Source organism: Pseudophryne corroboree, chromosome 9, assembly GCF_028390025.1.
Source record: "Pseudophryne corroboree isolate aPseCor3 chromosome 9, aPseCor3.hap2, whole genome shotgun sequence".
In the NCBI taxonomy this organism is placed as follows: domain Eukaryota; kingdom Metazoa; phylum Chordata; class Amphibia; order Anura; family Myobatrachidae; genus Pseudophryne; species Pseudophryne corroboree.
In genome coordinates this window covers 396,436,243-396,495,347 of record NC_086452.1, presented here as the reverse complement: position 1 = coordinate 396,495,347, position 59,105 = coordinate 396,436,243, and the positions used below count along the sequence as shown (strand labels likewise).

At 48.3% G+C, this 59,105-nt stretch overlaps 1 protein-coding gene across 1 annotated transcript; it reads left to right on the top strand.

Annotated features, from left to right (window-relative positions):
• The first annotated feature begins 7,078 nt into the window (after positions 1–7,078).
• ARF4 (ADP ribosylation factor 4) lies at positions 7,079–58,801 on the top strand. The gene is made up of 6 exons (XM_063940860.1): positions 7,079–7,349; positions 27,533–27,613; positions 44,151–44,260; positions 47,806–47,877; positions 56,608–56,733; positions 57,716–58,801. Exons 1-6 carry the CDS (start codon positions 7,283–7,285, stop codon positions 57,800–57,802), a joined length of 543 nt encoding a protein of 180 aa, XP_063796930.1. The 5' UTR covers positions 7,079–7,282; the 3' UTR covers positions 57,803–58,801.
• Positions 58,802–59,105: the final 304 nt, after the last annotated feature.

Here is a 59,105-nt window from a genome sequence, read left to right as displayed (position 1 = left end):
AAACTAGTATGAAGAAAGAAAACAAAAACACCACAGGTATACAATGTAGATGGATGGATAGTATAGTATTACTTATACTTATGGACGACGAGTGCACTGACGACACAGAGGTAGGTACAGCCGTGGCCTACCGTACTGCTGCTTATATATATATATATATATATATATATATATATATATAATATACTGTATAACGGACCTGGTGGACACTGTCAGCAGACTGCTAAACTAGTATGAAGAAAGAAAAAAAAAACACCACAGGTATACAATGTAGATGGATGGATAGTATAGTATTACTTATACTTATGGACAACGAGTGCACTGACGACACAGAGGTAGGTACAGCCGTGGCCTACCGTACTGCTGCTTATATATATATATATATATATAATATACTGTATAACGGACCTGGTGGACACTGTCAGCAGACTGCTAAACTAGTATGAAGAAAGAAAAAAAAAAACACCACAGGTATACAATGTAGATGGATGGATAGTATAGTATTACTTATACTTATGGACAACGAGTGACGACACAGAGGTAGGTACAGCCGTGGCCTACCGTACTGCTGCTTATATATATATAATATACTGTATAACGGACCTGGTGGACACTGTCAGCAGACTGCTAAACTAGTATGAAGAAAGAAAAAAAAAAAACACCACAGGTATACAATGTAGATGGATGGATAGTATAGTATTACTTATACTTATGGACGACGAGTGACGACACAGAGGTAGGTACAGCCGTGGCCTACCGTACTGCTGCTTATATATATATATATATATATATATATATATATAATATACTGTATAACGGATCTGGTGGACACTGTCAGCAGACTGCTAAACTAGTATGAAGAAAGAAAAAAATAAACACCACAGGTATACAATGTAGATGGATGGATAGTATAGTATTACTTATACTTATGGACGACGAGTGCACTGACGACACAGAGGTAGGTACAGCCGTGGCCTACCGTACTGCTGCTTATATATATATATAATATACTGTATAACGGACCTGGTGGACACTGTCAGCAGACTGCTAAACTAGTATGAAGAAAGAAAAAAAAAACACCACAGGTATACAATGTAGATGGATGGATAGTATAGTATTACTTATACTTATGGACGACGAGTGACGACACAGAGGTAGGTACAGCCGTGGCCTACCGTACTGCTGCTTATATATATATAATATACTGTATAACGGACCTGGTGGACACTGTCAGCAGACTGCTAAACTAGTATGAAGAAAGAAAAAAAAACACCACAGGTATACAATGTAGATGGATGGATAGTATAGTATTACTATACTTATGGACGACAAGTGACGACACAGAGGTAGGTACAGCCGTGGCCTACCGTACTGCTGCTTATATATATATAATATACTGTATAACGGACCTGGTGGACACTGGCAGCAGACTGCTAAACTAGTATGAAGAAAGAAAACAAAAACACCACAGGTATACAATGTAGATGGATGGATAGTATAGTATTACTTATACTTATGGACGACGAGTGCACTGACGACACAGAGGTAGGTACAGCCGTGGCCTACCGTACTGCTGCTTATATATATATATATATAATATACTGTATAACGGACCTGGTGGACACTGTCAGCAGACTGCTAAACTAGTATGAAGAAAGAAAAAAAAAAACACCACAGGTATACAATGTAGATGGATGGATAGTATAGTATTACTTATACTTATGGACGACGAGTGCACTGACGACACAGAGGTAGGTACAGCTGTGGCCTACCGTACTGCTGCTTATATATATATATAATATACTGTATAACGGACCTGGTGGACACTGTCAGCAGACTGCTAAACAAACTAGCATGAAGAAAGAAAACAAAAAACACCACAGTGTTTTTCAGGCAGACAAACGTATACTGGACTGGTGGTCACTGTCAGCAAAACTGTGCACTGTACTCCTGCTATAACTGCTCCCCAGTCCCCACAATTAGGCAGTGTGAGCAGAGCAGTGCACTCAGCACAGATATATCAAGCAGCAGTGCAGCACACTGAGTGAGCACAGCCACAGATATGGTGGAGCGTTTTTTTCAGGCAGAGAAACAAAGGATTAAAATCACTGGTGGTATAATCAAAACCCTGCACTGTACTCCCTAACAGCTGCTTCCCGTCCCCAATCCTCCCCACAATTTTATAACAATGTCACTCTTAGACTTAGTCTTTTCTATTACGGAGAGGACGCCAGCCACGTCCTCTCCCTATCAATCTCAATGCACGTGTGAAAATGGCGGCGACGCGCGGCTCCTTATATAGAATCCCAGTCGCGCGAGAATCCGACAGCGGGATGATGACGTTCGGGCGCGCTCGGGTTAACCGAGCAAGGCGGGAGGATCCGAGTCGCTCGGACCCGTGTAAAAAAAAGGTGAAGTTCGGGCGGGTTCGGATTCCGAGGAACCGAACCCGCTCATCACTAATATATATATATATATATATACTAGGTGCTTCATCGCGCCCTACGGGCGCTCTTCACACCGTCGCAAGGGGCTACGCCCCTTTAACCCTTGCATGCCTATATGGGGTTCAATATTTGTATTATATGGAGTATTAACCTGCATTCCTTTGTTAGTGGTTAAATATTGCACAATGAAAGGGTGTGCGATGGTGAAGGAGGCACAGCCCCTTGCGACGGCGTGAACAGCACCTGCAGGGCACGATGTACAGAATGAGCGGGTGCGGGGGGGGACTGCGGATGGGGGAGGGTGTCTGTAGATGCTGCAGGTGGAGGGGGGGCAGATGCGGGGGGGCCTGGATGGGGAAGGGTTGGGACGTGCTGCGGGTGGGGGAGAGACAGAAGAGTGGGGGCTGTAGATGGGGGAGGGGTCCGGAGGCACTGCAGGTGGGGGAGGGGCAGGGGTGCCACGGGGGAGGGGCAGGTGCAGGGATGTTGCGGATGGGTGAAGGGTTCCGGAGGTGCTGTGGGCTGGGAAGGGGCGGGGGTGCCGGGGGTGGGGTAGGGGGTCCGGAGGCACCGCGGTGGGGGAGAGGCAGGTGCGGTGGACGGGGAAGGGGGTCCGGTGGTGCTGCAGGTGGTGGAGGGGCATGTGCGGAGGTGCCGTGGGTGGGTGAGGACCGCGAATGGAGGAAGGTGTCTGCAGATGCTGTGGGTGGAGGGGGGCAGGTGTGGGGGGAGACATATATGGGGGGTGGATGTTGGAGGGGGTCTGGAGGTGCTGTGGGTGGTGGGGGAGTGGGAGCCGCTGGTGGTATAGGGGGTCTGGATGCACAGCGTGTGGGGGAGGGGTGGAGTGTCGCATGTGGTGGAGGGGAAGGTGCAGAGGTGTGGTGCATTGGGGAGGGGTCTGGAGGCGCTGCGGGTACTGTACCTGCCAAAAAGGTAGTTGGAGGGTATGCAGTGACGGGGTCAGAACAGGGGTGACGGGGTCAGGACAGGGGTGACGGGGCCAGGACAGGGGTGACGGGGCCAGGGTAGGGGCGGCAGGACCAGAGTAGGGGCGGCAGGACCAGGATTTGGTTGACAGGGTCAGGATTTGGTTGACAGGGCCAGGATAGGGGTGACAGGGCCAGGATAAGGGTGACAGGGCCAGGACAGAACACAGGGCACGGGAGAGATTGGTATTAGGGACAAAACAGTGGTGACAGACAGATGTGTCTTACCGGAGTCACTGCTGCTGGCTGCTGCTGTTCCACTCCAACCTGTTTGGATCTGCTGCTGGTGGAGACTTGGCATGGTTGACTCTCTCAGGCTGGAGTCCTGCTTCCTCTGCCCGTCCGCATCCCTCCCCCCCACTCCTCAGTCACACATCGCGGACCTCGCGCGGCTGCCGGGCACTGTGGTAAGGGGAGACTGGGAGTGACTGGTTAGCCCCCAGGAGACGCTGCTGCTGAAGGGAGGAGGGGGTCATAGCATGCATGCGGCGCGGACCTCGCGGCTGCCGGGCACTGTGGTAAGGGGAGACTGGGAGTGACTGGTTAGCCCCCTGGAGACGCTGCGGCTGGAGGGAGGAGGGGGTCGGAGCCTGCAAGCAGCGCGGATTTCTGCAGCGCTGCCCGCCGGCTAAAGTGTGTGAAGGAGCTGGGCGCACCTCACTGCGGGCGGCAGCGCTGCAGCTAGCGGTGGGGTTGCCGGGACTGGAGATAACAGAGGCAGTACGGAACCTGCACAGCGGCAGGTGCCCCACAAAACTGCAGCTAAGAAGCGTGGACTGTGCCAGAAAGTGACGCTCCTCCGCGTCAGAGAGATCCTGCTGAGTATGCTGATGTGGGGGGTCAAGTACACAGTGAGCCGGTGCCCGTCTGTCTGTATGGCATACCCCCTCACACACCCCCATACCTCCCAACTGTCTCGATTTTCGCGGGACAGTCCCATTTTTTTGGGACTGTCCCACCTGCGGGCCGCAGTGTCCCGCGGTGGAGGGGGGGTGGGCAGTTGGGAAGCTCCTGTACTCGCTGTTCTGCTTAGCATGCACACAGCGTCTATTTAGTGGAGATAGAGGGAGAGTGGGCATCAGGGGTACGGATTAAGGGTGGGCCCAGGGGGTACGTACCCCGGGCCTCACAGTTTTAGGGGGCCCCCAAGCTGGAGTAGCTCTGTCCCAGCTCTGAAGCTCCCCCGTCCTGCCAGCAACAGCATTGTGCTATAGTCAGCACACGCTGCTGCGTGTAGGCAGGTCTGTGGTGTTGCAGGGAGGCAGCAGCCTCCCTGCTGTCTTCTGCCTGTGCGGGTGTGTAAGGGGGAGCAACCACCCCCTCTGGATTTACCCCTAGCTGAGGGGCCAAAATCCCATAAAAAAATAATAATCCCGGAATTTGCATAAGGGGGCGTGGTCACGAGGGCCACAATTAGGCCACGCCCCCAAACCCACAGCAGGCACAGTAATGAGATAGGGTTCCTGTCTCAAGTGCCCTGGGCCCCCCGGACTCATAATCCGCCGCTGGGGGCATGCCAGCAGCTCACAGAGCGCTGGGCATGCTCCCTCACTGACGAAAACAGGGGCGTGGCTTGCGATTGCGGGTCCACTCGCGAAGCCACGCCCCTTTCCCGTTAATCATGCCCCCTTTTTGCTGTGCGTGTGTCCCTCCTGCCTGAAGAAAGTTGGGAGGTATGCACCCCTGCCTGTGCCATGCCCATACCATCTGCTCCTGCTCCAAGTCTCCTATAGATTTGCCCAGATCTGTGACTCATTTGACTAACTCCGCCCAGTGTTTTGACTCCGTCCAGCGTTAGCAAATGAAGCACAAAGTCACAGATCTGGGCTGTTATATAGGAGATATATATATATATATATATATATACACACACACACACACCTCCCAACATGGGGGGTCATTCCGAGTTGTTCGCTCTGTATTTTTCTTCGCATCGCAGCGATTTTCCGCTAACTGCGTATGCGCAATGTTCGCACTGCGACTGCGCCAAGTAAATTTGCTATGCAGTTAGGTATTTTACTCACGGCATTACGAGGTTTTTTCTTCGTTCTGGTGATCGTAGTGTGATTGACAGGAAGTGGGTGTTTCTGGGCGAAAACAGGCCGTTTTATGGGAGTGTGTGAAAAAACGCTACCGTTTCTGGGAAAAACGCGGGAGTGGCTGGAGAAACGGAGGAGTGTCTGGGCGAACGCTGGGTGTGTTTATGACGTCAAACCAGGAACGACAAGCACTGAACTGATCGCAGATGCCGAGTAAGTTTGAAGCTACTCAGAAACTGCTAAGAAGTGTCTTTTCGCAATTTTGCTAATCTTTCGTTCGCAATTTTGATAAGCTAAGATTCACTCCCAGTAGGCGGCGGCTTAGCGTGTGCAAAGCTGCTAAAAGCAGCTTGCGAGCGAACAACTCGGAATGACCCCCATGACCCCATACCCTCCAACATTTTACACAGCAAATCGGCACAAATCCGAAAAAGCGGCGTGGCCGCGGGTAAAGGGGGCGTGGCCACGCCCCTTTTCCTATACTTTCAATGGAAGTTTAGAGAGCCAAAAATCGGTACAGACCATGAAAAAAAGGTACTGTACCTATTAAAAAGGTACAGTTGGAGGGTATGTGACCCTCTCCAGGAGGGCCAAGATGCTCTGCTTCTGGACTTTTCTCTTCATGTTTAATTGCCAGCACCTGTTTTGAATAGGTGAATGGATAAGAAAGGTGTTTCAGCACAGGTGATGGCAGTCATACATTAAGAGGGAAGTCCAGTAGCAGAGCATTCTGTCCCTCCTGGAGAGGGTCATGTTGGGAGGTATGTATAATATATATCAGTGGTTCTCAAACTCGGTCCTCAGGACCCCACACAGTGCATGCTTTGCAGGTAACCCAGTAGGTGCACAGGTGTATTAATTACTCACTGACACATTTTAAAAGGTCCACAGGTGGAGCTAATTATGTCACTTGTGATTCTGTGAGGAGACCTGCAAAACATGCACTGTGTGGGGGTAATGAGGACCAAATTTGAGAACCTGTGGTATATATGATTGTAATATATTCTATATTGGATTGCACTAGACTAGAGCAGGCATTCCCAACCACGGTCCTCAAGGCACACCAACAGTACAGGTTTTATTCATATCCAGGCTGCAGCACAGATTGTTAAATCAAAATATCTTCTCAGCTACTAATTAAGTCACCTGTGCTGCAGCCTGGATATCACTAAAACCTGCACTGTTGGTGTGCATTGAGGACCGTGGTTGGGAATGCCTGGACTAGAGGGAGGCTAATGTCAGGGGAGCTCTGCTAGATAGCTCTATGTTCTCATAGCCTGTTTATATCAAATCCACCACAGTAAAATATTGTTGATGATAATAATAATAATAATAATAATAATATGAGTAATGAATGAAAGCGGAGTTCTTTCCCGAGTATGCATCAACGCATACGCAGTGGCAGAAATGCGCTGCAGTACGCATGCGCTTTGGTCCGGTCAGTGTAACCTGCTGCACCTGTGTCGGGTTGGTTTTGGTCTCGTTGGAAGGGGCGGGGTTGCACAGTACGGTCCCGCCCCTCTTCATAATACATAACGGAGGTGGGCGTGGTTAGGCGGCTCTGAATAACCACGCTCGTCAGTATCAGCCGTACGAAGCCGCACCCCTCTCGTGACCTGTAGAATCACGTGGTTAGGCCGCGCCCCTCCCTTCCCCCACTTCCGGTGCAGCTCGGGATGTGGCGCTCATGACGTCATTTGGACCGCGTTGGAAGCGCTGCCGGGGCTGAGCGTGACGTGGCAGAGAGACGAGTATCCGCCGCCGGGCACACAGCAGAGCAGCACTTCGGCCACTACCGACCCCGAACATGGGCCTCACCATCTCCTCGCTCTTCTCCCGGCTCTTCGGCAAGAAGCAGATGCGGATCCTGATGGGTGAGTCGGGTTGGCATGTCGTGACATATAGCCGGGTAGTGGGCTCCATGGAACGCAGACTTGGGTATATTGGCAACCAGGGTTACACAGCTCCGGGAAGGTGGGACTCTAGGCCATTGGCAGGGGTGTAGGGGCGTCCAGTGCTACATATCCCGGAAGAGGGACTTAGGGGCACAGATATGGGCGCAGTGGCATGCAGGATCGCAGATCCGGGCAGAGGTGTCCTGGAGGCACAGACATGGGTGTAGTGGCATGCAAGATCATAGATCTGGGCAGAGGTGTCTTAAGGGCACATTCATAGGTACATAGACATACAGACATGGGTATAGTGGCATGCAGGCTCACAGATCTGGGCAGAGGTGTCCTGGGGTTACAGACATGGGTGTAGGGACATGCAGAGTCACAGAGATCCAGACAGAGGAGTTGTATATGTACAGACATGGGTATAGTGGCATGCAGGTTCACAGATCTGTGCAGAGGGTACATGGTGGCACATATATGGCTGTAGTGACATTCAGGATCACAGAGATCCAGAAAGATGGGGCATAGATATAAGCAGTAAAGTAATGTGTATTCTCATACAGATTTGGGCAGAGGGGGCATAGATGGACAGACATGGTTATAGTGACATGCAGGATCACAAAGGTCTGGGAAGAGGGCACAGATATGGGTATAGCAATGTGCAGGATCAGAGATCTAAGTAGAGGGGTCCTACGGGCAAAGAAATGGGTATAGTGGCATGCAGGCAAGGGACACAGACATGATTATGGGGTCACTTTATCACAGATCTAGGAAAAGGGGTCCCTGAGTTACAACTGTTGTATTGGCACATTCAAGAGTCCGTTCAGAAGTGACACTGAATTAAAGTCCTCAGCATAGGGACATCCGGGAACACACAGGTCTAGGCAGAGGTGACTGGTGCACTGGCGATTTTAAGGTGAACTTGAGATCTAAGCGTTGTAAAACCAGGGTTACAGGTATAGAGATAGGGGCATTCAGAATCAGTGATCTTGTAAAAGGGGGAACCAAGTACATATATTGCATAAGGGATCCAAGAACAGAGATCTAGGAGGAGGTGTTCCCAGAAACACTTGCATGTCAGAGTGGGGACAGACATGGCAGGAGTGGGATCCAAGCTCGCATATCAGTGGAGGAGTAAAGCAAAGTTGGCAAGTGTTTTTTTCTGTAAATAGGTGAGCTTGGGATAGAGCTGACCAAAAGCATTGAAATAAAAGCCTAAAGTTGAGCGTTTTTAAGTCCGCATTCAAGCAGATTTGTCAACCTCCTGTATAGTATTTGAGACTGACTGTGTACTTTGGTATAATGGTGTAGTTGTGTTCCATGTATTTCCAAGTTTTTTGGCTAGTTGCACATGTTAATGCCGGTTGGCTGTGGCTTTTTGTAGTCTAGTTCTGCTACAAACTAATCCAACCTGATGACAACCTAGGACTGTAGATGAATAGAGTTGTATATTTAGAGTTGTTACATTTATATCTAGGAAATGTTCTCTCCTATAGTACAGGCTGTCCTCGTTGGATGAGGAGGCTTTATATTTATACATTTATAGCATCACAATATTGCTAGATTTAGGGAGCAGTGTTACTGTCCCTATATATTGTAGTATGCCAACACCCCTCTATCTATATTCATGTAGCCCTGTTTACTATGGACTGAACTGCAGTTTTCAGCATCTCCTATTTGAGCGCTGTCACTTGTTTCTGGACACTGGGACGTCTACATCCCTTCCACTCCAAGTAGCAAGTTCCCAGCCCACATCAGCCCCTTTGTTAATCAGGAATGTGACACATCAGACATGGAGCATGCTAGTGTGTGACTAGTATTCTGCAGACATGCCTCCACGTTCTTCTGTGCTTCCTGATTGTGTGTCCATTCAGGGAGCCTTGTGCAACATGCTTATCTTCCTGTTCCGGAACTCCATTGTGATGTGGAAGGGGAGGATAGATTTGTGCAGAGATTTTCTTTCCCTTTATTGCTCCTTTGAGTTGTCATGTCAGAATATTGTTTCCCTCCCCTCTTCACCCGCAAATGCACACCCTTGTTGTATACAGTCTCAAAGGTAGTGTCCTGGTGGGCCTCAGATATTTTTATTTAGTTGTACTTGGTGTAATTCAGTCCTTTATTTTAGCAATTGTTATGATTTTCCTAGGTTGGGTTAAGGGGTTTATTTAGAAGCTTAAGGCCTGCTCTCTTGTACAAAGTATCTTATATATTTCCTCAATACACCACGTAGCGGGAGATGCATGGCATGAATGTGCTGACAGGTCCCAAGCAACTCTGTTAGTGTTGGGCGTGTTCTCCTCCCCCCCCCCCCCCCCCCCCAAAAAAAATGTCTTATTCGCATCGCTGTGCGATAGGACGCAGACCCTGCTGATTAAAATGATATGCAGTCTGCCTCTGTTCTGTGTGCATCTGCGGCTGTATCTGAATACAAAACGGTAAGTTAGTGTTTTCTAGGAAATCACTGTAGCATAGCGTTTCGTATGCAGATACAGCAGCAGTCGCACACAATACAGACATGCCGCATATAATTTTAATCGGCATAAGCTGCTTGTGCGTCCTATGTGCATCGTTTTGCGACAATCACACACGTATAGATGCTCGGCGTGACTAGAAGGGCTGTTCAACGTGCAGAGAAGCTAGATGTACATGGAATCAGTTTTACAGGTTTGACTCCTTTCTCCATTAGTATTTGGTCATTGCAAAGTAAAAAGAGAAACTGTACAGGTGCATGTACACGCACATTAATGCACGCAGATCTAACATGTATAGAGGACTCTGGTCAGTGTGAGCTGTAATGCAGGTGGTGTGTACATCTATACATAGTAGGGATGGCTGTCGATGGTGTGAAACCATCTGTACTACCCCTTTCACACCGCCAATGCCGGATCCCACCCGGGAATTGGAAACGGGTCCTTCCCGGGTGGGATCTGGCATTGAACACTACTGGTGGCTTCCCTGACCCAGCAGGTTGCCATAGCGGGGGGAGAGCGGATCAACATCATTGTAGTGAACAGTTTGCATCGACCCGGGAGCCCGTTTACACTGCCACTGACCCAGTATTCAACCCAGGAACAACACTGCTTTATTCCTGGGTTGAATTACCGGGTCAGGCGACCCGGGATTTCGACTATGGCGCCTTCACACCGCACGCTGACCCAGCAATATGCTGGGTCGATACCGGGTTATTTGTGCGATGTGAAAGGGGGTATAAGGGAGCTGTCGATTTCACCACTGTGTTCAATGAGCTGTAGGCCAATAAAATCCTGCGGGTGGGGCTTTGTGTGTGTTAAAGGGGTGAGGCTAGGCTCCGTGTCCTGACACCTAGAGCTGGCCATACACCTGGACGACTCGCAATCCGTGTCGCCACTTCCCCCTGCCAGCTGCCCGGCGTGCGATAGATTGTAAGGTGCTTTAGCACCGTATGATCTATTGTACATCCACAACTGTCCATTGCCGAGATCGACTGATCATGTGTAGTGTTCACTCTAGGATTTTTTTAGGGCAGGGTGCTGAGCATTGAAGAGGGCACATTTTTATTTTGAGGGGCACATTTTTGATGTGACGCTTTGCGCACAAAGCATAGCGCATATGTTTATAGTTTTTGTACATACATTTTGCCCTTAGTAAATCATATACCTATGCATACGGGTTCACTACGGCTGGCCGGCGGTCGGGCTTCCGGCGACCAGCATCCCGGCGCCGGGAGCCCGACCGCCGGCTTACCGACAGCTTGGCGAGCGCAAATGAGCCCCTTGCGGGCTCGCTGTGCTCGCCACGCTACGGGCACGGTGGCGCGCTACGCGCGCCACACTATTTTATTCTCCCTCTATGGGGGTCGTGGACCCCCACGAGGGAAAATAAGTGTCGGTATGCCGGCTGTCGGGCTCCCGGCGCCGGTATACTGAGCGCCGGGAGCCCGACCGCCGGCAAACAGAAGACCACCCTATGCATACATATAAGACACCTAACATCACATCTGTACTGAGAACACACTGTATATGTCCAGTCTTCTTGAAAGATCGGCTATAGCATATACATAAATAGATAATATAAATGTCTTTTCCAGTGCTGAAGTAGTTATAATCCGTATGTGTTATAAAACAGAAAAGTTAAACAATTGGTTAAAATATATAGGAAAAAAAAAAGTCTGTTCCACTAGGGAAATACTGTAAGCAGTACATGCTCACTGCTTACCCTGTTCTTTCCCTCTTTATCAGAGTGCTGTGTTATTTACAGTGCCTCCTCTGCCATCCAGTTGGCTAAAGGATAGAAATTGTGTTCCAATTTCAGAGGTGGGCAAGGAGTAGACGACAACATTGTAACATACACTCTGACTGTTGCATTCTGTATACAAGGGGGCGATTTATGGTCCTGCAGGGTGCACTGAAAAAGGGCAGGGTGAAAATGGGCAGGGTGCAGCACCCTGCTGAAACAGCCTAGAAGGAACACTATATGTGCAGCACATATGATCAGGTGATGTGACGTGCGACCTGCGGTCGAATGACGCGTCCATATCGTGTATTCGTACATGATTTTTTGGGATAGAATTGCTGAAATGATGGTATATCTTAGCTCCACATACATTTTAAATCCAACTATGACCCCTGGGACCTCCATTGATACCTGGTGCGTTTTTCATATTTGTAACACTGTGTGTGGCATCTGAATCACTCTGGTGCCACACACACCACACTCCCTTCCAAGTTGATTTAATTGGTGTGACAGGTGAAGTCCATTAGCACCTGTGGCCTTGATCTATCCCTGCTGACTAGGTCCCAGTATAGTTAAAGCTAGAGGGTCTGGGGTACTGCCATATGTCAGTGCTAGGGATTTCCTGAAAGAAGGGAACCTGTTTAAGGTATTGAAATAGGGTGTCTGCACCGCCAACTATGCCTCGCCTAAAATATTGAGCCATGAATGAATTCAGTGCTTTATGAATACAAATTGAATTTTGACTTTACAGAATGATCAGTGACTGAGGGGTCTATGTACTAAGTCTTGGAGAGAGAGAGAAAGCACCAACCAATCCATTACTAACTGCCATGTTACAGGTTGTGTTTGACATGACAGCATCTGATTGGTGCTTTATCTCTCTTCAAGGCTTAGTACATAGAGCCTAATTCAGCAATCACAGTCTGAATCCCTATGTGGAGTGCGCATGCGCGCACCCTGTGAGCTCAGTGAAATGCTAACATCTCTGGGATGCGATCGCCTCTGCCTGATTGACAGGCAGAGACAGGAGGGGGCATGCTAACAGCGTTAGAACGCCGTTGGCGGGGCGCTGTCCGGGCAACGCAGGCGTGGGAGCCAGTTAACCTACCAGTTTATTTTTGGATTGTGGGAGGAAACGGGAGTACCTGGAGGAAACCCACGCAAGTATGGGGAGAATATACAAACTCCACCCAGTTAGGACCATGGTGGGAATCCAACCCATGACCTCAGTGCTGTGAGGCAGTGCGCCACGCTATTTATTCTCCCTCCAGGGGGGGTGTCGTGGACACCCAAAGGGGGAGAATAGTTGTCGGTATAGCGGCTACCCATTACACCATCCGTGGATATGCCATGTTTTCATTAGTGTCCGTTCTACAGACCGAATAGCTTTAATCTGTGTTCAGGTGACAAGTACACTTCAATTCCTTAATAACCTCTCTAAACATCCTGCTCATGGGCATGGTGGTGCGTTACCCTACTTTCTCTAACATCCTAGTGGATGCTGGGGACTCCGTAAGGACCATGGGGAATAGACTGGTTCCGCAGGAGACAGGGCACTTTAAGAAAGAATTTGGATACTGGTGTGCTCTGGCTCCTCCTTCTATGTCCCTCCTCCAGACCTCAGTTTGAATCTGTGCCCGGACGAGCTGGGTGCTGTTTAGTGAGCTCTCCTGAGCTTGCTATAAGAAAGTATTTTGTTAGGATTTTTTTATTTTCAGAGAGATCTGCTGGCAACAGACTCTCTGCTACGTGGGACTGAGGGGAGAGAAGCAGCCCTACTCACTGAAGATAGGTCCTGCTTCTTAGGCTACTGGACACCATTAGCTCCAGAGGGATCGTACACAGGATCTCACCCTTTGTCGTCCGATCCCGGAGCCGCGCCGCCGTCCCCCTCGCAGAGCCGGAAGACAGAAGCCGGATGAAAGAAGCAAGTAGACTTCAAAATCGGCGGCAGAAGACTCCAGTCTTCAAACTGAGGTAGCGCACAGCACTGCAGCTGTGCGCCATTGCTCCCACACTAAACCCACATACTCCGGTCACTGTAGGGTGCAGGGGGGGGCGCCATGTGCAGCAATTAGGACCTCTTGGCAAAAAGTGGGCATATATACAGTTGGGCACTGTATATATGCATGAGCCCCCGCCATAATTTTACACAAACGCGGGACAGAAGCCCGCCGCTGAGGGGTCGGGGCTTCTTCCTCAGCACTCACCAGCGCCATTTTCTCTCCACAGCTCAGCTGAGAGGAAGCTCCCCAGGCTCTCCCCTGCAGATTCACGGTAGAAGAGGGTAAAAAGAGAGGGGGGGCACATAAATTAGGCGCAAAAACATTATATACAGCAGCTACTGTGTTAACACTAAGTTACTGTGTGATTCCTGGGACATATAGCGCTGGGGTGTGTGCTGGCATACTCTCTCTCTGTCTCTCCAAAAGGCCTTGTGGGGGAACTGTCTTCAAAAAGAGCATCCCCTGTGTGTGTGTGGTGTCGGTACTCTTGTGTCGACATGTTTGACGAGGAAGGCTATGTGGAAGCAGAGCGGGAGCAAATGAATGTGGGGTCGCCGCCGACGGCGCCGACACCTGATTGGATGGATATGTGGAAGGTTTTAAATGATAATGTTAATTCCTTACATAAAAGGTTGGATAAAGCTGAAACCTTAGGACAGTCGTGGACGCAGCCCATGCCTGATCCTATGTCGCAGAGGCCGTCAGGGTCTCAGAAGCGCCCACTATCCCAAATTGTTGACACGGATATCGACACAGATTCTGACTCCAGTGTCGATTGCGATGATGCAAAGTTACAGCCTAAATTGGCTAAAGCCATCCGTTACATGATTATAGCAATAAAGGATGTGTTGCACATCACAGAGGAAACCCCAGTCCCTGACAAGAGGGTTCATATGTATGGGGAAAAAAGGCAGGTGGTGACCTTTCCCCCTTCACATGAGCTAAATGGGTTGGGTGAAAAGGCTTGGGAATCTCCAGATAAAAAACTGCAGATTTCCAAACGGATGCTTATGGCGTATCCTTTCCCGCCAACGGACAGGTTACGCTGGGAATCCTCCCCTAGGGTGGACAAAGCTCTAACACGCTTATCCAAGAGGGTAGCCCTGCCGTCACAGGATACGGCCACCCTAAAAGATGTTGCGGATAGAAAGCAAGAGGGTACCCTGAAGTCCATTTATACACATTCAGGTACCTCACTAAGGCCGGCAATTGCGTCGGCCTGGGTGTGTAGTGCTGTAGCAGCATGGACGGATACCTTCTCTGAGGAACTTGATACCTTGGACAAGGGTACTATATTAATGACCCTGGGGCATATAAAAGATGCTGTCCTATATATGAGAGATGCTAAAAGAGACATTAGCCTTCTGGGCTCTAGAATAAATGCAATGTCGATTTCTGCCAGAAGGGTACTGTGGACTCGGCAATGGACAGGCGATGCCGACTCAAAAAGGCACATGGAGGTTTTACCTTACAAGGGTGAGGAGTTGTTTGGGGAGGGTCTCTCGGACCTGGTCTCCACAGCTACTGCTGGAAAGTCAAATTTTTTGCCATATGTTCCCTCACAACCTAAGAAAGCACCGTATTACCAAATGCAGTCCTTTCGATCACAAAAAAGCAAGAAAGTTCGAGGTGCGTCCTTTCTTGCCAGAGGCAGGGGCAGAGTAAAGAAGCTGCACAACACAGCTAGTTCCCAGGAACAGAAGTCCTCCCCGGCTTCTACTGAATCCACTGCACAACGCTGGGGCTCCACAGGCGGAGCTAGGCCCGGTGGGGGCGCTTCTCCGAAATTTCAGCCACAAGTGGGTTCACTCCCAGGTGGATCCCTGAGCAATAGAGATTGTGTCTCAGGGATACAAGCTGGAATTCGAAGAGATGCCCCCTCACCGATACCTCAAATCGGCCCTGCCAGCTTCCCCCTTAGAGACGGAAATAGTGTTAGCTGCAATTCACAAATTGTATCTTCAGCAGTTGGTGGTCAAGGTTCCCCTCCTTCAACAAGGAAAGGGTTATTATTCGACCATGTTTGTGGTACCGACACCGGACGGTTCGGTCAGACCCATATTGAATTTAAAATCCCTGAACATATACCTGAAAAGGTTCAAGTTCAAGATGGAATCGCTCAGAGCGGTCATCGCAAGCCTGGAAGGGGGGGGATTTTATGGTGTCTCTGGACATAAAGGATGCATACCTTCATGTCCCCATTTATCCACCTCATCAGGCGTACCTCAGATTTGTGGTACAGGATTGTCATTACCAATTCCAGACGTTGCCGTTTGGTCTCTCCACGGCACCGAGAATATTTACCAAGGTAATGGCGGAAATGATGGTGCTCCTGCGTAAGCAAGGGGTCACAATTATCCCATACTTGGACGATCTCCTCATAAAGGCGAGGTCCAGAGAGCAGTTGCTGATCAGCGTAGCACGCTCTCGGGAAGTGTTACAACAGCACGGCTGGATTCTAACTATTCCAAAGTCGCAGTTGATTCCTACGACTCGTCTGCCCTTCCTGGTCATGATTCTGGACACAGACCAGAAGAGGGTTTATCTCCTGATAGAGAAGGCTCAGGAGCTCATGACACTGGTCAGAGACCTATTAAAACCAAAACAGGTGTCGGTGTATCACTGCACGCGAGTCCTGGGAAAGATGGTGGCATCATACGAGGCCATTCCCTTCGGCAGGTTCCATGCGAGGACCTTTCAATGGGATCTGTTGGACAAGTGGTCCGGATCACATCTACAGATGCATCGGCTGATCACCCTATCCCCCAGGGCCAGGGTCTCTCTCCTGTGGTGGCTGCAGAGTGCTCACCTTCTCGAGGGCCGCAGATTCGGCATTCAGGACTGGGTCCTGGTGACCATGGATGCAAGCCTCCGAGGCTGGGGGGCAGTCACACAGGGAAGAAATTTCCAAGGTCTGTGGTCAAGTCAGGAGACTTGCCTTCACATCAATATTCTGGAACTAAGGGCCATATACAACGCCCTAAGTCAAGCGGAGACCCTGCTTCGTGACCAATCGGTGCTGATTCAGTCAGACAACATAACCGCAGTGGCTCATGTAAACCGCCAAGGCGGCACAAGGAGCAGGGTGGCGATGGCGGAAGCCGCCAGAATTCTTCGCTGGGCGGAGAATCGCGTAAGAGCACTGTCGGCAGTGTTCATTCCGGGAGTGGACAACTGGGAAGCAGACTTCCTCAGCAGGCACGACCTCCACCCGGGAGAGTGGGGACTTCATCAAGAAGTCTTCGCGCAGATTGCAAGTCTGTGGGAACTGCCACAGGTGGACTTGATGGCATCCCGCCTCAACAAAAAGCTACAGAGGTATTGCGCCAGGTCAAGAGACCCTCAGGCGATAGCTGTAGACGCACTAGTGACACCGTGGGTGTTCCAGTCGGTTTATGTATTTCCTCCTCTTCCTCTCATACCCAAGGTGCTGAGAATCATAAGAAAAAGAGGAGTAAGAACAATACTCATTGTTCCGGATTGGCCAAGAAGGACTTGGTATCCAGAGCTGCAAGAAATGCTCACAGAGGACCCATGGCCTCTGCCTCTAAGACAGGACTTGTTGCAACAGGGGCCCTGTCTGTTCCAAGACTTACCGCGGCTGCGTTTGACGGCATGGCGGTTGAACGCCGGATCCTAGCGGAAAAAGGCATTCCGGATGAGGTTATTCCTACGCTGATAAATGCTAGGAAGGACGTGATGGCTAAACATTATCACCGTATATGGCGAAAATATGTTGCTTGGTGTGAGGCCAGGAATGCCCCTACGGAGGAATTCCAGCTGGGCTGTTTCCTTCACTTCCTACAGTCGGGAGTGACTTTGGGCCTAAAATTGGTTTCCATTAAGGTCCAGATTTCGGCCCTATCCATTTTCTTTCAAAAAGAACTGGCTTCTCTACCTGAAGTTCAGACGTTTGTAAAGGGAGTGCTGCATATTCAGCCCCCTTTTGTGCCTCCAGTGGCACCTTGGGATCTTAACGTGGTGTTGAGTTTCCTGAAGTCACACTGGTTTGAGCCACTTAAAACCGTGGAGTTGAAATTTCTCACGTGGAAGGTGGTCATGCTATTAGCCTTGGCTTCAGCTAGGCGTGTGTCAGAATTAGCGGCTTTGTCACATAAAGCTCCTATCTGGTTTTCCATATGGACAGGGCAGAATTGCGGAACAGTCCACCATTTCTGCCAAAAGTGGTGTCATCTTTTCATATGAACCAACCTATTGTGGTGCCTGTGGCTACTCGTTACTTGGAGGATTCCGAGTTACTAGATGTGGTCAGGGCTTTGAAGGTTTATGTAGCCAGAACGGCTAGAGTCAGGAAAACTGAGTCGCTGTTTATCCTGTATGCATCCAACAAGCTGGGTGCTCCTGCTTCAAAGCAAACTATTGCTCGCTGGATCTGTAACACGATTCAGCAAGCTCATTCTGCGTCTGGAGTGCCGCTACCAAAATCAGTAAAAGCCCACTCCACAAGGTAGGTGGGCTCTTCTTGGGCGGCTGCCCGAGGGGTCTCGGCATTACAGCTTTGCCGAGCAGCTACTTGGTCAGGTTCGAACACTTTTGCAAAGTTCTACAAGTTTGATACCCTGGCTGAGGAGGACCTTGTGTTTGCTCATTCGGTGCTGCAGAGTCATCCGCACTCTCCCGCCCGTTTGGGAGCTTTGGTATAATCCCCATGGTCCTTACGGAGTCCCCAGCATCCACTAGGACGTTAGAGAAAATAAGATTTTACTTACCGGTAAATCTATTTCCCGTAGTCCGTAGTGGATGCTGGGCGCCCGTCCCAAGTGCGGACTTCTTCTGCAATACTTGTATATAGTTATTGCTTATATAAGGGTTATGTTATGGTTGCATCAGGGTTGATCTGATGCTCCGTTGTTGTTCATACTGTTAACTGGGTAAGTTTATCACAAGTTATACGGTGTGACTGGTATGAGTCTTGGCCTGGATTCCAAAATCCTTTCCTTGTACTGTCAGCTCTTCCGGGCACAGTTTCTCTAACTGAGGTCTGGAGGAGGGGTATAGAGGGAGGAGCCAGAGCACACAGTATCCAAATTCTTTCTTAAAGTGCCCTGTCTCCTGCAGAGCCTGTCTATTCCCCATGGTCCTTACGGAGTCCCCAGCATCCACTACGGACTACGAGAAATAGATTTACCGGTAAGTAAAATCTTATTTATTCACCCTCCAGGGGTGTCGTGGACACCCCAAGAGGGAGACTAGTCAGTATACCGGCTGTCGGGATTCCGGCATCAGCATGCTGCGCGCCGGGATCCCGACAGCCGGTATATTGAGTGCCACCCGTTTTGTGGGTTGTAGGGTAACTATGTAGAAGAGTCCTTTATTTAGCTTGTGCAGTACTATTCCTTATTTGATGGGTTGCCCTCCAGGGGCTGTGATGTCCAGGTGTGAGTAAATGCAGTAGCCCAGAGGTTCGCAAACGCAGTCCTCAAGACACCCATAAACTGGGCATACACTATACCATTATCTGGCAGATCACTTTCCAGATCTGGTTAGTTGGAATGACAATCAACTGTTTGCTCCCAAACGCAGGAAAACTTGGCACAAACGGTTTATACAAATTGGTTATATCTGTGATTGAATCAATTTGTCTGAACGACAGATTTTTGCTTTAGGGCAGAAAGATATTGGACTGATCCTAACATCGCCCCAGAAAGGCTTCTGCTTTCTCAGACCTGGACATCACAGCCCCTAAAGGGAAATCCATCATACAAGGAGGAGTACAGCACAAATATATATAAAGGGTGCTTCTAAAGAGTAACCCTAGAACCCACAAAACTTAGGGGTCGCCCTAAAGGGAGTTTACAAGTATCTTACTGGTATACACAAGAAAGGGGAAAGGATAGTCCCTTTAGGACACCTCCTGACAACTAGAGCAGCGGGTCTCATAAGCTGTAATTAACTTGCAATAAAACACTTTCTGGCATACATCTTCAGTTACACACACACCACATATACCATATCCCCTAGGCACACAGATACATACTCGTGCCCTCGCTGTTCAGCCCCCTTGCTACGCTGTATGCCCCTCATTTAATACATAGACTTACCAGGAAGATTGACCACCTTTCGGGATACAGCTGCAATACTCCCAAAGCCCCCCTCGTAGAAGCACAGTGACACCATTACGTTTGAGTACGTTACGTTTATAGCATTGGCATCTGTTCTACATAATGATAGCAGCAATTGTATCTCTGCCTTCTCTAAAGGGATGGATTGAAACAGATGTCGCAAGATTATAAACGTATCTCTGTGTAATCCCTAACTCCAGGATGGAGAAGAAGTAATCTAGTAGCCAATTGTTGAATCTAGAGTCTGGCTAGAACTTTTTCTTTGTGTTGGCAGCTGGGGACTTATTTTGCCATCACTCATTACCAGGAACTAATGTGCACAATCTCTGCTCCAAATCAAGATGCAATCTTCCGCTCTGTGCGTACATGCTATGTAGTGTTGCAGACAGATTACTGTTCTCTGTAAGCGAGCCATACAGTATGCTGGCCTACCTGCATAGTCCCACTACCTGGTAACTGGCAATGGCGTCTGAGTTGTGTAACGGGCGAGTTCAGTTCAGTAGATCTACAGTAAATGGACATCAATAGGTCGGCCCCATATGGGTGACGGGTAAAGGGGGATATCCAATTATTTGCTGTTGATGACCGTGGGTAATTGTATTGCCGGGACTATCCTATTAGCCGCGATGTGGCGGGCTCCTACCCCTGATGTCGGATTATACTTTGGGTACCTGGGCATCCGAAGCATAATCCGCGATAAGTGTCTGCCGGAGCCACAATAACCCATGGGATTGGGTCGCATGTTATTGTGCGATCGCGGGTCAGTTTTCACACGATGAAAACGGCCTGTAACAGGATACCGCAATAATGACCATTGGTCATTAATCGTCGTGGATAATCGGATACCCCCTAAAGTTTGATTGTTGACAGGGTCAAAAGGTCAACAATCTTTTTTTTATTAGTTTTTGGGGTGTAATTTTTGTTTCATCATATGTGACCCCAGTAGTATGTCGTATACCCCGGCGAGGCTCCCTGCACCTGCCACAGGTTACTATACCCAGTTGTAGTCCACGTGGATGGTAAATGAAGTAAAAGTTTAACTTAAACCCCTAACCTTGTTGACCTTTTGAACCTGTCGACCTACTGACTGTCTAACTAGACGCTGTCCATCCAGTGTATGGGATCTGTAAAGGGATGTTGCGGGCTGTGTATAGATATGACCATGACTAAAGGAACAGCCGCTGCACTGACCTTTGTGTCTCCTATATGCACAGTGTAGAATGGTAGATGGATCCTGAGCCTAGGACAGGCCTGTAGTGTTAGATTAAAACTTCACTTCTAAAAAACATATTTCTCTGACGTCCTAGTGGATGCTGGGAACTCCGTAAGGACCATGGGGAATAGCGGCTCCGCAGGAGACTGGGCACAAAAGTAAAGCTTTAGGACTACCTGGTGTGCACTGGCTCCTCCCCCTATGACCCTCCTCCAAGCCTCAGTTAGATTTTTGTGCCCGAACGAGAAGGGTGCACACTAGGGGCTCTCCTGAGCTGCTTAGTGAAAAGTTTAGTTTTAGGTTTTTTATTTTCAGTGAGACCTGCTGGCAACAGGCTCACTGCATCGAGGGACTAAGGGGAGAAGAAGCGAACTCACCTGCGTGCAGAGTGGATTGGGCTTCTTAGGCTACTGGACACCATTAGCTCCAGAGGGATCGAACACAGGCCCAGCCATGGAGTCCGGTCCCAGAGCCGCGCCGCCGGCCCCCTTACAGAGCCAGAAGCAAGAAAAGGTCCGGAAAATCGGCGGCAGAAGACATCCTGTCTTCACCAAGGTAGCGCACAGCACTGCAGCTGTGCGCCATTGCTCCTCAGCACACTTCGGTCACTGAGGGTGCAGGGCGCTAGGGGGGGGCGCCCTGAGCAGCAATAAAAACACCTTGGCTGGCGAAAATACATTACATATAGCCCCCAGCGCTATATGGATGAATTTTAACCCCTGCCAGATTACACTGAAAAACGGGAGAAAAGGCCGCTGAGAAAGGGGCGGAGCCTATCTCCTCAGCACACTGGCGCCATTTTCCCTCACAGCTCCGTTGGAGGGAAGCTCCCTGGCTCTCCCCTGCAGTCACTACACTACAGAAAGGGTTAAAAAAGAGAGGGGGGCACTAATTAGGCGCAGTATAAACAATACAGCAGCTATAAGGGGAAAAACACTTATATAAGGTTATCCCTGTATGTATATATATATATATATATATATATATATATATATATATATATATATATATATATATATATATATATATATATATATATATATATATATATAGCGCTCTGGTGTGTGCTGGCAAACTCTCCCTCTGTCTCCCCAAAGGGCTAGTGGGGTCCTGTCCTCTATCAGAGCATTCCCTGTGTGTGTGCTGTGTCGGTACGTTGTGTCGACATGTATGAGGAGGAAAATGATGTGGAGGCGGAGCAAATTGCCTGTAATAGGGATGTCACCCACTAGGGGGTCGACACCTGAGTGGATGAACTGCTGGAAGGAATTACATGACAGTGTCAGCTCTTTACAAAAGACAGTGATTGACATGAGACAGCCGGCTACTCAGCTTGTGCCTGTCCAGACGTCTCATAGGCCGTCAGGGGCTCTAAAGCACCCGTTACCTCAGATGGCAAATACAGACGCCGACACGGATACGGACTCCAGTGTCGACGGTGAAGAGACAAATATGACTTCCAGTAGGGCCACACGTTACATGATTGAGGCAATGGAAAATGTTTTACACATTTCTGATAATACGAGTACCACCAATAGGGGTATTATGTTCAGTGAGGAAAAACTACCTGTAGTTTTCCTGAATCTGAGAAATTAAATGAGGTGTGTGATGAAGCGTGGGTTTCCCCCGATAAAAAAACTGAATTTCTAAAAAGTTATTGGCATATATCCTTTCCCGCCAGAGGTTAGGGTGCGTTGGGGAAACACCCCCTAGGGGGGATAAAGCGCTCACACGCTTGTCAAAACAAGGGCTCTACCCTCTCCTGAGATGGCCGCCCTTAAGGATCCTGCTGATAGAAAGCAGGAGGGTATCCTAAAATGTATTTACACACATACTGGTGTTATACTGCGACCAGCAATCGCCTCAGCCTGGATGTGCAGTGCTGGGTTGGCGTGGTCGGATTCCCTGACTGAAAATATTGATACCCTAGATAGGGACAGTATATTATTGCCTGTAGAGCATTTAAAAGATGCATTTCTATATATGTGTGATGCACAGCGGGATATTTGCCGACTGGCATCAAGAGTAAGTGCGCTGTCCATTTCTGCCAGAAGAGGGTTATGGACACGACAGTGGTCAGGTGATGCGGATTCCAAATGGCATATGGAAGTATTGCCTTATAAAGGGGAGGAGTTATTTGGGGTCGGTCTTTCAGACCTGGTGGCCACGGCAACAGCTGGGAAATCCACGTTTTTACCCCAGGTCGCCTCTCAACATAAGAAGACGCCGTATTATCAGGCGCAGTCCTTTCGTTCCCATAAGGGCACGTGGGCAAAAGGTTCCTCATTTCTGCCCCGTGACCGAGGGAAACGGCTGCAGAAATCAGCCAGTTCCCAGGAACAGAAGCCCTCTCCCGCCTCTGCCAAGCCCTCAGCATGACGCTGGGGCTTTACAAGCAGACAGGGAGGCAGTGTTGGAAGCCATTCACAAGCTGTATTCCCAGCAGGTGATAATTAAGGTACCCCTCCTGCAACAGGGAAAGGGGTATTACTCCACACTGTTGTGGTACCGAAGCCGGACGGCTCGGTGAGACCGATTTTAAATCTAAAATCTTTGAGCACTTACATACAGAGGTTCAAATTCAAGAGAAGGGGACTACATGGTGTCTCTGGACATCAAGGATGCTTACCTTCATGTCCAAATTTACCCTTCTCACCAAGGGTACCTCAGGTTTGTGGTACAGAACTGTCACTATCAGTTTCAGACGCTGCCGTTTGGATGGTCCACGGCACCCCGGGTCTTTACCAAGGTAATGGCCGAAATGATGATACTCCTTCGAAGGGAGTTTTAGTTATCCCTTACTTGGACGATCTCCTGATAAGGGTAAGATCCTGGGAACAGTTGGAGGTCGGTGTAGCACTATCTCAGGTAGTGTTGCGACAGCACGATTGGATTCTCAATATTCCAAAATCGCAGCTGGTTCCGACGACTCGTCTTCTGTTCCTAGGGATGATTCTGGACACAGTTCAGAAAAAGGTGTTTCTCCCGGAGGAGAGAGCCAGGGAGTTATCCGAGCTAGTCAGGAACCTCCTAAAACCGAGCCAAGTCTCAGTGCATCAATGCACAAGGGTTCTGGGAAAAATGGTAGCTTCCTACGAAGCAAAGCCATTTGGCAGATTCCACGCAAGAACTTTCCAGTGGGACCTGCTGGACAAATGGTCCGGGTCGCATCTTAAGATGCATCAGCGGATAACCCGGTCACCAAGGACAAGGGTGTCCCTCCTGTGGTGGTTGCAGAGTGCTCATCTTCTAGAGGGCCGCAGAGTCGGCATTCAGGACTGGGTCCTGGTGACCACGGATGCCAGCCTGCGAGGCTGGGGAGCAGTCGCACAGGGAAGAAATTTCCAGGGCTTATGGTCAAGCCTGGAGACATCATTTCACATAAATATCCTGGAGCTAAGGGCCATTTACAATGCTCTCAGCTTAGCAAGACCTCTGCTTCAAGGTCAGCCGGTGTTGATCCAGTCGGACAACATCACGGCAGTCACCCGTGTAAACAGACAGGGTGGCACAAGAAGCAGTCAATGGCAGAAGCTGCAAGGATTCTTTGCTGGGCGGAAAATCATGGGATAGCACTGTCAGCAGTATTCATTCCGGGAGTGGACAACTGGGAAGCAGACTTCCTCAGCAGGCACGGCCTCCACCCGGGAGAGTGGGGACTTCACCCAGAAGTCTTCCACATGATTGTAAACCATTGGGAAAAACCAAAGGTGGACATGATGGCGTCCCGCCTAAACAAAAAATTGGACAGGTATTGCGCCAGGTCGAGGGACCCTCAGGCAATAGCTGTGGACGCTCTGGTAACACCGTGGGTGTACCAGTCAGTGTATGTGTTCCCTCCTCTTCCTCTCATACCAAAAGTACTGAGAATTATAAGACGGAGGGGAGTAAGAACTATACTCGTGGCTCCGGATTGGCCAAGAAGGACTTGGTGCCCGGAACTTCAAGAGATGCTCACGGAGGACCCGTGGCCTCTACCTCTAAGAAGGGACCTGCTCCAGCAAGGACCCTGTCTATTCCAAGACTTACCGCGGCTGCGTTTAACGGCAGGGCGGTTGAACGCCGGATCCTGAAGGAAAAAGGCATTCCGGATGAAGTCATCCCTACCCTGATCAAGCCAGGAAGGATGTAACCGCAAAGCATTATCACCGCATTGGGCGAAAATATGTTGCGGGGTGCGAGGCCAGTAAGGCCCCGATGGAGGAATTTTCAACTAGGTCGATTCCTGCTTTTCCTGTAAACAGGAGTGTCTATGTGCCTAAAATTGGGGTCCATTAAGGTTCAAATTTCGGCCCTGTCAATTTTCTTCCAGAAAGAACTAACTTCAGTTCCTGAAGTTCAGACGTTTTGTAAAAGGGGTACTGCATATACAGCCTCCTTTTGTGCCTCCAGTGGCACCTTGGGATCTCAATGTAGTTTTGGGGTTCCTAAAGTCACATTGGTTTGAACCACTTGAATCTGTGGAGTTAAAATATCTCACATGGAAAGTGGTCATGTTGTTGGCCCTGGCCTCGGCCAGGCGCGTGTCAGAATTGGGGGCTTTATCCTGTAAAGGCCCTTATCTGATCTTCCAGACAGGGTGGAATTGAGGACTCATCCTCAATTTCTCCCTAAGGTGTTTTCAGCGTTTCACGTGAACCAGCCTATTGTGGTACCTGCGGCTACTAGGGACTTGGAGGACTCCAAGTTGCTGGACGTAGTCAGGGCCCTGAAAATATGTTTCCAGGACGGCTGGAGTCAGAAAATCTGACTCGCTGTTTATCCTGTATGCACCCAACAAGCTGGGTGCTCCTGCTTCTAAGCAGACTATTGCTCGTTGGATTTGTAGTACAATTCAGCTTGCACATTCTGTGGCAGGCCTGCCACAGCCAAAATCTGTAAAAGCCCATTCCACACGGAAAGTGGGCTCATCTTGGGCGGCTGCCCGAGGGGTCTCGGCTTTACAACTTTGCCGAGCAGCTACTTGGTCAGGGGCAAACACGTTTGCTAAATTCTACAAATTTGATACCCTGGCTGAGGAGGACCTGGAGTACTCTCATTCGGTGCTGCAGAGTCATCCGCACTCTCCCGCCCGTTTGGGAGCTTTGGTATAATCCCCATGGTCCTTACGGAGTTCCCAGCATCCACTAGGACGTCAGAGAAAATAAGAATTTACTTACCGATAATTCTATTTCTCATAGTCCGTAGTGGATGCTGGGCGCCCATCCCAAGTGCGGATTGTCTGCAATACTTGTACATAGTTATTGTTACAAAAATCGGGTTATTGTGGTTGTGAGCCATCTTTCCAGAGGCTCCTCTGTTATCATGCTGTTAACTGGATTCAGATCACAGGTTGTACGGTGTGATCGGTGTGGCTGGTATGAGTCTTACCCGGGATTCATAAATCCTTCCTTATTGTGTACGCTCGTCCGGGCACAGTATCCTAACTGAGGCTTGGAGGAGGGTCATAGGGGGAGGAGCCAGTGCACACCAGGTAGTCCTAAAGCTTTACTTTTGTGCCCAGTCTCCTGCGGAGCCGCTATTCCCCATGGTCCTTACGGAGTTCCCAGCATCCACTACGGACTATGAGAAATAGAATTATCGGTAAGTAAATTCTTATTTTAATCCAGTACAGTGATAATAACACAGGTTGTTTCCAAAGGGTTATTACTAAAATAGATCAAACATTTTGTTAATGCTTTGTCCTGTTTACTTCAGGGCAGGGCTCTGTATCATGTAAGTTCTTATTGATCAGCTGGCTTGTGACTGAGGAATAGCTGATTTGCCTGCAGTGCTTGTCCTGAATCTGGGCCTGCCCTGATCTGACCGCACAGTACTTCAGTCCTGTGCACAGAAATAAAGTGCTGAGCCAGTAATATAATCTGCGTTCCTGCTGTCCGTGATATTATTCAGTGTACGCTTCTTAGCTTTTTGTCAGCCACACAGGTCTAAAACGTTTTGTTTGGCACTGGGTGTGGGAAATAGTATTTGCTGAGTGGGGCTGTGAAACCAAAGATGACTGACATTTACTTTGCTATCATTTATTTCGGCTGTGTGGGGGTCATGTAGAGTTAGATGTGCAGTAAAGGGAGTCCTCCATATGTACGCAGACTTGGATGTACATGCGTATTGCGTGCCTCCTACGTGTGGAAAGGCAGAACAGGAGAGGTAGTGGAAGTAGCCTTATAGGCGCCTCTTAGAGGGCTTATTTGTGGCCGCTGCTTCTCCTCCATATAAGATCCGACGATCATCAGCAATGGGCCTTTTTGTCTGTAAAAGGAAAAAACAAAACCAGCTGTATTGACAGCCTAGGCTGGTATGCACAATTTGGGCGGTCGTAGAGTGTGGGGTACCACTGGCATAGCCACTAAGATATGCCAGCCAGGGCTCGTGGCACTGTTGCATAGAAATATTTGGCCCATTTAGGCATCCACAGGTTGATAAAAAAAAAAAAAAAAAACCCCTTCATGAGACTACTTATTCCTTGCAGAGCCCTGACATGAATGGGAAACATTCAGCATACTACTTCTGTTTATTCCATAGTGTATTAACCACTGTCCGTGGGCAGGTATGGGATCACAACTGTATAGTATATTGAAGCAATATACCACTAGCCTATGTGCATATTATGCAAATTTGTATTGATGCCATGTTCTTATCTCTCTGCAGTTGGCCTTGATGCTGCCGGTAAAACAACAATCCTGTACAAGCTGAAGTTAGGCGAGATTGTCACAACCATCCCAACAATTGGTGAGTAACTCACTGTCAAACAAACATTGACTTCTGACCAATACAGAGGAAAGGTTTTGTTTGATAATCTCATACAGTACGTCTGCAGTGACATGGACAGGCAATATTAGGTGTATGTGCGTCTGCGGTGACACGGACAGGAAATATTAGGTGCAGGGACTGGAACTGTGGAATGGTTCTGAAGTGCATGCAACATGAATAAATCCCTTTAACTAGGGAGGCCAATCCGGGGCAGTAGGGATCAGTGAAAAAGGGTGTAGGGAGCAGCACTGGAGGGTAGGTAGCGGTGCGGGAGGGTTTAGGTAGCGGCGCGGAAGGGAGGGAGGGTGTAGGTAGCTGTGCGGGAGGGTGTAGGTAGCTGTGCGGGAGGGTGTAGGTAGCGGTGCTGCCGTCCATACATATAGAATAACATACTGACATTTATACTCAGAATACTGGGACACAAGAACTATGCAGTGCTGCCGTCCATACATACAGAATAAGGACATATACCAAGATTTACATTCAGCATAGAGAACACAAGAAGTGGTGCTGTGCTGCCGTCCATACATACAGGTAGCAGGGAGGGTTGGTGCAGGTAGCGGCGCTGGAGGGAGTCTGTTAGCACTGCACGGAGAGAAGGTGGGTGAAAGTAATACCACTTACTATTAAGCGGGCGTAAGCCATAGATAAACGCTGAGCGCAGCGGCATTTCAAATGAAGCGCCGGCCGCCAGCCAACCAGAGCTGGCGGACCGGCAGCCAATCAGGGAAGCGGCCGCAGCAGTCGCTCCTGATTGGCTGCCGCTGCTACGGCAGCTTCCCTGATTGGCTGCCGATCCGCCAGCTCTGATTGGCTGGCGGCCGGCGCTACTTTTGAAGTGCCGCCGCGTTCAGTGTTTATCTATGGCTGCCGCCCGCCTAATTTTAAGTAGTATTACTTACACACACCCTCCCGCGCATGCGCAATGTAATCCCGTGAATCCCGGCATTTTTGGGCCCAAATCCCGGGATCCCGCTGATCCCGGGATTGGCCTCCCTACCTTTAACCCCTTCAGTGGTGAGTTTTCAATTCAAAAACACCCTGGAGGGTGTGTGTTTAAATTGGTGGGGGAGGAGAGAGAGAAAGAAAGGTGTGTGTATGGGGGGGGGGGGGAGGGCGAGTGACTGGGCAGGGTGAGGGTATTGCGGCGTGCGGGAATCGGCATTAGCCATTTTACAGCTAAGCCCACCCCCGGCCAATAGGAGTCCTGGGGGGCGGGCTAAACTCCACAATAGAGTATGCCATTTCCTGGGTGCTGTGCACGCTGCATGGCTGTCCCCAGGGAATCGGGAGGTAGTATGCATGGAAATCTCTTGGTGTAGCCAGCACTGGTTAGCCCGGAAGATTTCCGTGCATACCACCGAAGGGGTTAATGAGGTAATTCAGCTAGCTGCGGGATTTACCATGGGCTTTTATCTTATCTGGTTAAGTGCCTAGAGCTATTCAGTTAATGCCTGCGGTAACCCCAGAGGGTGCACTTAATGCAGAGTGTGAACAGAAATATATGTGTAAAGTGCACCACCTGGTTATACTGCGCATGGTCATCACGTATCTCTGAGCACTTAATCTGGAAATCTGTGTGTTAGCTGCAGGGTTTACCGTGGATATAATTTTAATAGCTCTTGGCACTTACCGCAGACTCTTAGCTCCTGGGTTAAGTTCCACGGCTAATTGAATTCCCTGCCCCCAAAGTTTATTTCTTCATGTTGCAGTAGTCCTGGCTCTGAGATCAGTATCCAGTAGTCTGCTCCAATATGAGAATTTTCTTGCTTTGCATTTAGAGCTGGGCCTTAGCAATACTTGTGCAAGAGATCCCTGCAGGGCTTCATACCATTGGGCTTGATTCAGTTCGATTACAGTTGAATAGTGCCCAGTATTAGCTCTGTGTATTCAATACAGTGCAGTGGTAAGTCAGAAAATGCCCATTCTTGCGGTCAGCGGTTGACCGCGAGTAACCTCACTGCTGACCGCAAAGTTCACACCATTGAATATAATGGAGCGGCATAGTGCTATGCGCCGTCTGACAGCTCAGACGTGGCGCTCCCTGATTGGCTGAAGGGACCCTCTGTGACAGGAGTCACGGGGGGTCCCGGCATTCGGGGAAAGGGGTCCCATGTGTAAACATGGGACCCCTTTCAGTGCGTGGTCCGGGATTTTCGTTTTGTTTTTTTGCTAAGTACGAGGATTAAAAGTAGAAGAGTACAGATCTACACTGGATTTTGGTGAGTATAATTTTATTTTCAGGTACCCCGTGGATTCTACTTGGAGAAGGGGACCGAGTCGGAGTGTCAACATAGGTAAGAATGTGTGTGTCGGCGTGCATGTATGTAATAAAGTTTCTCTGACGTCCTAGTGGATGCTGGGAACTCCGTAAGGACCATGGGGAATAGCGGCTCCGCAGGAGACTGGGCACAAAAGTAAAAGCTTTAGGACTACCTGGTGTGCACTGGCTCCTCCCCCTATGACCCTCCTCCAAGCCTCAGTTAGATTTTTGTGCCCGAACGAGAAGGGTGCACACTAGGTGGCTCTCCTGAGCTGCTTAGTGAAAAAGTTTAAGTTAGGTTTTTTATTTTCAGTGAGTCCTGCTGGCAACAGGCTCACTGCATCGAGGGACTAAGGGGAGAAGAAGCGAACTCACCTGCGTGCAGAGTGGATTGGGCTTCTTAGGCTACTGGACATTAGCTCCAGAGGGACGATCACAGGCCCAGCCATGGATGGGTCCCAAAGCCGCGCCGCCGGCCCCCTTACAGAGCCAGAAGACAGAAGAGGTCCGGAAAATCGGCGGCAGAAGACGTCCTGTCTTCAACAAGGTAGCGCACAGCACCGCAGCTGTGCGCCATTGCTCTCAGCACACTTCACACTCCGGTCACTGAGGGTGCAGGGCGCTGGGGGGGGGGGCGCCCTGAGACGCAATAAAAACACCTTGGATGGCGAAAAATGCATCACATATAGCTCCTGGGCTATATGGATGCATTTAACCCCTGCCAGAATACACAGAAAAACGGGAGATAAGGCCGCCGTGAAGGGGGCGGAGCCTATCTCCTCAGCACACTGGCGCCATTTTCCCTCACAGCTCCGTTGGAGGGAAGCTCCCTGGCTCTCCCCTGCAGTCACTACACTATAGAAAGGGTTAAAAAAGAGAGGGGGGCACTTATTAGGCGCAGTATAAACAATACAGCAGCTATAAGGGGAAAAATAAATAAATAAATAAATAAATATATATATATATATATATATATATATATATATATATATATAGCGCTCTGGTGTGTGCTGGCAAACTCTCCCTGTCTCCCCAAAGGGCTAGTGGGGTCCTGTCCTCTATCAGAGCATTCCCTGTGTGTGTGCTGTGTGTCGGTACGTTTGTGTCGACATGTATGAGGAGAAAAATGATGTGGAGACGGAGCAGATTGCCTGTAATAGTGATGTCACCCCCTAGGGGGTCGACACCTGAGTGGATGAACTGTTGGAAGGAATTACGTGACGGTGTCAGCTCTGTATAAAAGACAGTGGTTGACATGAGACAGCCGGCTACTCAGCTTGTGCCTGTCCAGACGTCTCATAGGCCGTCAGGGGCTCTAAATGATTGCGAACCTGGAAGAAGGGGACTACATGATGTCTCGGGACATCAAGGATGCTTACCTTCATGTCCTAATTTACCCTTCTCACCAAGGGTACCTCAGGTTTGTGGTACAGAACTGTCACTATCCGTTTCAGACGCTGCCGTATGGATGGTCCACGGCACCCCGGATCTTTACCAAGGTAATGGCCGAAATGATGATACTCTTTCGAAGGAAGGGAATTTTAGTTATCCCTTACTTGGACGATTCCCTGATAAGGGTAAGATCCAGGGAACAGTTGGAGGTCGGTGTAGCAAGGTAGTGTTGCGGCAGCACGATTGGATTCTCAATATTCCAAAATCGCAGCTGATTCCGACGACTCGTCTTCTGTTCCTAGGGATGATCCTGGACACAGTCCAGAAAAAGGTGTTTCTCCCGGAGGAGAAAGTCAGGGAGTTATCAGAGCTAGTCGGGAACCTCCTATAACCGAGCCAAGTCTCAGTACATCAATGAAAGGGTTCTGGGAAAAATGGTGGCTTCCTACGAAGCAATCCCATTCGGCAGATTCCACGCAAGAACTTTCCAGTGGGACCTGCTGGACAAATGGTCCGGGTCGCATCTTCAGATGCATCAGCGGATAACCCTGTCACCAAGCACAAGGGTGTCTCTCCTGTGGTGGTTGCAGAGTGCTCCTCTTCTAGAGGGCCGCAGATTCGACATTCAGGACTGGGTCCTGGTGACCACGGATGCCAGCCTGCGAGGCTGGGGAGCAGTCACACAGGGAAGGAATTTCCAGAGCTTATGGTCAAGCCTGGAGACATCACTTCACATAAATATCCTGAAGCTAAGGGCCATTTACAATGCTCTAAGCTCAGCAAGACCTCTGCTTCAAGGTCACCCGGAGTTGATCCATTTGGACAACATCACGGCAGTCACCCACGTAAACAGACAGGGTGACACAAGAAGCAGGAGGGCAAGGCAGAAGCTGCAAGGATTCTTCGCTGGGCGGAAAATCATGGATAGCACTGTCAGCAGTATTCATTCTGGGAGTGGACAACTGGGAAGCAGACTTCCTCAGCAGACACGACCCCCACCCGGGAGAGTGGTGACTTCACCCAGAAGTCTTCCACATGTTTATAAAACTCGACAAGTATTGCGCCAGGTCAAGGGACCCTCAGGCAATAGCTGTAGACGCTCTGGTAACACAGTGGGTGTACCAGTCAGTGTATGTGTTCCCTCCTCTGCCTCTCATACCCAAGGTACTGAGAATTATAAGATGGAGAGGAGTAAGCACTATATTCGTGGCTCCGGATTGGCCAAGAAGGACTTGGTAACCGGAACTTCAAGAGATGCTCACGGAGGATTCGTGGCCTCTACCTCTAAGAAGGGACCTGCTCCAGCAAGGACCCTGTCTGTTCCAAGACTTACCGCGGCTGCGTTTGACGGCATGGCGGTTGAACGCCGGATCCTGAAGGAGAAAGGCATTCCGGATGAAGTCATCCCTATCCTGATCAAAGCCAGGAAGGATGTAACCGCAAAACATTATCACCGCATTTGGCGAAAATATGTTGCGTGGTGCGAGGCCAGTAAGGCCCGACGGAGGAATTTCAACTGGGTCGATTCCTACATTTCCTGCAAACAGGAGTGTCTATGGGCCTGAAATTGGGGTCCATTAAGGTTCAAATTTCGGCCCTGTCAATTTTCTTCCAAAAAGAACTAGCTTCAGTCCCTGAAGTTCAGACGTTTGTAAAAGGGGTACTGTATATACAGCCTCCTTTTGTGCCTCCAGTGGCACCTTGGGATCTCAATGTAGTTTTTGGGTTCCAAAAGTCACATTGGTTTGAACCACTTAAATCTGTGGAGTTAAAATATCTCACATGGAAGGTGGTCATGCTGTTGGCCCTGGCCTGGGCCAGGCGCTTGTCAGAATTGGCGCTTTTATCCTGTAAAAGCCCTTATCTGATTTTCCATTCGGACAGGGAGGAATTGAGGACTCGTCCTCAGTTTCTCCCTAAGGTGGTTTCAGCGTTTCACCTGAACCAACCTATGGTGGTGCCTGCGGCTACTAGGGACTTGGAGGACTCCAAGTTGCTAGACGTTGTCAGGGCCCTGAAAATATATGTTCCAGGATGGCTGGAGTCAGAAAATCTGACTCGCTGTTTATCCTGTATGCACCCAACAAGCTGGGTGCTCCTGCTTCTAAGCAGACTATTGCTCGTTGGATTTGTAGTACAATTCAGCTTGCACATTCTGTGGCAGGCCTGCCACAGCCAAAATCTGTAAAAGCCCATTCCACAAGGAAAGTGGGCTCATCTTGGGCGGCTGCCCGAGGGGTCTCGGCTTTACAACTTTGCCGAGCAGCTACTTGGTCAGGGGCAAACACGTTTGCTAAATTCTACAAATTTGATACCCTGGCTGAGGAGGACCTGGAGTTCTCTCATTCGGTGCTGCAGAGTCATCCACACTCTACCGCCCGTTTGGGAGCTTTGGTATAATCCCCATGGTCCTTACGGAGTTCCCAGCATCCACTAGGACGTCAGAGAAAATAAGAATTTACTTACCGATAATTCTATTTCTCGTAGTCCGTAGTGGATGCTGGGCGCCCATCCCAAGTGCGGATTGTCTGCAATACTTGTACATAGTTATTGTTAACTAAATCGGGTTATTATTGTTGTGAGCCATCTTTTCAGAGGCTCCTCTGTTATCGTGCTGTTAACTGGGTTCAGATCACAGGTTGTACGGTGTGATTGGTGTGGCTGGTATGAGTCTTACCCGGGATTCAAAATCCTTCCTTATTGTGTACGCTCGTCCGGGCACAGTATCCTAACTGAGGCTTGGAGGAGGGTCATAGGGGGAGGAGCCAGTGCACACCAGGTAGTCCTAAAGCTTTTACTTTTGTGCCCAGTCTCCTGCGGAGCCGCTATTCCCCATGGTCCTTACGGAGTTCCCAGCATCCACTACGGACTACGAGAAATAGAATTATCGGTAAGTAAGTAAATTCTTATTTTTACTATCACGGTGTCTGCAGTGATCGCGCTGAGCCAAAAAAAAAGTAGGTCCCAGGGACCCTTCACTTTTAAAAATTGGGGTCCTTCCGGTCTTTTTCTGGGTACCATCGGAATGAAGGTTCTTATTAATTTTAATCTTGTTTGGACACTACAAAAGTGTTGCAAGATGGGGGGATGGGGGTGACAGTGCTGCTGGGCTGTGTAGCATGCAGGACACCCTGCACCAGAGCTGTAACTAGACATTTTGGTGCCCTTAGGCAGAAAGTGAATTGGTGTTCCACCACTCAGACCTTAAAGCATAGGTAGTGCGCATCGTAGGCGCGCTGCAAAATTTTAGGGCGTGGCTTCATAGGGAAGGGGCGTGACCACATAATAGTGTCAATTCACATTACACCGCACAGTAGTGCCGCTTATACACATTGCACCAGGTAGAGCACGTCATACACTTTGCTCCAGGTACAGCACGTCATACACTTTGCTCCAGGAACAGCACGTCATACACTTTGCACCAGGAACAGCACGTCATACACTTTGCGCCAGGTACAGCACGTCATACACTTTGCGCCGGGTACAGCACGTTATACACACTGCGCCGGGTACAGCACGTTATACACACTGCGCCGGGTACAGCACGTTATACACACTGCGCCGGGTACAGCACGTTATACACACTGCGCCGGGTACAGCACGTTATACACACTGCGCCGGGTACAGCACGTTATACACACTGCGCCGGGTACAGCACTTACAAGTTGCAGCTACCACCACAGACCCCCAGTCACCCCTACAGCAAGATGAGCCACCACCCACTTCACTCACTGGTGCCGCAGTCTCACCCTGTGTCCGGAGCTGAGGACAGGAGTGCAGTCAGTCAGCTGCTGCGCTGTAAAAAGCTACAGTTTGCTATGCAGCAGCTTTCCTAAAACTCCATGGCTACCCCCCTGCCGCGAACCCTGATTCTAAAGCCCCGAGTGCCTCACTGCGGCTGCATCTGAAGAAATAAACTATCGGTGCAGCATGGATCGGACTTGCGGGGGGTAGGTACTCAGAGCACACAACATTTCCCCTACGTGCGCCAGTGCCCCCAGCCACCGGCCGCTGCCCCGGTCTTGATCCCTCGAACGGCTTCCTCCGCTGACCGATGTGGCAGAGCTTCATGCCCGGCCGGAGATGACTGCCCCCAGCCACACAGCGGTCTGGATGTTCCGGCCGGGTCCCGTACAGAGCAGAGAGGGGAAGGCGGGAGATCACGCTCTCCATGGTCTCCTCCCCTTTCTCTGCCATTGGAAAGTTAAAGTGACGGACAGCCCTGCTGATTGGTCAGAGCGCGTCCTGTGGGACCCTGCGTTTTTGTTTTTTTGAGTCACCGCTGTCAATTAACGAACACTGGTCTGTGTACTGTATTTATTTGGGTATTTTTTTTGCAGTAGAACTACAGGTACCAGCGGGCACGTTTCCCCCCCGCATGCTGGTACTTGTGGTTCTCCAAGTACCAGCTTGTGGGGGAGGCTTGCTTGGGACTTGTAGTTCTGCTACAAAAAACAATATTCTTTATTTTGTCACTTGGCTATCAGCCTCCCATCTGCAGCCCTTGGATGGGGGGGACAGCCTTGGGCTTCACCCCTGGCCCTTGTGTAGCTGGAGGGGGGGGGACCCCTTGATTTAAGGAGTCCCCACTCCTCCAGGGTACCCCGGCCAGGGGTGACTAGTTGGGGATTTAATGCCACGGCCACAGGGACCGATATAAGTGTCCCCCAGCTGTGGCATTATCTCTCCAGCTAGTGGAGCCCGGTGCTGGTGTGAAAATACGGGGGATCCCCTGTCATCCCCCCCCCCCCCCCCCCCGTATTTTTACAGCCAGAACCGGCTCAAAGAGCCCGAGGCTGGTTATGCTTAGGAGGGGGGACCCCACACTTTTTTTTTTTTCCTGGATTTTTTACACACTTTTGTGCCGTCCATGAAGTCGAATCCAGGACGCACACTATCGTCAATTGGTCCGTTTTTCGACAGCGGGACTGTCAAATCCGTTTTTTATTGAATATGTCGAATTCGGGACCCGGCGGGAGGGTATGTGAATGTCGAATTTAAAAACGGTCGAATTGCAACCGGAGTTTGACCGCAATTGCATATACCCCATATAGTCTATCCTAGTTTTTTTTACTCTTTATGTTAAGTTAGTTAAAAGCATGGGGCAGTATCCAATTGTCAGCGCTAATTTTTCAGCTGAAAAACAAACCAGGCTGTTATAGTGCTTATAGCTCAATGGTCATTTTCAAGCTATTCATTTTATAGCCTTTTTTTTTTCTTTTTTTTTTTTCCTTCCTTTCTCTTACGTCCTAGAGGATGCTGGGGACTCCGTAAGGACCATGGGTAATAGACGGGCTCCGCAGGAGACATGGGCACTAAAAAAGAAGTTTAGGTATGGGTGTGCACTGGCTCCTCCCTCTATGCCCCTCCTCCAGACCTTAGTTTAAGACTGTGCCCAGAGGAGACTGGGTGCACTACAGGGAGCTCTCCTGAGCTTCCTGGAAGAAAGTATTTTGTTAGGTTTTTTATTTTCAGGGAGACCTGCTGGCAACAGGCTCCCTGCACCGTGGGACTGAGGAGAGAGAAGCAGACCTACTTAAGTGATAGGCTCTGCTTCTTAGGCTACTGGACACCATTAGCTCCAGAGGGAGTCAGAACGCAGGTCTTCCCTAGCGGTTCGTCCCGGAGCCGCACCGCCGTCCTCCTCGCAGAGCCGGAAGATAGAAGCCGGGTGAGTATAGGAAGACAGAAGACTTCAAAGGCGGCAGAAGACTTCAGAGCTTCACTGAGGTAACGCGTGGTGGTAACGCTGCGCGCCATTGCTCCCTCACTGAACACACACAGCGCACACTGTTGGGTGCAGGGCGCGGGCTTCGCCCTGGGCAGCAATGTATACCTCTAAGACTGGCTATATATATATATGTATATGTATATGTATATATATATACACACACACACACACACACACACACACCGCCACTGAGGGGGCGGGGCTTCTCCCTCAGCACTCGCCAGCGCCATTTTCTCCACAGCACACGCTGAGAAGCTGGCTCCCCGGACTCTCCCCTGCTGATTACCGGTGACAGAGGGTTTTAAAGAAGGGGGGGGGGGGGGGAGACACACGACATAATTTGGCGCAGTACATATATAAAGAAGCGCTGTATCTGGGTAATTTTTTCCAGGGTTATTGGCGCTGGGTGTGTGCTGGCATACTCTCTCTCCAAGGGGCCTTGTGGGAGAACTGTCTCCAGATTAGAGCTTTCCCTGAGTGTGTGCTGTCGGAACGTGCGTGTCGGCATGTCTGAAGCGGAAGGCTCTCCTAGGGATGAGGTGGAGCGCATGAGTGTGGTGTCTCTGTCGGCAACGCCGACACATGACTGGATGGATATGTGGAATATTTTAAATGCAAATGTGAATTTATTGCACAAACGTTTGGACAAAGCAGAGTCCAGGGACGGTACAGGGGGTCATGCCCTGCCTTTCCGTATGTCACAGGGGCCTTCTGGGTCTCAAAAACGCCCACTTTCTTCGGTAGTCGACAGATACCGACACGGATTCTGAATCCATTGTCGATTATGATGATGCAAGGTTGCAGACAAAATTGACAGAGTATTCATTATATGATTATTGCTATAAAGGATGTGCTGCATATTCTAGATGACCCCGCTGTACCTAAATCAAAGATCCACATGTTCAAAGAAAAGAAGCCTGAGGTTACTTTTCCACCTTCTTTTGAATTAAATGAGTTATTTGAAAGTGCTTGGGAAACTCCAGACAAGAAACTGCAGATTCCCAAAAGGATTCTTATGGCGTATCCTTTCCCGATAAAGGACAGGATACGGTGGGAATCCTCCCCAAGGATGGACAAAGCTTTGACACGCCTTTCCAAAAAGGTGGCGCTGCCGTCTCAGGATACCGCTGCCCTCAGGGATCCTGCTGATCGCAAGCAGGAAACTACCTTGAAGTCGATTTACACACATACCGGTACATTACTCAGGCCGGCAATAGCGTCGGCTTGGGTTTGTAGCGCTGTAATAGCGTGGACCGATACCTTATCTGCTGATATGGATACGATGGATAAGGAAACTATTTTATTGACCCTGGGCCATATTAAGGATGCGGTCCTTTATATGAGAGAGGCTCAGAGGGATGTGGGCATACTGGGGTCCAGAGCGAACGCTATGGTGATTTCTGCCAGGCGAGCACTGTGGACCCGACAGTGGTCGGGTGATGCCGACTCGAAACGGCATATGGAGGTTTTGCCTTACAAGGGTGAGGAATTGTTTGGGGAAGGTCTCGCGGACCTAGTTTCCACGGCTACTGCAGGTAAATCAACCTTTTTACCTTATGTTTCCTCACAGCCTAAGAAAGCGCCACATTATCAGATGCAGTCCTTTCGGTCGCATAAATCCAAGAGAGCTCGGGGATCTTCCTTTCTTGCCAGAGGTAAGGGCAAAGGGAAAAAGCTGCCAGCTACAGCCAGTTCCCAGGAACAAAAGTCCTCCCCGGCTTCTACTAAATCCACCGCATGACGCTGGGGCTCCACTGGGGGCGTCCGCTCCTGTGGGGGCACGTCTTCGTCTTTTCAGCCAAGTCTGGGTTCACTCTCAGGTGGATCCCTGGGCAATAGACATTGTTTCCCAGGGGTACAAGCTGGAATTCGAAGAGGTGCCTCCTCGCCAGTTTTTCAAATCGGCACTGCAGACTTCTTCCCCAGAGAGGGAGGTAGTTTTGGCAGCAATTCAAAAGTTGTGCCTTCAACAAGTGGTGGTCAAAGTTCCCCTGCTGCAGCAGGGGATGGGCTATTACTCAACCCTGTTTGTGGTCCCGAAACCGGACGGTTCGGTCAGAACCATTCTGAATTTAAAATCCTTAAACCTATACTTAAAGAGGTTCAAGTTCAAGATGGAATCGCTCAGAGCGGTCATCGCAAGTCTGGAAGGGGGCGATTATATGGTGTCCTAGACATAAAGGATGCATACCTTCATGTCCCCATATATCAACCTCATCAGGCGTTCCTGAGATTTGTTGTGCAGGATTGTCATTACCAATTTCAGACGTTGCCGTTTGGGCTTTCCACGGCCCCGAGGATTTTTACCAAATTAATGGCAGAGATGATGGTGCTCCTGCGCAAGCAGGGTGTCACAATTATCCCATACTTGGACGATCTCCTGATAAAAGCGAGATCGAGAGAACAGTTGCTGGACAGCGTATCTCTCTCCCTGAGGGTGTTGCAACAACACGGTTGGTTTCTCAATCTACCGAAGTCATAGTTAGTTCCAACGACCCGATTGCCCTTCTTAGGCATGATTCTGGACACGGAACAAAAGAGGATCTTTCTCCCGAAGGAAAAGGCCCAGGAACTTCAGAGCTTGGTCAGGGACCTGTTAAAGCCAGACAGGGTGTCTGTACATCACTGCACTCGAGTTCTGGGAAAGATGGTGGCGTCTTACGAGGCCATTCCATTCGGCAGGTTCCATGCTAGGACTTTTCAGTGGGACCTTCTGGACAAGTGGTCCGGGTCACATCTACAGATCAGACAACATCACAGCAGTGGCTCATGTAAACCGCCAAGGCGGCACAAGGAGCAGAGTGGCAATGGCAGAAGCCTCAAAGATTCTTCGATGGGCGGAGAGTCATGTAAGCGTTCTTGTCAGCAGTCTTCATTCCGGGAGTGGACAACTGGGAGGCAGGCTTCCTAAGCAGACACGATCTGCATCCAGGAGAGTGGGGACTTCATCAGGAAGTCTTCGCAGAGATTGCAAGTCAGTGGGGACTGCCTCAAATAGACATAATGACTTCACGCCTCAACAAGAAACTTCCGAGATATTGCGCCAGGTCAAGGGACCCTCAGGCGGTAGCAGTGGACGCCCTGGTGACACCGTGGGTGTTCCAGTCGGTCTATGTGTTTTCCTCCTCTTCCTCTCATCTCAAAGATACTGAGAATCATAAGACGAAGAGGGATTCAGACAATTCTCATTGTTCCAGATTGGCCTCGAAGGGCCTGGTATCTGGATCTGCAGGAAATGCTCACAGAAGATCCGTGGCCTCTTCCTCTCAGGGCCCTTGTTGTAACAGGTCTTCCCTGTCTGTTCCAGGACTTACCGCCACTGCGTTTGACGGCATGGCTGTTGAACGAAGGATCCTAGCAAAAAAGGGCATTCCGGATGAGGTCATTCCTACTCTGATAAAGGCTAGGAAGGAGGTGACATCGACACATTATCACCGTATCTGGAGGAAGTATGTATCTTGGTGCGAAGCCAGGACTGCTCCTCCGGAAGAATTCCATCTGGGCCTTTTTCTCCACTTTCTGCAAACTGGAGTGAATTTGGGCCTAAAGTTAGGCTCCATTAAGGTTCAGGTTTCGGCCTTATACATTTTCTTTCAAAAGGAATTGGCTTCTCTCCCAGAAGTTCAGACTTTTGTGAAGGGAGTGCTGCACATCCAGCCTCCTTTTGTGCCCCCTGTGGCGCCTTGGGACCTTAACGTGGTGTTAAGGTTCCTAAAATCTCACTGGTTTGAGCCTCTTCAAACGGTGGAATTAAAATTTCTCACTTGGAAGGTGGTCATGTTATTGGCCTTGTCATCTGCAAGGCGGGTGTCCGAATTGGCGGCCTTGTCACACAAGAGCACCTATTTAATTTTCCATGTGGATCGAGCAGAGTTGAGGACTCGTCCTCAATTTTTACCTAAGGTGGTTTCTTCATTTCATTTGAACCAACCTATTGTGGTGCCCGTGGCTACGGATGACTTGGAGGACTCCAAGTCCCTGGATGTGGTCAGGGCCTTAAAAATTTATGTATACAGAGGCTCTGTTTGTCCTGTATGCAGCCAACAAGGTTGGCGCTCCTGCTTCTAAGCAGACCATCGCTCACTGGATCTGTAACACGATTCAGCAGGCTCATTCTACGGCTGGATTGCCGTTACCAAATTCGGTATAGGCCCATTCCACTAGGAAGGTGGGCTCTTCTTGGGCGGCTGTCCGAGGCGTCTCGGCATTACAGCTTTGCCGAGCAGCTACTTGGTCGGGTTCAAACACTTTTGCAAAATTCTACAAGTTTGATACCCTGGCTGATGAGGACCTCGCGTTTGCTCAATCGGTGCTGCAGAGTCATCCGCACTCTCCCGCCCGGTTTGGAGCTTTGGTATAAACCCCATGGTCCTTACGGAGTCCCCAGCATCCTCTAGGACGTAAGAGAAAATAAGATTTTAAACCTACCGGTAAATCTTTTTCTCCTAGTCCGTAGAGGATGCTGGGCGCCCGTCCCAGTGCGGACAACATCCTGTAAGACTTGTATATAGTTGTTGCTTACATAAGGGTTATGTTTTCAGTCTGGATCAGTTTTGGACTGATACTGGTTTTGTTTCATACTGTTGACTGGTTCGTGTATCCCATGTTATACGGTGTGAATGGTGTGGCTGGTATGAATCTTGCCCTTGGATTTCCAAAATCCTTTCCTCGTACTGTCCGTATCCTCTGGGCACAGTTTCTCTAACTGAGGTCTGGAGGAGGGGCATAGAGGGAGGAGCCAGTGCACACCCATACCTAAAGTTCTTTTTTTAGTGCCCATGTCTCCTGCGGAGCCCGTCTATTCCCCATGGTCCTTACGGAGTCCCCAGCATCCTCTACGGACTAGGAGAAAAAGATTTACCGGTAGGTTTAAAATCTTTTTTTTTTCCTCAGGCGAAAACACATGGTATCCATAAGTTTTCTGACCCATTTTTTTTTGTTTGAGAAAAAAATGGGCTTTAAGGGCTGGTTATCGTGGATTGTTTGCGTGCTCCAGCCACATAATCCCCTGATAAGTGCCAGCATAATAGGGTAGTCCCGGGCAAGTCAGTTACCCACAGTACACACCTGTCCCCAAGAGACTTGATGAATTGCACTGATCTTCTCACACCCCCTTCACTACTTCTTTTAAAATGACACTTTAACCACCAGGGAATTCCTTGTGAGTTTTGTTTAATTGCACAATATGATTAAGGTGTAACCTAATGTTTCTCTGGTCACTAGCATATAGGAGATGCTTGGGTGCATACCATAGAGAGAGTGTAGCGCAGACTACATGTAGTATGGGGAAGCACAGCACCTGAATAAATGAAATAAGACTAATTATAAGTTTTATAGAATAGATATGTCATTATTAGTAAAGGTGGGCTGTGTCCAATCAGAACATGTGTCTAGTTCAATGATCGTGTTCATTCTAGCACCCTGCACCTGTCAAACTGTGCAGTTCCTCTTTCCTGCCTGGGGTGTTTCTCTCTGCCCTGGTACTTCTAGCACTTTCTGGTCTGTATCTCAGTGCTATGATACAGACCAGAGTGTGCTAGGAGCACCAGAGCAGAGACTGATACCTCAGGCAGAAAAAAGAACCTGCACGGGTTGTGACAGCTGCAGGATGCTAGAAAGAACACTCAGAGGTCTGTCCTATTAGCCGTGATGATTTTGCTGGTGCAAATCCTCACAGCAGCAGGCGCACTTCACTGGCTGCATTTTTAGTGGGGTGGGGGGGTGGAGATTGGCTTTTACAAGAGACACCCACGGCACATTGGGGTTCATTCAGGTGTGATTGCTCCTGCAACAATTGGTTCAAAGTTACGATTTTCGGTACTTTGCACAGGACCAGTTCTGCTGCATAGGACGAGGCCCGTCATAAGGCGGTCTTTCACTGACAGGCTGATGCCGTTTCGGGAGTGGGCGGCCACGGCCTCTGTTTCTGAAAATAGAGGCGCGTCAACCCCGTTTTGGGAGTGGGAAGAGGCTAGGGATCTCCTTCGTAGGATGGAGATTTCCTGGCCTGTGCGACGGTTGGCTTGCGCGTTAGCATGAGTGCCGTATGCCGCCTGATGGTGAATGGTTTGATTCGAGGATGTGTCCTAGGACGCAGGTCAGATCACTGGTGTAGCAGGAGGTGTCTGCGTGTAATAGACGCCCCCTGATGTCTCTACATACAGCGCTATCACTGCTTCCAAGAATTAACAGTCCTAGGAAGCAGTGATGGCTAAACCAACTGCACCTGAATGACCCCCATTATTTAATACCCCTGGTTGTGGTGTTTTAGTATGTCCTTTAGTATGCTGTACAGTCTTTCAGATGGCGCTCATGACCTGTTCCAGCGGCTGCCATCTGGAAGACTGTACAGCCTGCGGCTCGTAAGAACTGCTAGACACATGAACAGTTTCTTTCCCCAAGCGACTATCTTGGTCAACTCGACTCTTGCTTAGTCTGTTAATTTTCGCACTCGAACCATGTATTCAAGCATCCATTATGTTTCCTTCTCTTTGTCACGTTGTTGTTTTCTTTATCTTCCTTTTCTTTTTTTCTGTCTGAGAGCTGTGGTTATCGGAAACCATTTCCTTGTGTGTTATGTACTGATATACTTGGCAATAAAGATGATTCTGATAGAGTAAATCTAGGACTGTTGATCTGTATGAAGAGCACAATACAATCTCATAGTTTTATCCATGTATCTCTTTACCTTCTCTTCAGTCTGTAAAATGTGTTCAGCTCTGTTCATGAGTCGGAGAGTTAAGTATAACAAATAGGAATTTCTGTATTTGGTGGCTAACATCTTACTTAAAGACTGTGTAAATGTTACATAGATTTAGAGGTTGTTGTATCAAACAGTGAAGAGTGGACCAGTGGAGACGTTGCTCATAGCAACTGATCATTTCTGAGGAAGCATTTATCAAGTACACTCTATCAATTGATAGGTAGCTGCTGCTTGGTTACTATGGGCAACTTCTCCACTCTTGTCACAGCTTGATAAATCAATCCCTTTCTGTCTTTATACTTTTACTGTCTGTCAGCTCCTCATGTGGGTTTGCTGGCTCTAGCACTGCCAGTGTGCTGCGTATAATTGCTTCAATTACTTCGTGTAATTTCTTCTTCTTTTTCTTTTTTCTTTTTTTTTTTTTAAGGCTTCAATGTGGAAACTGTAGAATACAAAAATATCTGTTTCACTGTCTGGGACGTTGGCGGCCAGGATAAAATCAGACCCCTTTGGAGGCATTATTTCCAGAACACACAGGTACAGTACTACTTATACAGTACGGATGGTGTAATGGTTAGCATTAATGCCTCACAGCACTGAGGTCATGGGTTTGATTCCCAGCAGGGCAATAACTGTGTGGAGTTTGTATATTCTCCCCGTACTTGGGTGGGTTTCTTTTGGGTACGCCAGTTTCCTCCCACAATCCAAAAATATACTGGTAGGTTAATTGGCTCCCAACAAAATTAACCCTAGTGTGAATGTGTGTACATATGATAGGGAATATAGATTGTAAGCTCCACTGGGGCAGGGACTGATGTGAATGGCCAAATATTCTCTGTAAAGTGCTGCGGAATATGTGTGCGCTATATAAATAACAGGTAATTAGTAAATACAGACTTTGTTTTAAAAAAAATAAAAATACAATTTTTAATACCTGAATATGGTTAACTGCGTAGAGCAGTGGGCAAACAGACACACACAGGCTTTTTTTTCCAAGAATTCAAGACAATATCTATAGATAATTGACTGATAATAGAAAAAAGGGGTAAGCCTGAAAGAAGTAGAAAAAAGGCCAATCAACAACATATGTTAGCATCCGTTTCAAGGAATAAGATCACGAAATTACTCTTATTAACCTCTAAGAAAAAGAGAGATGCATACAGTCTAATAACAAGCTACTATTAAGAGTGCACGTAACGCGTACAATGAGGGATTTGCAAAGATCTGCATAATAGACTCAGTATGTGATTACGGCAAATATTCCAAATAAAGACTCAGTTTATAAAAAATAAATAAGAAAATAAGAAATAAGCTAATGTTAATAATTGTCAAATGGTACATAAATGTAATTACAAGGTCAAATAGGGTTTTTCTCGAGGTTTATCAGTAAATGGTTGTGATTCTGCATTTTAAAATAAACTCTTTGCATTTGAGGAGAAGCCCAGGATGTGACCAGCTCCCTCGGGCACTAAACTAAGACTGGCTTGTAGGAGGGGTATAGAGGGAAGGAGCTAGTCACACTTCTAAATTCTTAAAGTGCCAGCTCCCGGTTAGCACACACGCTATTAAGGGAGAGATGTACTAAGGGCCAGATTAAGACCTGATCGCTGCTGTGCGTTTATCAGTAGACTGCGCATGCACACGCGTGTCGCTAAACAGGCATCGCCAAACAGCGACAGACTGGTGTGAAAATTTCAATCGCACAGCCATTCGCAAGCTGATTGACAGGAGAGGGCATTTGTGGGTAGTAACTGCCCATTTTCTGGGAGTGTCTGGGAAAACACAGGCGTCCCCAATAGTTTTCAGGGAGGGTGTGTGACGTCTGCTCCGGACCCGATCAGCCTGTTCTCATGGCACTGTAGGAGTAAGTCCTGGGCTGCGCACAGACTGCACACAGTGGTAAGAACATTCGATGGTGAGTGCGGTGGGAACGAATTTACAGCTGTCCGCTGACTGAGGGATATTTGTAGCACGGCGTACACATGCGATCGCACACTTGCACGGGCAAATTTACATTCCCCTTGGGTGACTACTATCTGAACGCAGGACAGCAAAATTAGCAGCACATCGATCAAGTCTGAATCACCCCCTAAGTCTTTTGCATATTAATAATGGACAGGCAAACATAAATATATAAAAACCACTATAAGCCAGTAATAAAAAAACAAACAAAAAAATCCAAGGTGCTGAAAACAAAGAAATAGCATCCCCCCTGGACACCGTTACCAGCCAACCCCCCTCCCCCCTTGAACCAAATTACTAGCTTCACCCCCTCCCCCCCCCTTGACAACATTACCAGACTAGGGTGCTGTTTAAAAGCGTGTATAGCATAACCGTACATTGAAAATAGAAATAGTATTAACAGTAGCTTTAGGAACAGTAGCTTTAGGTGCCGTATATTCAAACCTTACGGGCTCCTTTCTGTGTGCTGTGCGACCTGCATCCAAGATCTGGCCCACCCCCCAGCAGCGCCCACCCCCCCCAACACCACCTGCTGCCTGTTGTAATGCTGACGTGATGTGACCGCGAGACCTGCGAACAGTATTTCCTCAGCGGCAACGGCAGCTTCGGAGGTACTGCAGCACAATGACAAGTAGCTCAGCCTGTTGAGCCGCTTGTCATTGCATGCTGGTGGGAGGCAGCAGGCCAGGCAGGATCAGCTCGCGGGCCGTATTTTGCCCTCCCCTACTCTATACCCATTGTCGAGCACTCCAGTGTCCCCTAGTGAATGAAGGAAAAATTGGATTTGTGGAATAACTAAGTTGAATGTGCTCGATTTTATAAAATTTGGTAACAGACGGACTTAATGGCTGCTATCTCTGCATTGACTCAATGGGAAAAGTGCAGAGGTGCTATGAAGTACAAAGATGAAAGATAGAAACCACTGTGATGTAGGTAAGGAACAGGACTTGTGGAAGAGCTAATGGAGCAAATGGGCCTTGGGGGCAGGGGGTTAGTAGGTTGCTTAGGGAGGTGCTTGCTGTTCAGTATTTGAAATGTAGTAGGGGAAGTAGAAGTTGTAGTGGGTGCAACTGACGCCTTGTCAGGTGACAGGGCAGAGAATATGGGGGGCCTGGGCACGTGTAGGGGGACACGAAAGGAGCGCAATGTTATGTTGGTGACTTATATAGCTACCACCAATCACTGATAAGTGTCTTTGTGCTAAATATAGCATCCCATAAAGTATATGCAAATGTATTCATAGTGCAGATACCAGAGGCGGCACCAGTTCAGTTATGGATGGTTAATTATTAGATTATATAAATTGGGATACTGTAACTAGTAGCCATTAGAAAAGATTTGTACCACTCTAAAAGATCACTACTTTTCCCATGTCGTCAAAGAAGCGTTTAAAGGAAGAGACGCATTGGCCTTAATACATCAGTCGTACAGGTAAAGGAGCATTTAGGAAATGGTGATCATAACATGGGAACAGTCTCTATCCTGCTCCAGGGTTCTGACTGCCAAGATCAGAGACGCTTGGTACTTACATTACTGTCTCACAGCCGCGGTTTGGACAGTAAAAACATTGCAGTGCAGACATGTACTGTCTCAGCGTGCCATGCTGGACATGATCCTAACTGTATCCAGACAGCAAGTGGGCAATATCTGCCCCACACAGCTACTTCCTAATTCCACCCGGGTGGCAGTATGTTCTGGGGAGAACACTGTAGTGTAGTCGGGAGAATATGGCCCACAGCTTCACTCCTTGCTTCCTGGATGTAACTTGTTCTTAGTGGATTACTAGTCTGCAGTTTCATGCATTATCTGTTCAGGTTACAATATGGCTGCCTTCACTATGCACCGCCAAACATACATTTTAAGCCAAGCTCTTCAGATGTTGTGAAAACCGTTTCCAGCAGAGAGCATGCTGGGGCTTGTAGTTCACAACACTTGTAGAGAGACAGGCTGCCCATTCATGCTAACAAATACCATTGTGACTGCACGTTGATGATTGACGTGTGAGGCTCTTATCCAGATCAAATCCTATTAATATTGTAGTGTGGGTGTATTATATGAAATATAACATTCCAGTTTAGGATGAATGGACAGCGTTCATCGTATATTCTGTTTTCTTTCAGGGCCTCATTTTTGTTGTAGATAGTAATGACCGAGAGAGAATCCAGGAAGCAGCAGAGGAGTTACAGAAAATGGTAAGTACTGGAGCAGATTACTATAGACCAGTGGTTCTCAAACTCTGTCCTCAGGACCCCACACAGTGCATGTTTTACAGGTAACCCAGCAGGTGCACAGGTGTATTAATTACTCACTGACACATTTTAAAAGGTCCACAGGTGGAGCTAATTATTTCACTTGCGATTCTGTGAGGTGATCTGCAAAACATGCACCGTGTGGGGTCTTGAGGACTGAGTTTGAGAACCTGTGCTATAGACTATGTGAAATAAGCAAATTCCTTTTATGGTGTGTTCTTGCCATCATTTATATTTATGTGCAGTTTTGGCTGAGAAATTACTTATTAGTTATTTGTGTACGTGAATAGTATAGTATTGTGTAAGTTGCAGGTTCATTGGTGGGATAGCTTTGTTCCAGGTAGAAATCCCGGAGCTGTATTACTGTGTTTGTGGAACTGCCTCTCGGTGTATCCTTTATACTGATCCTTATTTCTCTGACGTCCTAGTGGATGCTGGGACTCCGTCAGGACCATGGGGATTAGCGGCTCCGCAGGAGACAGGGCACAAAAATAAAAGCTTTAGGACTAGGTGGTGTGCACTGGCTCCTCCCCCCATGAGCCCCCTCCAAGCCTCAGTTAGGTTTTTGTGCCCGTCCGAGCAGGGTGCAATCTAGGTGGCTCTCCTAAAGAGCTGCTTAGAAAAAGTTATTAGGTTTTTTATTTTCAGTGAGTCCTGCTGGCAACAGGCTCACTGCAACGAGGGACTTAGGGGAGAAGAAGTGAACTCACCTGCGTGCAGGATGGATTGGCTTCTTAGGCTACTGGACACCATTAGCTCCAGAGGGATCGAACACAGGCCCAGCCATGGAGTCCGGTCCCGGAGCCGCGCCGCCGACCCCCTTGCAGATGCCGAAAAGTGAAGAGGTCCAGAAACCGGCGGCAGAAGACTTTTCAGTCTTCATGAGGTAGCGCACAGCACTGCAGCTGTGCGCCATTGTTGTCAGCACACTTCACACCAGCGGTCACTGAGGGTGCAGGGCGCTGGGGGGGGGCGCCCTGGGCAGCAATGATAATACCTTGTTCTGGCTAAAAATACATCACATATAGCCCCTGGGGCTATATGGATGTATTTAACCCCTGCCAGGTCTCACAAACACCGGGAGAAGAGCCCGCCGAAATAGGGGGCGGGGCCTATCTCCTCAGCACACAGCGCCATTTTCCTGCACAGCTCCGCTGCGAGGAAGGCTCCCAGGACTCTCCCCTGCACTGCACTACAGAAACAGGGTAAAAAAACAGAGAGGGGGGGCACTTTTTTGGCGATATTGATATATTAAGCTGCTATAAAGGAAACAACACTTCTGTAGGGTTGTTCCTATATATTTATAGCGCTTGGGTGTGTGCTGGCAAACTCTCCCTCTGTCTCCCCAAAGGGCTAGTGGGGTCCTGTCTTCGATAAGAGCATTCCCTGTGTGTCTGCTGTGTGTCGGTACGTGTGTGTCGACATGTATGAGGACGATGTTGGTGTGGAGGCGGAGCAATTGCCGGTAATGGTGATGTCACCCCCTAGGGAGTCGACACCGGAATGGATGGCTTTGTTTATGGAATTACGTGATAATGTCGGCACGTTACAAAAATCAGTTGACGACATGAGACGGCCGGCAAACCAGTTAGTACCTGTCCAGGCGTCTCAGACACCGTCAGGGGCTGTAAAACGCCCTTTACCTCAGTCGGTCGACACAGACCCAGACACGGACACCGAATCTAGTGTCGACGGTGAAGAAACAAACGTATTTTCCAGTAGGGCCACACGTTATATGATCACGGCAATGAAGGAGGCTTTGCATATCTCTGATACTGCAAGTACCACAAAAAGGGGTATTATGTGGGGTCTGAAAAAACTACCTGTAGTTTTTCCTGAATCAGAGGAATTGAATGAAGTGTGTGATGAAGCGTGGGTTAACCCCGATAGAAAACTGCTAATTTCAAAGAAGTTATTGGCATTATATCCTTTCCCGCCAGAGGTTAGGGCGCGCTGGGAAACACCCCCTAGGGTGGATAAGGCACTCACACGCTTATCAAAACAAGTGGCGTTACCGTCTCCTGAAACGGCCGCCCTCAAGGATCCAGCTGATAGGAGGCTGGAAACTACCCTGAAAAGTATATACACTCATACTGGTGTTATACTGCGACCAGCCATCGCCTCTGCATGGATGTGCAGTGCTGGGGTGGTTTGGTCGGATTCCCTGACTGAAAATATTGATACCCTGGATAGGGACAGTATTTTATTGACTATAGAGCAATTAAAGGATGCTTTTCTTTATATGCGAGATGCTCAGAGGGATATTTGCACTCTGGCATCGAGAGTAAGTGCGATGTCCATATCTGCCAGAAGAAGTTTATGGACGCGACAGTGGTCAGGTGATGCGGATTCCAAACGGCATATGGAAGTATTGCCGTATAAAGGGGAGGAATTATTTGGGGTCGGTCTATCGGATTTGGTGGCCACGGCAACAGCCGGGAAATCCACCTTTTTACCTCAGGTCCCCTCCCAACAGAAAAAGACACCGTCTTTTCAGCCGCAGTCCTTTCGTTCCTATAAGAACAAGCGGGCAAAAGGACAGTCATATCTGCCCCGAGGCAAAGGAAAGGGTAAGAGAGTGCACCAAGCAGCTCCCTCCCAGGAGCAGAAGCCCTCCCCGGCTTCTGCAAAGCCCTCAGCATGACGTTGGGGCTTTACAAGCGGACTCGGGGGCGGTGGGGGGTCGACTCAAGAATTTCAGCGCACAGTGGGCTCACTCACAGGTGGACCCCTGGATCCTGCAGGTAGTATCTCAGGGTTACAGGTTGGAATTCGAGAAGTCTCCCCCTCGCCGGTTCCTAAAGTCTGCTCTGCCAACGTCTCCCTCAGACAGGGCGACGGTATTGGAAGCCATTCACAAGCTGTATTCTCAGCAGGTGATAGTCAAGGTACCCCTCCTACAACAGGGAAAGGGGTATTATTCCACACTATTTGTGGTACCGAAGCCGGACGGCTCGGTAAGACCTATTCTAAATCTGAAATCTTTGAACCTGTACATACAAAAATTCAAGTTCAAGATGGAGTCACTCAGAGCAGTGATAGCGAATCTGGAAGAAGGGGACTTTATGGTGTCCCTGGACATCAAGGATGCTTACCTGCATGTCCCAATTTGCCCTTCACATCAAGGGTACCTCAGGTTCGTGGTGCAAAACTGTCATTATCAGTTTCAGACGCTGCCGTTTGGATTGTCCACGGCACCTCGGGTCTTTACCAAGGTAATGGCCGAAATGATGTTTCTTCTGCGAAGAAAAGGCGTATTAATTATCCCTTACTTGGACGATCTCCTGATAAGGGCAAGGTCCAGAGAACAGCTGGGGGACGTAGTAGCACTAACCCAAGTAGTGCTGCAACAGCACGGGTGGATTCTGAATTTTCCAAAATCTCAATTGACCCCGACGACACGTCTGCTGTTCCTGGGAATGATTCTGGACACGGTTCAGAAAAAGGTGTTTCTTCCGGAGGAGAAAGCCAGGGAGTTATCCGAACTTGTCAGGAACCTCCTAAAACCAGGAAAAGTGTCTGTGCATCAATGCACAAGAGTCCTGGGAAAAATGGTGGCTTCTTACGAAGCGATTCCATTCGGCAGATTCCACGCACGAACTTTTCAGTGGGATCTGCTGGACAAATGGTCCGGATCGCATCTGCAGATGCATCAGCGGATAACTTTGTCTCCACGGGCAAGGGTGTCTCTTCTGTGGTGGTTGCAGAGTGCTCATCTGTTAGAGGGCCGCAGATTCGGCATACAGGACTGGGTCCTGGTGACCACGGATGCCAGTCTGAGAGGCTGGGGAGCGGTCACACAGGGAAGAAACTTCCAGGGAGTGTGGTCAAGCCTGGAGATGTCTCTTCACATAAATATACTGGAGCTAAGAGCGATGTACAATGCTCTAAGCCTGGCAAAACCCCTGCTTCAGGGTCAGCCGGTGTTGATCCAGTCGGACAACCTCACGGCAGTCGCCCACGTAAACAGACAGGGCGGCACAAGAAGCAGGAGGGCAATGGCAGAAGCTGCAAGGATTCTTCGCTGGGCGGAAGATCATGTGATAGCACTGTCAGCAGTGTTCATTCCGGGAGTGGACAACTGGGAAGCGGACTTCCTCAGCAGACACGATCTACACCCGGGAGAGTGGGGACTTCATCCAGAAGTCTTCCACATGATTGTGAACCGTTGGGAAAAACCAAAGGTGGATATGATGGCGTCCCGCCTCAACAAAAAACTGGACAGGTATTGCGCCAGGTCAAGAGACCCTCAGGCAATAGCTGTGGACGCTCTGGTAACACCGTGGGTGTTCCAGTCAGTGTATGTGTTTCCTCCTCTGCCTCTCATACCAAAAGTACTGAGAATTATACGGCAAAGGGGAGTAAGAACGATACTCGTGGCTCCGGATTGGCCAAGAAGAACTTGGTACCCGGAACTTCAGGAGATGCTCACGGAAGATCCGTGGCCTCTACCTCTAAGACGGGACCTGCTTCAGCAGGGACCGTGTCTATTCCAAGACTTACCGCGGCTGCGTTTGACGGCATGGCGGTTGAACGCCGAATTCTAAGGGAAAAAGGCATTCCGGAAGAGGTCATCCCTACCCTGGTAAAAGCCAGGAAGGAGGTGACTTCTCCAAATGCGGTGATAATGTTGTGCAAATATGTTGCGTGGTGTGAGGCCAGGAAGGCCCCGACGGAGGAATTTCAACTGGGTCGATTCCTACATTTCCTGCAAACAGGATTGTCTATGGGCCTCAAATTAGGGTCCATTAAGGTTCAAATTTCGGCCCTGTCGATTTTCTTCCAGAAAGAATTGGCTTCAGTTCCTGAAGTCCAGACTTTTGTAAAAGGAGTACTACATATACAGCCCCCGGTTGTGCCCCCAGTGGCTCCGTGGGATCTTAATGTAGTTTTGGATTTTCTCAAATCCCATTGGTTTGAGCCACTCAAATCGGTGGATTTGAAATATCTTACATGGAAAGTAACCATGCTACTGGCCCTGGCTTCAGCCAGGAGAGTGTCAGAATTGGCGGCTTTATCGTATAAAAGCCCATATCTGATTTTCCATTCGGACAGGGCAGAACTGCGGACGCGTCCTCAGTTTCTGCCTAAGGTGGTTTCAGCGTTTCACCTGAACCAGCCTATTGTGGTGCCTGCGGCTACTAGCGATTTGGAGGATTCCAAGTTGCTGGACGTTGTCAGGGCATTGAAAATATATATTTCAAGGACGGCTGGAGTCAGAAAATCTGACTCGCTGTTTATACTGTATGCACCCAAAACAAGCTGGGTGCTCCTGCTTCTAAGCAGACGATTGCTCGTTGGATTTGTAGCACAATTCAACTTGCACATTCTGTGGCAGGCCTGCCACAGCCTAAATCTATCAAGGCCCATTCCACAAGGAAGGTGGGCTCATCTTGGGCGGCTGCCCGAGGGGTCTCGGCATTACAACTCTGCCGAGCAGCTACGTGGTCGGGGGGGAACACGTTTGTAAAATTCTACAAATTTGATACCCTGGCTAAAGAGGACCTGGAGTTCTCTCATTTGGTGCTGCAGAGTCATCCGCACTCTCCCGCCCGTTTGGGAGCTTTGGTATAATCCCCATGGTCCTGACGGAGTCCCAGCATCCACTAGGACGTCAGAGAAAATAAGATTTTACTTACCGATAAATCTATTTCTCGTAGTCCGTAGTGGATGCTGGGCGCCCATCCCAAGTGCGGATTGTCTGCAATACTTGTACATAGTTATTGTTACAAAAAAAAATAAAAAAAAAATCTGTTATTGTTGTGAGCCGTCTGTTCAGAGGCTCCTACGTTTGTCATACTGTTAACTGGGTTCAGATCACAAGTTGTACGGTGTGATTGGTGTGGCTGGTATGAGTCTTACCCGGGATTCAAAATCCTTCCTTATTGTGTACGCTCGTCCGGGCACAGTATCCTAACTGAGGCTTGGAGGGGGGTCATGGGGGGAGGAGCCAGTGCACACCACCTAGTCCTAAAGCTTTTATTTTTGTGCCCTGTCTCCTGCGGAGCCGCTAATCCCCATGGTCCTGACGGAGTCCCAGCATCCACTACGGACTACGAGAAATAGATTTATCGGTAAGTAAAATCTTATTATTTAGCAACCTTTAAACAAATGAAGTTGTTTGCCAGCAGAGTAACCTTTTAAACCGAAAGGCGTTGCTCTCGATCACACTTATTAGAGCAGAGTTCACCAGACTGAGTGGACTACCCCTTCTGCTGGCTGGCAGTGTGTGGTGATAAGACTGCGCTCTAATGCATAATAGAATCAATGGACTGATCACCAAGAGATTAATGGGGGCATTCAATTAAGTGCCGGTTTTTTTTTCGACTGGTTGGAAAAACGGCACTAATTTGAGATGGGGTATTCAAATGCGGGCATTTTTTCTACAGGTTTTTTTATACATTTTTTTTGCGCCCATACCGTTTTACTTTTATTTTTATTTGTCAAATCGGCATGGGTAAAAATTGTGTCAAAACGCAATTCGCCAAAACACATGTATCAGCGGCAAATTAGCCGATACACATGGTTTTCGACAGTGCCGAATTTTTCGACCAGTCGAGAAAACGGCACGGGCATTGAATAGGTTGAATGTAAATTTGACCTAAAATGGGTGAATACCCCCCTCTCCCTCCCCCACCCCGTGGGGTAAATGTATGAAGCAGTGATAAGAGTGGAGAAGTGAGCTAGTGGAGAAGTTGCCCATGGCAACCAATCAGCTGCTCTGTATAATTTGCAAATTATTGTTACTTCAATGCTGATTGGTTGCAATGGGTAACTTCACTCTTTTTACTGCTTCATACAGTGGGGCAAAAAATATTTTGGACAGCCACCTATTGTGCAAGTTGACCCACTTAAAAAGATGAGAGGCCTGTAATTTCCATCATAGGTACACTTCAACTGTGACAGACAGAATCTGAAGGAAAAAAAAAAAAAACAGGAAATCACATTGTATGATTTTTTTTTAAACAATTTACTTGTATATTCTTGTGGAAAATAAATATTTGGATACCTACCAAGCAGCAAGATTTCTGGCTCACAGACCTTTTACCTCTTTAAGAAGCTCTTCTATCCTCCACTCGTTACCTGTATCAATGGCACCTGTTTGAACTGGTTATCTGTATAAAAGACACCTGTCCACACCCTCAGTCAGTCAGACTGCTACCTCTCAACCATGGTTAAGACCAGAGAGCTGTCTAATGACACCAGGGACAAAATTGTAGAGCTGCACAAGGCTGGGATGAGCTACTTGACAATAGGCAAGCAGCTTGGTGAGAAGAGATCAACTGTTGGAGCAATTATTAAAAAATGGAAGAAATACAAGATCACTGACAATCTCCCTCGACCTGGGGCTCCATGCAAGATCTCACCTCATGGGGTATCAATTGATCTTGAAAACTGTGAGGAATCAGCCCAGAACTAAACGGGGGGACCTGGTCAATGACCCTTAAGAGCTGGGACCACAGTCACAAAGGTTACCATTAGTAACACACTACGTTGTCATGGATTGAATTCCTGCAGCGCCCCAAAGGTCCCCCTGCTTAAGCTAGCACATGTCCAGGCCCGTCTAAAGTTTTCCAGTGACCATCTGGATGATCCAGAGGAGGATTGGGAGAATGTAATGTGGTCAGATGATAGCAAAATCAAACTTTTTGGTATAAACTCCACTCGCTGTGTTTGGCGGGAGAAGAATGATGAATGGCAACCCAAGAACACCATACCCACTGTGAAGCATGGGGTGGAAACATCATGCTTTGGGGCTGCTTTTCTGCAAAGGGGACAGGACGACTGATCCGTATTAAGGAAAGGATGAATGGGGCCATGTATCGTGAGATTTTGGGCAAAAACCTTCTTCCCTCAGTAAGAGCATTGAAGATGGAACGTGGCTGGGTCTTCCAGCATGACAATGACACCAAATACATCGCCCGGGCAACTAAGGAGTGGCTCCGTAAGAAGCATTTCAATGTCCTGGAGTGGCCTAGTCAGTCTCCAGACCTCAACCCAATAGAAAATCTGTGGAGGGAGTTGAAAGTCTGTGTTGCCCGACGACAGCCACAAAACATGACAGATCTAGAGAAGATCTGCGTGGAAGAGTGGGCCAAAATACCTGCTACAGTGTGTGCAAACCTGGTCAAGAACTACAGGAAACGTTTGACCTCTGTAATTGCCAACCGAGGTTCTATTACAAAGTATTGAGTTGAACTTTTTGATTGTCCAAATATTTTCCGCAAGAATATACAAATTGTTTAAAAATCATACAATGTAATTTCCTAGTTTTTATTTTTCAGATTCGGTCTCTCCCAGTTGAAGTGTACCTATGATGGAAATTACAGACCTCTCATCTTTTTAAGTGGGTCAACTTGCACAATCGGCTGTCCAAATACTTTTTTGCCCCACTGTACATTTACCCCCAGATAAGGGGCAGGCACAACCATACACCTTAGTATGTAATATCACTGTAGCATGTGGAGTTGTCCCTGAATCTTGCAGACATCGGACTTGCTCCTTCAGAGTAACTATGAAAAACAGACACCAGTACAGAACGGAACTCCTATCTGAAGTGCTTGTGTGTCACCAGGATGTGAAAACCTTGCCGTATTTACTTTCTAGGACAGGATAAGCTATTGTTCCATTTAGAATATTGATGATCAGGTGATATTTCTTCTGTGTTTTTAGCTCCAGGAAGATGAGCTGAGGGATGCCGTATTGCTGGTGTTTGCAAATAAACAAGATTTGCCCAACGCTATGGCCATCAGCGAGATGACCGACAAGCTGACGCTTCAGAGTCTCCGCAATAGAACTGTGAGTATTCCTGTTCCAGGGTTTCATTTGGAGTCTATTTGCACGCATGTACGCCACAATGAAGCGGGGTGATTTGGGATTTTACAATAAAACATGGTCATTAAGCAGTTTAAAACCTGCTTCTAAATCTCGTTAACTATACTACTCCCCCCTTCTTTATCACTTTAAATAACTAAAGATCAAGCCCTCCTTTAATTTTTTGTTTATAAAATGTATTCTTTAGAAGAAACTTTTTTTTTAAATCGTCAAGTGTTAGATATAGATCTTCTCTCTCTCTCTCTCTCTCTCTCTCTCTCTCTCTCTCTCTCTCTCTCTCTCTCTCTCTCTCTCTCTCTCTCTCTCGAAGCGGCACTTGTCAGACACGTAACGGACACTTTTTAATCCAAATCCATGTTATATCAACATTTCGGGTTTAATTACAACCCGTCATCAGGATACACATATAATGTACTAGATTTGATTGTTGGGGCAAAAATTTGAATTTCTAATTGAAATTTAGTTTTACAGATGTATCATCAAACATCGAGCCCAATACGCCACGCAGCGCAAGATGCCTGGCGCGAGTTGCTTATTAACCACAACTCGATATGACTAAGACGCATCAGGAGACTGCTAATTACAGTTTGTTTTTTTGCATTGCTCCCGACAGAGCTATTCAATTGTTTATGGGCATCCATTACTTATCAAGCTTGTAGTCGCGTAAAGTGGTTATACCCGTCTAAAGTACTTTGCATGACAAGGAAAATGCCAATTGGGTGCCCAAAAAGCCATACTTCTAGCTCATTTCTGCTGGCCACCTTAGGGGTACCTGATCAGGCTAGCAATTGAATAGCTCCCTCAGGCACCCATTACTTAGCTGCATGCAAAAAAAAATTGAATTTCACCTTTTGATGTCTTAACCTTAAATGGTTTCTTGCTTGATTTTTGTTTTTCTCTTCTTGTAATGTTTTATTGCTGATTTTGTATTATCTGTTCTCGTCAGTGGTATGTGCAAGCAACATGCGCAACTCAGGGGACTGGCCTGTATGAAGGATTGGACTGGCTATCAAATGAGCTCTCCAAGCGTTAAGGAGGACTGGCGTGCAGCAGAGGACACAATGAATAGAAGTGGTCTAGGCTCGTAACATCCAAACTAGTTCTAAAATGGTATAAAGAAATGGAACTGGCAGCAAATACTCTTTAAAGTTTCCAGATTGTTTTGTTGCTGGTTATTTACCAAGGTTTCATGTTGCTTTCCAAGCGATGTGGCTAGACTTAATGCAGAAAATAATAAATTCTCTCTCCATTATGTGAAAAGTGTTTTTCTGGTTTTACTTATCCCCTACATGCCTGGACATAATTATTGTGGCGCCATAGAACTTAATGCTTTTTTTTTTTTTTTCTCCTTTCCTACAAGGTAAACACTTAAAAATTTAAGTTCCGAGTCGGTTGCAGCTCTCCTGTAAAGTTGGGCTGCATTACTTATTGCACACTTTGCAGAAGCTTGCTTAACTGATCTTCTCAAGAGTCCTTGAATTGCTAGTTTGACTCCCGTGTGTCATTCCTTAGACATTCTGCTGAATTAAAACGTAGCATTCCATACCTATTTATTTCTTATCCATGCCAAAAGATTGTTTCGTTTTAATATTGCCCGTGCCAGCGAAGAACACACAACACTATATTTCAGTTGCCTACACCATTTTTCGTTTTATTTCCCATGTCAATAAGCCAGACTTTTGCTTTGTTAATGAGTGAAGGATAATATTGCCTTCGCTGGAGCGAGTATGTAAGAACGTCTTTGCCGGGAGAGCGTGATGCAGCTCTCACTGCTTCTTGTACAGCAAAGGGCCCCAACTTTGTTTTATATCTCAGCAGATTGTCTCACTTTAGGATATTTTTTTTATGTTGCTTTCAGCTTGACTGTTTTTGCCCATTGTATCATAGTTCTGCTGATGTTTTATTGTTTATTGGTGAACATATCTTCATACTGCAAGATTGGTTTGTTTTTTAAATTCCTCAATCTGAACAATTGATGTTTTCTTCATACCCCACTAAGATTTATTCCTAATAAAATAACAAAAAAAATTCATTTTTGTTTTTGCTTCTATTATTTCTTATCCACATTCATTGTTAAAATCTCAGCCAGGAGTTGTCTTGCTGTAGATCAGTGATGGGCAACATGTGGCCCTCAAATTCGTTTGACTTTGCTTGGACAGGCATTAAAGCTGAAAAACTTGGGAGACTGTTCTCGCAGAAAAGCAGAGGCCACATTGGACCATTTTTAACCTATTGTGAATAAGTTTTATGGGTTTTAAGACTTCTAGCAATAAAGACCAATTTGTCTGAAGAGGCGATGCATTACAGCAGGCCTGGTCAACCTGTGGCCAGCTGTT

Excerpts from the sequence above, each read along its gene's own strand:
- ARF4 (XM_063940860.1), top strand. The coding sequence starts at position 7,283 with ATGGGCCTCACCATCTCCTCGCTCTTCTCCCGGCTCTTCGGCAAGAAG. Across the intron at positions 7,350-27,532 it reads GCAGATGCGGATCCTGATGG|TTGGCCTTGATGCTGCCGGT; the intron begins GTGAGTCGGGTT and ends ATCTCTCTGCAG. Across the intron at positions 27,614-44,150 it reads CACAACCATCCCAACAATTG|GCTTCAATGTGGAAACTGTA; the intron begins GTGAGTAACTCA and ends TTTTTTTTTAAG.